We start from the raw sequence: 70833 nt of genomic DNA, 5'->3' as shown, positions 1-70833 counted from the left end.
AATTTTATCTCCTAGTTACTTGACCTGTAAGTAGGATTTGCTTCTGTCTTTGAGACTTGATTTTCCTTGACCCCAAAACTCCTCTGGTTTTCTTCTCATCTCTGCGGCAGTTCATTCTCTATCTTCTTTGCAGGTACGTATCCTTCTCCTCAGACATTAAATGTTGAAATTCTTCAAAATTCAGTTTTAGGCCATTATGTCCTCTCACTCTGGAACTCATAATATGATTTCACAGAAACACACAGCTTCAGTTACCAACTCCATCAAGTTTGGACATTTGTGTACCTGAGACCTCTAATCTGAATTCTGTAAATCCAGTTGCCTAATTAACATCTAAATCTGTTCATTTAAAATATACATAAAGCTAAATACTCATGGTCTCCCTAAACTGCCGAATGAATCTCTCCTCCTTCATTTTCATTTGTCTTAGTGTGTAGTGACACCATTCACCCAGTTGTATAAACCAGGCACCTAACAATAATCCTTGAGTTCAACCTCTCGCATCAGCCACTATATCCTATCCATTATCAATCTTATCCATTTTACCTCCTAGATACTTCCTTAATCTATCTAATGTCCTCTATCTACTCATCGTTGTAAGTGGTAAATTAATGCATGAATATATATTTCCCTGATTGCTTTGCTTGGTACCTATAGTTTTTATGGCAGAAAAATTTATATTAAAAAAAATCCGTTCATCTTCCGTATATCTTCCCTTCTGTTCCTCCATCCTCCTGTCCCCATTTCAAGCAAGTATACAGGACTCCCTAGAAACCTCTTCCTCAGGAAATATGCCATTTCTAAGCCTCAAGGTGTGAAGGAGGAGATTACAAGGCAGTTGGAGGATTAAAAGCCAGTGAGTACAACAAGCACTGCCTGACACTACCTTGTTACTGGATAGAGCCTTGGAGCTGCACCAACTCATTAGAGGGATGTAGTTGAGAGAGATATAGGGAAGGCATGTAATAGGCATGAGGTATCTATCTCATCAAATATTTCAGCATCCCAAACATTATAGAGGAGCATTTATAAATGGGACATAAAGGTACAGGTGTCCCGGTCTCAGAAGACCAGAAGGACCTCCACAACACTTTCATGTTACAGGGTTTTTATACCACTTTGGTTGTATAAGGTACCTCTAATAATGGCTGAGTCTAAATTCTCTACTTGCTCAGTTATTTAAAGAATTAAATTCATTTAAATCAAGTAAAGAAACAGTAGGTTTATAGCAGCTCATAACTGCTTACTTTCTTTAAAAAATTTATTTATTTATTATTTTTGGCTCTGTGTTGGGTCTTCGTTGCTGCACGCGAGCTTTCTCTAGTTGCGGAGAGTGGGGGCTACTCTTTGTTGCAGTGTGCGGGCTTCTCATCACGGTGGCTTCTCGTTGCGGAGCATGGGCTCTAGATGTGCGGGCTTCAGTAGTGGTGGCGCATGGGCTCTAGAGCGCAGGCTCAATAGTTGTGGCACACGGACTCTAGAGCGCAGGCTCAGTAGTTGCAGCACATGGGCTTAGTTGCTCCGCGGCATGTGGGATCTTCGGGAACCAGGGCTGGAACCCGTGTCCCCTGCATTGGCAGGTGGATTCTTAACCACTGCGCCACCAGGGAAGCCCCTTAACTGCTTACTTTATGTAGAAAAGCTGTCACCAATATATGGCAAGAACTTTGCTTGTATAATTTACACTAACTGGTATAATACACCTTCTACAAGAAAACTGAACAAGAATGAACTAGGGAGCAAAACATTTTTATCCTTTGAGCCATTCTGTTTTTAAGGGTTCTTGTAAGCTCTGATGTTTTGTCTCTGAGAGAAAGAAAAAAAATTTTTTTAATTGGAAATTTAGAGTTTTTTTTAAAACTTAAAATGGAAGATCTTGGTAGTAATTGAGTGTATAGTATTGTGTCATATGTTTTATTATTCATTTTATAGAACTAATTGCCCATGTGTTCCTATAATAGGGGAGGAAAAAATAATGGTTTTAGTCCCAGTATAGATATTGCATGATAAAAGGAGAATGATGACCATCTCCATTTCCAAAGGGAGAACAGGAATTCAAAACATGCTATGCCACAAATCGTTTAATTCAGCATTTTAAAATATTTTGAGCATTTTGAACTCAATGTTTTGTAACTTCTAAAAAAGTATAATGTATATACATAATTTCCACACATTTAAAATGACTTGTTAAATTGTTAAGACCTGACTTCTTTCTCAAAATTAAGGTATGCTAGTCGGACCTGAGAATAGCCTCCAGAGGGCAACCGCAAGTTTCATCCCTGCAAACAACTGCATCAAAATGTAACATTGCTTCCAACAAAAGCAAGGACTTTCTAAAGTTAAAATTTGAAAAGCCAGTGATAATAGTTAATCCTTGAAAAAATACCATGACCCAAAGTCTGAATAGCTCTGCAAATATTGGTTGTTTCAGAAGGAGACCACCTCTAATTTGATGGTTTAGTAGAGCAAGGGCCTTTGAATCTAGACAAATCTCACAAAGCTGCTAGATCAGCAAAACTTGTCATCAGTTCACGCATGCTCTGATTTTCCTGCTCACTGAAGTCTACCTCTTCTAAGCACCTTGTATTAGCAGGGTTTGGCTCTTGCATTTCCACAGACGTAAGGCCTTAAATTCAAGGGTCAGCTCTACAAATGGTTGATATATTACTTTGTAAATAGAGTTTCATCTATGGAATGGGATAAATATCTTCCTTATGTCTCATTGTTTTGTGAGTATTAAATTAGATAAATATATGAAAATACTTGACACAATGACTGGTTGGTAAACTTACTTTCTGCCCATTTCTTTTGCCCTCCCTTTTTTTCTCCTTAAATTGAGAAAGATAGGATCTTATTATGTCATTCACTTCAATGTTTTAGTGCTATATCACTCTTCCATTACTTTTCCCCAAAGTATATTTTTAAAAATCTCACAGAAATAAAGTAGTGATTAAGTTTAAATAATTGATATTTCTCAATCCCTAGACAGAAGTATATCTAATAAAAGTAGGTTTGTTAATCCTTGACTGATAATGACTAGAAAATAAAGAAGTATTTCTAATTGGGCAGTCCATCCAATTGGCTCTCACCGTGTACCAATGGATTATTTTTTTTCTACTTATTTCATCTTTATTAAAGCTACAACACAGAGAACATTAGTTGAGTTTACTTTGTAACTGCCCTTTCTCATTATTCCTGACCTGTATCTAACTAGCAGACAGTTACTTTTGATTCTTCTGAGAAAGTTCCTAAAGCATTGCTTTTCTTTATAAAATAACCTTCCTGAAGGTAATGCTAATTTTAACTACTGGTCAAGATGGCCTTAATGTGTCCCTCAGTTTGGCTAAACTTCAGACAGGATTTTTCTTTACCATAGGCCCCTAACCTCCCTTTTCTGAAAACATTTACTTTAAGAAGCTTGAAATTATAAATTCTTTCCCTGCCCCCTTTGAGATGTAAATTTTCTCCTAGTCACTTGATAATTTTCCAACCCAGAAATGTCTTTCTCAAGGACCTGGGAGTCAGCTCTTTGAAATATAACCTTCAAGAAAGGTATTGCCCCTAGTTCCCAGTCTCTGTGGGGAGTATAGGAGCCTAACTTTGATAAGAGCCAAAGCAAACAGAGATGGTCTAATTATATTGACCAACCTCTTCCCCAGCATCCTCTACTATTTTTCCTACAGCTCATCCTGGCATCTAAAAACTTCCATGCCTTTTGTTTCAGCAGAACGGAGTTCAGTCTCTCTCCCCTATTACAGAATCATCTTGAGTAAAGTACTCCTTGCCTGTTTAACCATCTGGTGCAATTTTTCTTTGACATCACTCCATCACATACTCCAAACTGCCTACCACTTTCAGATTAATCTTATAAAACTTTGTATATGTGCTGCTGAAGTGAGCACAATCTTTATAGAACTTTGAATCACTCCCTATTTCCTGTGGCATGAAGCCCACCATTCAAACTTCTCCACAGTCTTATACCTTCCAAACTCATTAGTGTTATCTTCCAATTCCTGAATTCTCTCCTCCAATAATATTAGTACATTTTCTTCCTAAACGTGGCTAACATTTCCCCATTTTGAGATTTCATGTGTCTTCTAATTTTTTTAATATTTGGAAATTTTATTAGACTGTATTTGCCCATAACAAATAAAATAGAAATTGTTTCAAGTCTTTGCAAATAAATTTAATACAGGGTATTAAGAACACCAGTGATGAAACTTCTGAGAAGTAAAGAAGGGCCACCTAGATAATGGAGTGATTAGTAGGAATAGGAATTTACTTGTACCCCTATGCTGGAAAGGCAAAGTTAAGGAGAGGGTTGTAAAGGCGTCCAGGGCCAGGTTAAATGATCATCAATGTCAGACCATACCAGTTCTGTCTCATTGGAGTTGGAGCCGTGGAAGTTACACAGTTGCTGCTGGAGAATCTTCACAAAGTAGAAGAAGAAAGGGAGAAATCTCATAGCTTATCCCTAAACTTCCATCTACCATCAGTTGCTTCTTTTTGGCTGCGCCTGATCAGAAGTAAGCTGCCTGTATGAGTCTGCTATCATGTGATACAAAACAGATTCAGGAAGGAACAATGACTAAATTCAAGAAAAAGCAGTCCCAAACTAGTATTTTTGCTTGAATGTTATGCAACAGTCTGTTTTCTGTATTTTTTCTAACTTTATTGAGATGTAATTGACATATAGCATTGTGTAAGTTTAAGGTGTACAACCTGTTGGTATGTTACATGTTGTGAAATGATTACCACAGTGGAGCTAGTTAACACACCTCCGTTACCTCGCATAAATACCATTTTTTTTGGTGAGAACATTTAAGATCTCTCTTAGCAACTTTCAAGTATATAATACAGTTCTGTTAACTGCAATCACCATGCTGTAGATTAGATTCCCAGAAATTCATGTGCTAACTGGATATTTTACCCTTTGGTCAACACCTCCCCATTTCCCCCAACCCCAACCCCTAGCAACAACCATTCTATTGTCTGTTTCTCTGGGTTTGGCTGTTTTAGAGTCTACAATTTAGTTACATCATACAGTATTTATTTTTCTCTCTCTGACTTATTTCACTCATCATAATGCCCCAAGGATCCATAAATGTTGTTGCAAGTGGCAGGATTTTCTTCTTTTTCATGGCTGAATAATATTCCATCTATGTACATACCACATCTTCTATATCCATTTATCCATGTATGGACACTTTGGTTGTTTCCATCTCTCGGCAATTGTGAATAATGCTGCAATGAACGTGCGAGTGCAGATATCTCTTTGAAATAGTGATTTCATTTTCTTTGGATATATATATACCCAAAGCAGGATTGCTAATGTATGGTAGTTTTCTTTTTAATTTTTTGAGGAGACTCCATATTGTTTACCATAGCGGCTGTACCAATTTACATTCCCACCAACAGTGCACAAGGGTTTCCTTTTCTGCATCCTTGTCAACATTTGTTACCTCTTAGTCTCTTTGAGGTGATATCTCGTTGAGTTTTGATTTGCATTTCCCTGGTGATTAGTGATGTAGAGCATCTTTTCATGAACCTGTTGGTGATCTGGATGTCTTCATTGGAAAATTTTTTATTCAGTTCTTCTGCCCAAGTTTTAATTGAATTGTTTGAAAATCTATATCTATCTATATCTATATATCTATATATAGATATATAGATATAGCCATTGTATGAGTTCCTTATATATTTTGGATATTAACACCTTATCACGTACATGATTTGCAAATATTTTCTCCCATTCTGTAGCTTGCCCTTTCATTTTGTTGATTGTTTATTTTCCTGTGTAGAAGCTTTTTAGGTTGATGTTATATAACAAGTTGTATATAACCAGTTATATAACAAGTTGTATTTCTCTTGGTGATTTTAAGATTCCCTTGTTATCTTTAACGTTGACATTTTAATTTTAATATTTCTTGGTATGGATCTCTTTAGGTTGATCTGCTTTGGAGCTCTCTGGGCTTCCTGTATCTGGATGTCTGTTTCTTTCCCCAGGTTAGGAAAAGTTTTCAGATATTATTTCTACAAATGTTTTCTGCCCCCTTTTCTCTTCTCCTTCTGGAGTTCCTATAAGGTGAATTTTATTCCATTTGATGTGCCATAAATCCCTTAAGCTATATTCATTATTTTCATTCTTTTTTCTTCCTTATTCTCTGATTGGATGAGTTCCTCTGACCTGTCTTTGAGTTCACCTATTCTTTCTTGTGCTTCATCTACTGTATTTCTAAGTTCAGTTATTGCATTCTCCAGTTCCGTGACTTCTATTTGGAACTTTCTTATATCTTCTATTTCTTCGTTGAAGTTCTCACTATTTTCATCCATTTTCCTTCTGAGTTCAGTGAGCATTTTTATGACCATAACTTTGAACTCTTTATCAAGTAAATTACTTATGTTCATTTCATTAAGATTTTTTTCCTGAGGTTTTATTTTGTTCTTTTTTTGGAGTATAGTCCTCCCTTTCTTCATTTTGCTTGACTCTCTGTGTTGGTTTCTATGCATTAAGTGAAATAGCCACATCTCCCAGTCTTGAAGAGCTGTGTGACAGATGAACCTTGTCATTTAACCGCGTCTACTCTTGGTTGCCTCTCAAACCTTTGTGATTGTCTAAGCAGTTTATTTTTAATAGACCTGGCACACCATCCCAGCAGTTGAGGGTGTGCCAAGACAAATGAGCAACCCAAAGTGGAGGATCTCAGGCAGCACCTAGATTCAGGTTGATAGGAAGCCAGAAAACTTGGTAACAGCTTTTAAAGAATGCAAATGTATTTAGTCTTGTGAGATTGCAAGTGGAAGCCCTGCTGCGCCCCAGAAGCAAGCAATCTGAAGGTGTTCCCTGGGGAGCAGTCACAAGAAAACAGTGCTTCAGATAAGTGTACAAGCTCCATTCTGGGAGATACCAGTGAACTGTAGTAAGGCAGAGTGAGGGTGGAGAGATGGCACCCCCAGCCTACCTTCCCCGAGAGCACATCCGTAGCCTCTAGATGTGTGCTGAACCTGAAGCCTGCTCTTAAGTCTTGTCCCTACTAGCAAATAGGCCTTTTTCATGTAAAGGCTGGGGCTGTGTCTCAGTCTGATGTGTAGTGGTACATCCTGGGGGTGGTATCCTGCCAAGAACTGTCTCTCCAATTGTTACAGTCCCATGGGACCCAGAAAAGAAATCCCTCCTGGCCTCCAGAGCCAGGTGATCAAGGAGCATCCCCTGAGTGGAGGCCACAAAAATGGGATCTCCTGTCTTGGAGATTCTGGCTCTCTGGAGCACATCAGAAGGAAAGTGTGAAGATGATGCTTACTGGCTGAGTGAGGCGGTGGGAAGAGTGCAAAGATGACACCATTTGAATAAAGGGAAAGAGGGAAAAGAAAAAAAAGAAAAGAAGAAAAAAAATATATATATATAGCAAGACAGAGGAAGAGCAGGGAAGAAGGAGCCAGCTGGCTGGAGCACAAAGCTGTCACCTGCAGGAAAGGAAAAAGGGGAAAAAAGATGGCACCTTTCAGTTTTATCAAGGCAAAGAGAGAGCAGGAAGATGGCACCCGCCAGCCTCTGTCCCTGGGGAGTATTCCAGCAGGCCCCTGTTCCTCAGATTAATGCTTTAAAATTGGGAAGTGAGTCTCTTTCACCAAAAGTCAGAGTGCTTTTCAAAGGGCTGCTTCTACACTTGGCCCTGGGACAGGTGAGTCTGTGCACAGGCCCTTTAAGAGCTGTTCCTGAGTTCACCACAGCCCTGTGGGTCTCATGGGATGTGGCTTGTTGGTCTTCAAAGTCAGATGTTTTGAGGGTCTATCTCTCAGGTGCCAGCCTTAAAATTTGGAGTGCCCAATGTGGGGTCCATACCCTTCACCTCTCAGGAAGAAGCTCCAGGTTTTGAGTTCCTTCCTAATTGTGTGTCTCCACACCAAGGATGGGGTTTATGGCAAAATTGTGTCTCAGCCTTTCCTACCTGTTTTGATGTGGTTTCCCTCTGGTTTTCCTGATGTGAAGGGGTTGCTCCACCATCTTTTAGTTTTCTTCAGAGGAAATTTTTCCATATGTAGCTGTAGCTTTGGTGTGTTTGTGGGAGGAGGTGGGTTCGGGATCTTCCTATGTTGCCATCTTGAACTGGAACCTATTTAATATGTTTTAAATTTTGGTTTTCAGTCGTTCAGTTTGTTACTAGTATATGGAAATATGATCAATGTTGTGTATTAATGTTTATGTATTGATTTTATATTCTGAGATCCTGCTAAAGCAAGCTATTATAATTTATTATGAGTCTACTTATACCTTCCTTGGAATTTTCTATGTAGACAGTTATGTCATCTGTAAAGAATGACAGTTATATTTCTTCTTTTCTAATATGTATGCCTCTTTTTTCCTTTTCTTGCTGTACTACACTAACTAGAATCTAAAGTACTAAGTTGAAAACTAAGATAAGAGTGGACCTTCTAACCTTGTTTTTGAACTCAGGGAAAAGCATTCATTCTTTCACCATTTCATGTGATGTTAGAAGTAGGTTTTTTGTAGAGGCTCTTTATTAGGTTGAGGTAGTGCCCTTCTATTCCTCGTTTCCTGAGCACTTTTAATATGAAGGGGCGTTGAATCTCGTTCAGTGCCTGTTCTGTGTTAATTGGTGTAACAGCACGTGTTTCCTCTTTAGACTCAATCGGGTAGATTACACTGGTGAGTGGTCACCATTGAACAAGGCTTGCATCCCTGGAATAAACGCCACTTGGTCATAGTCTGTTATTCATGTGGATGCTGATGGTAGGTATTCTTGTGGATTCCTTCTAGGAGGGTAAATTCTGGTTCCCCCAAAACGTCCGTGTTTAACCCCTCCTATGACAATATGTGCACGTTACCTTGTATGGAAAAATGGACTTTGCAGCTGTGACTAAGTAAAAAATCTTGAGATGAAGAGATTATCCTAAATTTTCTGGGTGGGCTATATATAAACACAAAGAGCTGTGTAGGAGGGACACAGGAAGAGTCAGAGTTGGAGAGACCATGTGATGAGGGAAGCAGAGATTAAAGTGATGCACTTTGAAGATGGAAGAAGGGACTAATTCCAAGGAATGCAGGCAGCCTCTAGAAGACAGAAAGGGAGAGGAAACAGATTCTCCTGTAGGGCTTCAAAAGGAACAAGCCCTGAGACACCTTGCCTAATATCAGACTACTAAGCTGCAAAAACTTTCTTTCACAAAGGGTCAAGGAGGGCTGGGAGCACACATGTGCTGCCCACCTGGACAGAGGGGGACCTGTGAGGCTGACCTACAGATTCTGTGGAGGTGGAGAGACATGAGCCCCTTTCTTCTCCAAGCTCTTTGCAGGGTCCAGCAGAGAGTCATGCCACCTGTGGAAGCCTGCGGCCCCAGTTTTGCATGCTGGTGGTGTAGGGGTCATGTTCAGGGAATCTCTGTTGTCCTAACACCTGCCTGGGTCCTGGGGAAGGAATCAGAAGTCAGAAGCAGGAGAAGAGCCTTTGGCCAGCAGGGAAGGGGGGGTGAGGCCCAGGGCAGGTCCATAAAAGATCAGAGCATCTCAGTGCTTTAGGAGGAAGGGGCTTCAGAGGTGGGCCAGCACAGGCTGTGACAGAGGCTAAGCGGACTGGGAGGGGAGGCACTTCTGGGAGACAGCGGGGGTCTACTCCCTGCCCCTCATTGTTTGCTCATCTCACTCTAATGAGGGGGTCATTTCCCCTGCTCTGATGATTCGAAGCCTCTGCCGACACCCACAGGACGGTGACCGAGGCCTCCACACTCCTCGGATCCCAGCTCCCACTCAGATCTGGGGCCACAGACACCTCTCCCACCCCCTGCCGCCCCTGTGAGCAAGCTGTTCTTGTGAAACGTGGTCATAGTTTGTTAGGAGGACCTGTTTCCTATGGGGATACAAACCAGTGTTGATACCAGTACACACACACGTCCAGCCATGGGTGCAAAGGGAAGGGACAGTAGCTCTGGGGTGTCTCTGCAGACCCGGAGGCCCCGGACGCCAGTCCCCACGGCCACAGCCACCTGGGTCCTCCTCCCTCAGTTGAACGAGATGCTGCTGCACAGAGATCCCACAAGTTCCACAAAGGGGCCCGACTGTCCTTTCCCTTATACACACCTTTAACGGGGGCCCCATGAATCTCCCCACACCCATTCCCCTTGTTGCATCCTCATTGGGATGAAGAGGTAGCTGCCTCCACCACTCTCCACATTGCAGTAATCCCAGTGGAACTAGAGGATGCTCCCGCTACGATGAGGCAGACAGTCCCGTCCCCATGGCCAAGACTTTTCGTCTCTGGTCAGGCCACCCACACAGGAAACCCTGGATGAGCGGAGGGTCATCCCAGCGCCGTCGTCTGGCCACTTCAGGAAAGCAGAGAGAAGCTCCATAATGACAAGGGCCGTCTCCAGGCTCCATCCTAGAAACTGGTGAGTGTCCAGAGGGCTGAAAGGCACAAGAGCAGCTCTGCCTCCCCAGAAGGTTCAGGGATGCAGAAGACGGTACAGATGCCCCAGAAGGGCCCTAGCCAAGCAGGCGTTAGAGAAGGGGCTGATGAGGGGGTCCCTGGGGAAAGTGAGAGCTGTGCGTTCCCAGGGGCAGCCTGAGGAGTCCTTGTCTATGTGGAGGAAAGGTGTGGCCACCTGTAGACCCAGAGCTCCTGTGACCTCCCTCATCCCTCCTTCCTCTCAGGATCGCTCTCTGTGGAGCAGCTCAACACCAACAAGATGACAGTGGCCTGAGAGCATTTCCCACGAAAACGATCTTGGTTCACAATTTACATACATCACTCCAAAGGTCCTCCTCCCACACCCACTTCCCCCACCTCCCTACCCCCCCCACAATCCCGCTCCCCCTCCCCACCCTGGTGGTCCTGCCCCCCTCCCTTCCCCCCACATCATCCAGGATCAGCACTGGGAGGAGGAGGAGCCCCTAGGCTCCCCAGGGGGCTGCCCTGGGGCCTCGCCCTGGAGGGCTGGCCCAGCTGTTCCCTACTGGCTGCAGTGCTTCTTCCTCCTCTTCCCACGCTTCTTTGTGTCAAACGGGTCACGCTTTCTCTTTCTCAGCTGTGAGGGGCGAGCCAGCCCCAGAGCCAAGGCTGGCCTCCCAGAGACGCCGAGGCCGGCCTCCCAGAGACGCCGAGGCCAGCCCCGGGGATGGGCAGCTTCTCAGCAGCGGCTGGGCGTCCACACAGAGCCCGCTTCCTCGACTTGGGAGCGGCTGGTGGAGCTGGGCTGAGGCCTCTTCTCTGAGAGGAGGGGGACTGGGGAGCACTCTGGGCCCCCCAACCTCCAGAGGAAGCCAGGGCTGAGACATGTGCAGGACTGAGGGACATCCCGAAAGGCACCAGTATATGCTGAGAGTCTACGATGAAGACGCTTTGGAGCACCTCCTCGTTCTCACTGGACCCGTCCCTGGGCACTCGGGCCTCCCGAAGAGGAGAGGCCTTTCTGAGAACAGACGCATCCCTGGATCTCAGTAGAGGGCCAGTGCGCCTTTGACCCTGGGGAGGGGAGAGCCGTACGGGCCGGAATATAGAGAACTCCTGACGTCCTCCAGAGGGAACAAAGACTTTGGGCCTGCACAGGGCAGTGTCTGTTTGGATGAGCCTATGAAGAGCCTGAGAATCAATCTCTGGTGGGCAGGCTTCATCACTGACCCCTAGATGGGGGTCTTGGTCGTGCCTCTGGGCACCTTGGCCGGCGTCGGACTCAGAAGGACTTGAGGCCATTCCGGGTGCACTGTGACTCGGGGCTGCCCGCACACTGTCGTCCTCTTTCAAGGCCAGGAGTCGTTTCTGCACCAGCTGGTAGGAGGGAGGAGGACAGTGACGGCTCCACACACACGTGTGAGAGGAGGAGCACTGGGCAGTGGGACAATGGCCCTGGGGGGGAGGAGGGGACGGGCGACCCCAGGACTCGAATCCAAATACAGACACTGTGGCAGTCCTGCCATCCTCCTGCAACTGATTCCGAGCTTTGTGACCTTCCCTCCCCTCCCGGCTCCCCATCCTCTCCTTCCTTTCACCCTGCACTGCACCCACCCCAGAACGGGCCCTTCCCCATGCCAGGTGTCCCAGGCAGGGGAGGGATGGACAGTGCTATGTGGCCCTCCTGTTCTGGGGCCCTACCTCTCCCCTGTTCACTGGGGTCCCTCTGTGCCCTGGTCTTCCTGAGTGTCCCTTGTGTCCCCTGTTCTACCGGGGATCCCTCCCTCCTCTGGCTCCCCTGGGTCATCTGGGTTCCCCTGTCCCCTGGATCACCTGGGGTCCCCCTCCCGTGGGGTCCCCTGGCTCCCTGAGTGTCCCTCTCCCTCCCCTGTCTCACTTCTTCGGGGGTGAGCCCTTCCTCCTGCTCCAGCTCCTTCTCTAGGGCCAAGAGATCCAGCTGTGGGTCTGGGGAAAGCAAATCTGCCAGGAATCCAGGGTGAATGACTGCCTCCACCTAGAACAGAAAGAAGAGGCTGTGAGCATCCTCGGCCAGGAGTGGCCTGTGAGACAAGAAGGCCAGGAGGGAAAGTGAAAAGCAGAGACCCACCCCACTGTCCTCCACAAGGCGGGGATGGTCAGCGCGCACACACACACACACGCAAACATGCACACATACACAGTCACACACAAAAGAGCACATATACAGAGGCACAAACACAGACACAAAGGCATACACACAGATAGACACAAACATGTACACACAAACATCTGCGTAAACCTCCCCTAACACCAGGCTCAGGAACAAGGAGCTGAGCTTAAGTCCCAACGGCCTGAGCAGAACCCAGATCTTGGGTGCTGAGAGTTCCATGCCCTGGCATCTTGCAGACCCCAGTCTCCAGGCCTAGCCTACTTTGGTGACAAAGTCCTCCTGGGAACACAGCTTGTCGATATAGCTTAAGAGATCCGGGTCCGAGTAGGTGCCGTCCTCTTCCTGCTGCAGCTCATTTCCGTCCTCTCCCCATTCTGCATCTGAGTCGCCTGTGGCTGAGTGGACGGGCCCCACCAGCGCCTCCATGATGTCCATATACTCCCTCACAGCCTCAGGTGGAATGTCCTCGGGTGCCTTGGGCTCCGGGGGTCGCTGGGACCCGTGTGGCTTCGGGCGGGAGGGCTGGGCCCTGGGGCCGGACATCCTGGGAGCACAGGCTGCGGCAGAGCAGGAGGAAGGGAAGGAAGGTGAGGGGCTCCCGGTCCACCTCCTGACCACCGAGCGCACGCTGGTGAGGGCACTGTTGGGGGACATTGATGTGGGTGTGGGGGGGTCAGGACCACCTGGAGCTTCATGCACAGTTGGAGGGGGGAGGTAAGGGGGCATCTAAGAGAGTCACATATAAGGAAGTGGGGAACCTCCAATTTTCCAGGGGTGTCCCCATCAAGCCCACTTCTTAGGCAGACTTTGTGTGCAGTCCTTTGACAGGGAGGCGTGAGAGAAGTTACAAGATTGACCAAGTCAATACCCCGTAGTAACAAAGGGCATCTGAGACCCCACCCCCCACCCCCCGCCTCGGTGGCTGTTTTGCTTGAAAGACCAATGCCCCTGTCTTGAAGGAAAATGATCCACATGGGAAGAGTGGCCAACCCTGGGCCCCTGTTACCTGTGCGTTCAACTCCAGTGGGAACCTGGGTGGCTGGCTGAAGGCCCACTTTCGGGGCTGGGGGCCCCCGAGGATCCAGCTTCGGTGGGGCTGGAGGAGGCAGGCCCTGCGCGCACTGCATCCACCGCAACTGCTGGATCTGCATCTCCTCCTCTGCCTCAAATTGCATGAACCTGGGGTGTGACGGAGGCACAGGCCATCCTGAGAAAATGGCCTGGGTTCTGGAGCCCAACAAAGGCAGCCAAGAATGAGGGATTGGGAGAGGATGTGCCTTGGGGCTGTCAAGGCCCTGTGAGGTGCTGTCCACAGCAGAGAGCTGCTCCTGGAACTGATACAAGATCTGGGACCCTTCCTGCCTCACCAGCACTGGAGAGCATTCAACAGCATAGAGCCAGGTCGCTGCATTGAACCAGGTCAACGGGACACGTGGCTGACCCAGGGGGCACCCTCCCCATGCCCCCCATCCAGAGCCACATGAAGGGCTGACAGCCAGAGGCTGGAACAGGCATGTGTTCCCCACAGGGGTCCTTGCCCAAATCCAGGACCCTGGGTTGGGACTGAGAGTTCTGGAACGTAGACCTGGAGACAGGGCTCAGGAGAGGCTGGACGATGTGGATGCTGAGCTTAGAGGACAGGCCTTCCTTTCCTCTGAGAGGTGCTTGTTTGTTTGGTTTTGTTTCTTAAACCGAGGGGATTACCGTGGAGCAAACACTGGAAGGGCCAGAGACCCTTGGGCTGATGACAGCTGGCTTCCCCAGCCTCTTGAGGGATGCCAGGGTACCCACTCAGGCCACTTTTCGTGAGGAGAGGGGGTCCCAAATCTATGTCAGTGGCCGCCAGCCAGCCACCACTAAGGAAGCAGCAGGCTGGCGGGTGGAGCTCTTTCCCCAGCCCAGCCCATATGGCCGGAGTTGGACCCCTACTGGACTCACAGCTTCACCCTGCCCCGTCCTGAGACCTTCATGTGAGGGCAAGGGTAGGTCAAACTCAGGGGAGGGCAGAGCTCGTGGTGGAGGAAGGACAGAAGACCCAAACTGTCAAGGTGAGGGAGGGGTTTCTGGAGGACTGTAGGGCCTCTGGGCTGCGGGCCCCCCGTTCCGAGCGACAGCCCTTCTCCTTTGTCCTCTCTGATGAGCACCCCCACGGCCAGACCCTGCCCTCACCCACTCGCCTCACCCTCCACGCAGCCCCTGGGCCCAGGACGCTGACTCCCTTTTGCGCCATCTCGTAGTAGATCATCCGGTCAGAGTTGCTAATGTGCTGCCATTCCTGCACGGCCCTGCACAGTCCCTCCTCCAGTGTCATGGTGGGCTTCAGGCGGGCCAGGGATCGAAGCGCTGGGCTGTAAGCACTCGGGGTCAGTCTCTGTGCCCAGCCCAGCCCCCACCTGCCTGACCCCACCCACCAATGTGGACCACACATCACTCAACACAGCATGACTGAGCAACAGGAGGGTGAGAGGCAGGTGTCTGGGAGAGCAGAGACAAGCCTTCCCGGCTACGGCTGTCACCGCCTCACACTCACTCGAGGATGACCATCCACTCCCAGGCTAGAGCTGGGACACTGTGCCTTGGGGAGCTCTTTTCCTCTTCAAGGCTGCCTTTTCATAATAAAAATCACCATCATCAGTGAGGCGTGGCATGTGCCAGGCAATCTGCTCACACTTCATAGATTAGCCCAAGGAGTCTTCTGCACGGTCCTCTGAAGGTGAAGTGTGATTGTCCCCTTTTTACGAGGGACCGCAGGTTTAGGATGGAAATGCCTGCCAGGCTCACAACTCTAGTGGGAGAGAGCCCATGCCCTTAGGAGAGCTCTACCATCACCCTGTTCCTAGTGGAATTCTCCACATCAACAAAGTCGAGGCGTGCATGAAGCGCTCTCCTGGGCCCCGCGCTCCTCCCCCTTCTCCGAAGTGACCTCCCCCGGCCACGTACACTCAAGTGCTGTATGAAAGGAGACGTCAGCACAGGAGAGTGTGGCATCCACTCCTTGGCTCCTCAACTTACACCACGACCCTCTCTGACTGCAAGTCTTCAGGCCGTATTACCAGGAGAATCATGGAAGAGCAAGCTGGCTAGACTCACAGGGGGGTGGGGTCAGTTGAGATAAGGCACATTTCAGTCATGATGTCATGGACTAGCAGGCTCGCCCGTATGACTGACAGTGTGCCTTTTCGTGGCGTGGACATCACCTTCACACCTTGCTTCCAGTATCCCTAGAAACCTAACCTGCGAGTCCATCCCCAGTTCCTCTTTATCTAAGAGCTCCGATAAGCTCATGACCCCCTGAGCGTTCATGACCCCCTGAGCGTTCACTCACATGAGAAAGCAGGAAAGAGCTTCTGCATCAGGACTCTGGGGAAGGTGTCTCCGGGCCAGTGGCTTGAGGCGCTGCCACCGTCGGAAGTTACTGTACACGCTCTGGTGGTTAGAGCAGTCCTCCTGCGAGGCATAGGGCTGGTTGGTGTCCAGGCTGCCCTCCCTGGAAGTGCCATGTGGCCATGGCCCAGAGTTCACTGGGCGAATGTTAGGGGCCATCTGGGCAGCTGGTGGTGGAGCTTGAGGAGGAAAGCCTGGGGTCCAGCCTCCCTTGCCAGCCTGAGTAACTCCAACAGCTGGAGCAGTCACAATGGTCTCCATCGCAGGGGTTGCTAAGAATATGGGTGCAGGACATGCAGCACTCCCGCTGAGGGCCCCTGGAGCGCTCCAGTTGAGGGGGCCCTGAGGAACGATAAAGGTCTGAGTCTGGGGGGCCTGCACTGGCCTCCCTTGTGACCTGACTTGGACAGTGAAGTTGCAAGCCCCAGGGGCACTGGGGCCACAGCCACCATTAGCCACCAAAGGCATCCTGGGGAAAGCTGGCAGCCGCAGGCTGCTGCCGGGAGGGAATGCGGGGGTGATGAGAGGTGGCAGGTGCTGCTCCCAGGGTGGCCAGTGCTGGGCGCCAGGAATGGGTGGAGGAAAGGACACTGCCATGAAAGTAGACAAGGAGGCACCGGGGTTCATGGTGACATCCGTTCCCAGCACTGCAGATGCTGTTGAGGCAAAGGAAAGGAGTGAATGGAGGAGGAGAATGGGCAAGTGGGACTGAGGCTTTCTGCGGCATCAGAGTGTAAATCTCCACAGATGAGAGACTCTTGGACAAGGGAAACTGCAGCGTGCAAATGTCTTCAAGTGATTTTCATGCCCTGACCTCCAGTTGAGAATTATTCCACTGGTGACCCCACGCCCATCCACCAAGCTCCCTGACCCCTGCCTGCCGAGAAGAAATTGCCTCAGCAAGCACTCACTTGGAGAGCCTCCCTAAGGCACACCCTGGCACCTAAGCCTCACAGGCTGTCTCCCAAGACCTGGAGCTGTGTGGACATCTGCTCTGTGAGAAATGCCCCTCAGCCGGCGTACTAGCAGGTGGGGCCTTCTGCAAGGTAAGTTCTAGGCCCCCAAAGGCCCTTTGTGGACAGGCACTGTGTAAAATATTAGGGCCCCACCTCCTCCTCAGTCCTCCTTTTCCTGATGCTCAGTATAAATCCCCTCTTTCTTTCCTAGCCTCACAAAACAAAACAAAATGCTGGAAAATATCTCTAATGGAATCCTGATACAAACCCATGACACTGGCCCAGAAAGCACCTGCATCTCCGAACAACCCACAGCAGATACGTAACATGGGCCAGGTCCTGCCACCCCTTCCCCAGTGCCCAGAGTCACTGTCATCAGTCAGGAGTTCTGTTCCTAGGGGCTTGGGGTGGTCTTAGAAGTAGGCGCGTGTCCCTTAGATTCGGTCATTTCACAGCCAGTGATGGCTGCAGAGGATTAAACAAGGGCCAGGGAATTGTCATGTTACATTGGTCGTGGGAGTATAGACTGCCTGTGGTCCTTCCCCTTCCAGCTCCCAATAACGGAGAGACAATCTGAGATGCAGGCATAAGCCAGATGCCATGGCGATCAAGTTGTCTGAAACACATCCCTGTTCAGGAGAACAAGGTACACACCACGGTGCACCTAACTCACCAGAACAGATGTCATAGGACGTTTAATAGTAACACAGAAGATCATCTTCCTGATCCTGGGCTACACTCCTTCCCCCTTTAAAAGAGGAAGCAGGCTTCATAGACATTCCACCCGAAACAACCCCACTCCACATCTGTTCCCTGTCCATGAAGGAGTGACCTGAAATAGGAACAAACTCTTCCTCTCAAGGCAGCCTGAGGGTCCACCATGAGATACTGGACAAGATGAAGTAGGTCTGAAGTACTGCCATTCCACAAAAGGAAGAACAATTAAGAGCAACTCAGGAACCTGAGCCCTCTCTTGGCTGAAGTTACTCGTAATGGTTGCCCATCCCCTGTTGAATCCAAGGCAACAGTTACCTGAACTGACAAGTGAGCTCTGGGCTGGGAGGAGTGGATGAGGTGTGGGCTGCGGCAGTTAGAGTAACCCCCTGCCTAGCTCTCGGAGAGGACACTTCACTGCAGGTGTGGCCACACACAGCCCCATTGAATAGTTTTCTCACCAAGACCATCTCTCCCCACGGCCCCCTGAGATACAGTATGCTCCTGTTCAAACCCCTTTGCAAGATGTGGTGAGGCAAGCTTCAGGTGCCTGAGGAACACAATACAGCTCTAGGCTTTCCTCATGACCCTCCCTGTGTCACCACCAGGACATCACACACATCCTTACACACACGTTTCAAAGTGGCTTGTCTCCCTTCTAGAAAGAATCAGACTGTCTGCTGCCATCCTTTCTCCATAGCCAGGGCAATTCCTCTGGATCCACCTCCAACGACCCCTCCTCCCCAGGGCAGTCTCAGGTTTCTTCAGGCTCCCCAGTCTCCCCAGGTGAAATGTCCTTGTGCGTCCAGTGCTCTCTTCTCCCTCTACTTCAGTCCAACTAGGTGCCCACAGTTAAGTGTAACATGTGAACCTGAAGGATGTGAGGATGGCAGGGTCTCTGAGAACACACCCCCAGCCTATAGGCTTACCTCCTATTGAAGCCATCCTGCAGGCTTGGGCACGGACTACTGCTGCCTGGTAGCCTCAATGAGAAAAGTCAAGACCAGGAGCCAGAGAGCGACCTGCTTCAGCAAACGCTCGGGATCCAAGTCAACGAGGGACACGTTTGAAAGTAAACCGGAAAATGCGGGCTGAACCGTTCTGCGGTGGGGGAGGGGCAGAGGGCACGTGGGTGGGGTGGCGTGCGCTGGGGGGACATTCCACGAGGGCTCTGGCAGGTAGGCAAGAACCGGAAGTTCCTTCCACCTCCCACAGTGGCAACGCAATTGGCGTGTGCCTCTTTAGGCAGTTTATAAACTGTTGTTTTGATTCACGGCACCGAGGTTGAGCATGACAGTCCCTTCCTTTCACGTCTTTATCCATCAACCTAGGTTGTTTTTTTTTTTTTTTGCGGTACGCGGGCCTCTCACTGTTGTGGCCTCTCCCGTTGCGGAGCACAGGCTCCGGGCGCGCAGGCTCAGCGGCCATGGCTCACGGTCCCAGCTGCTCCGCGGCATGGGGGATCTTCCCAGACCGGGGCACGAACCCGTGTCCCCTGCATCGGCAGGCGGACTCTCAACCACTGCGCCACCAGGGAAGCCCTGGAGCTTTTATAATGAAGGAAAACTTGTATGATTTGCAACCAATAACTTCATACTAGAGGAATGGTGAGGCAAAATATTGTACCCAGGCACTCGAGAAAGGCAGGCTTCCTTGTTGCTTCCTCCCTTTGTTCAGTCATTCAACCAATTATTTACAAGATTCTCACTCATAATTCTGATACAGTATTTGAAGGACTCTTCTCAAGGCCACTGATACAAAAATTGCACTGTGCAAAAATTAGCCAGTCCCAATACTGCAATCACTTTTGTAATACTTCAAAATCCTACACCCCACAGACAGAGATAATCAAATTAGCCCAAATGTAACTTGGGAAGACCAGTCACAGAAGGGAGTATCTAAAAGTCCTTTGGATCATGATCTCTGACTATTCCTGCACAGAAGGTGGGGGCGGGCATTGACTACTGAGAAAAAACATCTCTGGACATGCATCACAAGCCTCAGAAGACAGTTCATCTTCCACTCAATCACGAAACATTAAAGAAACGAAGAGATACCATGTTTGTGTCTTGTGGAGTTTTCAAGTCTGCACTTGGAGGCGCTTAGTGCTGTTACATGTGAGGGGTCTTCAGAGGCATCCTGTTGAGTGAGAAATGCTCTAATCTTGCATTTGACCAGAAAGCGGATCTGATGATTGAAGTTTCTTTGGGAAGTATTACAAAGTCAGGTCAGTAAGTTGATCCCGCTACTATTTTTGTTGTTGTTGTTTTATTGTCAACTGAAATTCTGCAAGATATTATAAAAAAGGAGGGAGGGAAAATAAAATTGTTCCCATACTACCTGTTGAAATTGGCCCAGATTGTCAACTCTTTCTCAAAATTATTTTTAAAAAAACCCCAAAACCGTACAAAGGAAACACCTGTGAACACGGAGAAAAAATATTCTAGTAGAGTAAATGCGTTGGAAAAACTCTAGGAACGGAGTCAGGAGACAGTATCTTAAGAGTGTTTCCCAGGTCTGAAATTCTTTGCTAGCATTGTTCTTTAACGGAAACTTCAGGTGTGCTAGGAAAAAGGACCTACTGTTTTTTGAAAGGCATTAACAAGAACCAAGGAACGGCAGTCCAAAGGGCATGAAAGTACTTGCCCCAATTTGAGGCTACTGTGCTTACAGCGGAGCTCTCCAGAACTCTTTGTAGCTAAGTGCATGGGTTTCACGAGTGCAATATAAAACTCACGAGTGCACATTTCCCAAGAGCTGGTTTTAAGAAGAGACCGTCACGAAGGTTCCCAGCGAGGAGCGTCGCCAGAGAAGTTCCGCAGCTTGCCCGACCCTCCATTTCTGTCCTCTCCTGCAGAGACCTCCTAGGCCCGCGCACCCCGCGCCTGCACGCCCGCGCACGCCTGTGCACGCCCACTGGGGCGGGGCTCTCGGGCACGGCGGACCGCCGTCCTCCAACAGCTCCCGGCGTCTGCTGGGGCAGTTTGCTCCGGAAGACAGGAGCGCATGCGGGAGCGCGGAGGGTGGGGCCCCAATGGCTGTCCGGCGGGGGAGGGGCCTGTCATGGCGGCCTGTAGAGTCAATTCTAGGAATCCTGAGGTAAGGGGTACGGGGACTTTTCACCCCTCAGGTGTCACCGCTCTGCACTGTTGTTCACCCTGTGGGTTATTTGTGCCCTTGTCCATGTAAGGAGACTCCCCACAATGTGGATTCACGCCCCCATAGAGCTCGATTCCCTTGAGATGTTTACCCCAGGATTATCGGCACCACTGGGGAGCCGGCTGCATGAAGGGTTCAGTGATTGCGGGGCCTACAGTGGGGGCTAAATAGTGTGTGCGAGCTATTAAACAGGTGCCGTTCTAGTCTGCGCGTTGTGAAGAGTACAAAAGCTAGAAGGAAGTTCTTGCGAGTTGAAAACCCTCATCTGGTTCCGAAGGTGTAGCTCAGGTGATTGGAAAATGAGTGAAGATGGAAGGAACACACTCATCGTTTCACTAGTGTCTTCCTTCTTATCATAAAAACATCAGTCAACACTTATGTTCAAACTGCATTCTTTTGTCGGTGATGCGAGCAACTTTGCTGAATGTGGTAATAAACATGTATTTGTAGTCTGGTGTCAAATCATGATTGATTTGCAAGCATAGATGGGGTCTGTACATACTTAATTGGTTGGTGGGAATCTGATAGGTAGTCAAATGTGTGGGTTGGTTTTGTCCGTGGATATTTGTGTTTGAAGGGAGGTCATGCCGGTGTTTTTGTGAGAGTGTGTAAGAGTGAGCGTTGTATTTGGAGGGTGTTGAGATGTGACGCAGGCATACTCAAGGAGTTGGTGGTTAGGTGTTTGTAATTTGGTGTTTGGGGAAAATGTTTACATGTGTTTTTTTCACCCATGAATTTGGGGATTTGTGTGTGTGTAATGGTGGATTTGGAAGGATTATCTGCATATGCGTAAGGGCCATGTCAGGAAAAGTAGTGGTGTATATTACTTTGGGTGTCCAGTCTGTTAATTTTGTATATTTGGGGAATGTAGGCTGATCATTTGTGTATTCAGGGCATGTTGTATGGTTATGGGGTGTTTGTGGGTGTGCATTTTCAGGAGCTGTGTAGGTATATTTGGATGTGTAGAGGGCAAGTCTGTGACTATTTTATGGGGCTGGTGGATGTTGAATGTGTAGGTATGTTGTGTTTGTATGATCCTGTATTCTGCAAGATGGCAGAGTTCATTCTGTGTGAGAGGTTGGGAATATGGGGTTATGTATACGCCAGTAGTGTGGTACTGTATGTGTATTTGGAACAAAGGGCGTATAGGGTGACATTATTGTCTATTTGTAGTGTACTGGGTAATCGTGGTTCTATTTGGGACTTGTGGAGAGTTGTGTGTTAAATGAGTTTGTGTGTGTATTCAAGGGGCATGGCCACTTGGAGGAATATTTGCTGAGGCTGTGCATTTGTAATTTTCAGTAGGAGCCTCTTAGGCTTATGTATTTTGGGAAGTGAGTATATGTGTATGTGATAGAGAGGTGGGGTTCTATGTTTCTACAGGGAAGATGGACAATTGCATTTGTATGTATTAGAAATATGTGATACGGGTATTTGTTAGTACTTGCATATGTGTGAGCTGGCTCCTGATAGCTAGGGATAATTTGATATATGGAAGTTGTTTCATAAATGGTTTGCTGGAGATATTTCCATGTATCTTACTTGTGTATTCTAGTCCGTGTGCGTGTCCATCATCAGGTGCATGCATTATCAGAGTTTGTTCATAAGGTATGGAGTTGTTAGGAGTATTCAAAGTGTATTTCTTTGGAGAACGCTAGGGTGTCTATACATGTGTTTGGTAGGAGTAAGAGGTGGTCTGTCTATATATTCAGGGTGAGGGTAGAAACATATATATATACACACACACACATATACAGTTTGTATGTTGGAGTAGTGGTGGGGAGCTTGTATTCTGGAGAGGTAGCATAATGTATAGTGTTTGGGAGGGGATCCATATGTTCAGGGGTTAGGAATATTTGCATGTGTGTGTCCATAGGTGTGTGAGAATTGTGTATGTATATTAGTAAGACTGCAGAGGTTGTCGGTGTTTTTCTGTTTTGAGTGTGTCTGAGCATTTGGGGTGTATACTCATGAGTAGTTTGTGGATGTGTGTATTTGTGATTTGTGAGTGTAGCAGGAGGCTTCGAGTCCTCTGTGTGTCTATTTCAAAATGTAATGCCTGAAGAATTTAGTGGTGTTGCTTGTATGTGTGTTCTCAGTATTAGTGAGGTGGACTTATATGGACAGTTGACCCTTGAACAACATGGGTTTGAGCCACACGGGTCCACTTATAGTGGATTTCTTTTTCAGTAACTACTACAGGACTACTACAGGATCCATGGATGCAGAGCCACTGCATGGAGGGTTGGCGCCCTAACCCCCAAGCTGTTCAAGGGTCAGCTGTATTTGATAAGTATAGATTATTTGTGTCTGTGTGTGTTTTTGAGTTCCTGGGGCTTCTGGGGTATGTATTCTGTGGGACGTGAGAGTTTAGTTTGTGTGTTTGGAAACCAGTAGGCTGTGTAGGTTCTGTGTGTGTGCAGGAGTCCTGCAGTCTATGTATTTTAGGGCTGTGGGATTGCATATGGGTCTTTTTTTGGGTTGCACATGAGACAGTTGTGTACTTGGTGACCCTGTGTGCTTAGGTACTCAGTGTGTACATCTGGATGGCATATTGGTTGCACATGTTTGTTTTCAGGCCCATGTTGTGTGTGTATATATAGTTGTGAGAGTGGAATGTGAATATTCAGGGTGAGTAAGGTTTCATCTGTAAAAACTTAGGTAGTAAGAGGTGGTCTGTTTGTGTATTTATTCAGGGTGAGGGTGTGTGTTCAGGAGATATATATATATATATCTATGTACAAACACAAATGTATATGTGGTGTCCTTTTGGTTATATATCTGTGGTGGGAGTTGAGAGTTCTCCTTGGGGTGTAAGTGGATTCTGTGCACATATTCACAGGAAAAGTTATGGGATGTGCTGGAACTGGTTCATACTGTCTTGGGAGAGTCAATGGTGCATATCTCTTCCCAGCTGTGTGTTTAGTGATGTCAGGTGGGTAGCTTGAAATTGGTCCTGCTGGGAATATTTATACCATGTAGATACCATAAGTGAAGTCTTTCCCGCCTTTCTCGGAGAGCTTTTTATCAAGCACTTAGCAGCGTACCACTGATGTGCGTGTTTGGATTGTGTATGTATGAAGCAAGAATATTTGGGCATCGGTGGGTACGTATGGGACCCTCATGTGAATTGTGAGTGGGGCATCTGGGGCTATGGGCCCTTGTATATGTGCATTGACCCTGGTAATTGTGAATCATTGCATTGCTCCTATCAGGTTGGTCTGTTCTTTAGGGCCAGAGAATCCCCACAAATGTTGTTGATTCCCAGTAGAAATCATGCAGATGGATACAGGGGTGTCTGTACCTTAGGCAGGTGGACACTCCTTCAGCATTTGTGTGGTCCTAGCATCTGGGTCCCTAGAAGGGGGCGCCTGGCGGACAGATGGTCATGCAGAGCAGAACCTTCACAGGTGTGTTGTTGGCATGACAGGCAGCAATCAGAAAGTCATGGGGCTTCCTGGATAGGAGGTCAGATGACCAAGGGCTCTCCCAGGAAAACCCCCTGAGAATCAGTTGGACAGCTACAGGCATTACTGGCTCTTCTGTGGCACAGCGGACGTGCAAGGACACCCTCCACATGGGGTCCAGAGCCATGTGTCCCTGAGCCCAACTGCCCCAGGGTGGTGGGAACTGTTGCATATCAGGCTGGTCAACTGTATCACTAGGTCTCAACCAACCTGTCTCATGGAAACCTAAGTCCTCACGGATAGGCAGGACCTCTAGGGATCACTGAGCTGACAAGGACAGAGGTAGGGAGGCTTTGTCACTGAGGGAGAGTTGGGGACTGAGACCTGGAGAGCCTGGGGAGTCCCACTCTGAGGAGATGTGGCTCTGATGTTCCCAAACCCTTTAGACATGTTCTCTGTTCTTTTCTGAAGGCTCAAGATGCTTCTAGCAGTGGGAAGCTTATCTCAGTTTCATGTTTCTCTGATAGCATGAACTGACCGTTTTATTCACTCTTCCACATCGAGCTGCAAACCCATCAGAGGGAACCATGTGATCGTTGTAGCCACCAGCTGACCCCACAGCCACCTTGTGCCTGCCTTGGACCCACCCAAGCATTTCTGAGCCTTCTTTATGGTGAGTCTTGTGACCTTTTCTCCCTCATTGTGACTCCTCCTGCCAATAAAACATGCTGTGAATGTTAACAAAAGGAAAGCTGCACTAGAATTGGAGTCTGGAAGGCCCGTAGAGGGAGCTCTCATGCCGTGCCACTCATCATCAATTACCCCAACAGGAAGAGGTCATTTACTGACCCCAAAGAGGAAGTGCAACCACTTTACTACCCCAGCTGGAGGAGGGAAGACTTCCTTCCTGGCCAGCAACAAGAAATAGAAAATAGAAATAGCTAATAGAAAATTCCGCAGTTTAGCCAATGAGACGCCGTTGTCACCTGAAGTTTTACTTTCCTCCAGTGAACTTCCATTTTTTCCCTTGATGATGACTTTCTTTCCTTGTCCCACCCTCCTTACTATACAAGTCTTCTGGGACTTCCCTGGTGGTCCAGCAGCCAAGACTCCACGCTTCCAATGCACGGGGCATGGGTTCGATCCCTGGTCGGGGAACTAAGATTTCCACATGCCATGTGGCATGGCCAAAAAAAAAGAAAGCCTTCCATGTTGTGTAACCCGTTGGAGTATCTCCCTTTCTATCAGATGAGATGCTGCCTGATTCATGAATCGTTTAATAAGGCCAATTTATTCAAAATTCAAAGTAAATCTTCCAATTTACTCCGTTAAATTTTGTTTTTTAATACATTGGGGGCATGCAGAGGTGGCCACTAACAGTTTAATATGTATCCCTCCAGAAATGTTCTGTATAAAAATATGTATGTGCACTTTTCTAAAATCCACTCTTATGATTGCTACTGCTAACAAGATGATTTTATGATTAAATGCTTATCTTTTTAAAAAGAAAAAGGTAAATATATTGGTGGCAGTGGTGGGATCTGAAGCAAATTTCTGATAACATTTGGGACAAGGAGGAACAGGTGTGGTGCCCACAACTCCTTTGAGTTCACTGTCTTTCTTGCCATTCCTGAAGGTTGTTGGTAAGCTCCTCTTGGTTTGAGCTCCATTCTCTTTGCGTTTGTGCTCCCAATCTAACTGGCTTTCCTTTACAGGGCAGGTCAGTTTGGCTGGTAGAGGATTCTCCTTGAGGCCAAACCCCTAGCCTTTCAGATGGAAATTCCCAGGACACAGTAACATCTCTTGGTTATTGCCAGTATATTTTTTGAGTGGTAAACCATAGCCCCTAATTTTGTTCCCTGGATTCCACACTGGGCACTGCTGACACTGTAGTCTGCACTTGCGCATCTGTTTGGAATCAGCCCCCAGTTTCCATGCTTGGAGCTGTTGGTGGTGGCTATAGTTCTCCATTTTGTTTGGAATCAGTTTGCAGTCCCCCTTCCTTGGGATTTGCTGTTTGGATCTTTTTCCTCAGTCCAAGGATCCCTGGGAATCGGTGGTGGTGCATACCAGGCCTTCTTTTGTCCAGGACATAGTAACATCTCTTTGTTACTGCTGATATATTAAGGCGCAGGTTTTTTGTGTGTTCTTTTGGGTTGACAAAGGCTAGCTAAGGAAATGAGATCCTTTATCGCCCAAGAGTTGAGAATGCCAGCTTCTGGCACACCTGCTTATTTTATATTTAAGAACTATGGTCCTGGAGGTTGTAGATATTTAGAAAGATGGAAAAATATACTAATATTGATCTAGAATTACAGTGGTCATTGTGGGGCATGTTCCAGTTAGACAAGATTGTACATTTAAGGAAAACACTAGAGAGCACGGGTTCACAGATTGCACAGGGAGAATGAGATGCCTGCTTTACTTGGTATGTAAAAGTTTACAGACGGTTTCAAGATTCCAAAATAGCTTCGTTTAGAGACTTAGAACAAAAAGCTAATGAAACATTAAAGAGACAAAAGGTACCTGAGACAAAAGACCGTAGGACGGATGTGACTGCAGACGCACCTCCTACTGTCCCCCCCTTTCCGTTGTCACCCGAGGACTCTTGTGTTACTCATTTCCTGTCTGAAATACTTCTCTATTCCAAAAAGAATATTTAACAATTGCCATTTAAAGTGAAACTACCTGAGGTTGCAGGTGAGCCCCCTCAGGTGTCCTTTACCCCTTGGTCAAAGACTGAACTGAGAGCTGTAGTCAAAGAATTCTCTACACCTTGGAGGAACCCCCAACATTTTTTAAAGAACTTAGAGTCACTGTCAGGGCGTATGTCCCCAAACTGCTAGATCTTTATCCACTTGTACACATGTTGGTAGGACTGGGGGAAGCCCCAGAATGGATGTGGGAAGCAAAATGACATAATCCCTAGGATGGTATTCAAGATCCTCAACCTAAAAAGGCTTGCAGAATAACAACTAACCTTTTATAAGCTATTCCTAAAATCTTCCCTGCTCACACTTGGTCTATTATTAATTGGCCTAATGATTGCTCTATTATTCACTCATACAAACAAAAGAGGGGTGAATCTGTGGAAGACTTTAGAGCCAGTTTGGAAGCTCTCTTTTTACAGCAGTTGGTGTTCCAAGGAATAAAAAGGCCACTCAGCCTGCTTTAACTGTCCTCTTTGTAAGTGGATTATCTTCTGAGATGAGTGGATTGATAAAAGGGCAGAAAAGAGGGTGGGAGGCTATAGGCCTGACTGAACTCGTGACTATAGCTGAGCATTTTGAAAGGACCTTGGAGCAAGATCACAAACAGAAATCCACCAAGCTCATAGCCTTACAGTTACAACAGCTCTAAGGCAAGGAACACAAAATGACACCTGGGCCTCCCCCATTACAACCTCCTAGGGGTCCATGATCAATTTGATGACCCAAAGTTGATGTTTCATTTGTAATCAGTGAGGACACTGGAAAAAGAGGTGTCCTCAAAAGTCCTATGCAAACTCTTCACAAATGCTCTCGTATCTGTCTCAAAGGGATGGCCCCCCGTGACCCTCTCCCCTAGTTGGCAGAACTCCAGAGGTTCTCTGGTAAACTATTAGCAGCAATGACCTTAAACAGCCCAGAGGAAAATATAATGATAAACGGCCAAATTTTAGTTGATACTGGAGCTATGCTTTCTACTTGAAACCCCACTCTCATATTTTACTTTGAAATCTACATTAAACTCTAACCCTAACTGTAAACATAATTACCTAACCCTTTAACACCCTACCCCTAGCCCTAACCAGAGCTGTGCTTTCTACTCTAAATCCCACCCTCAAAGAACAGCAGGTGCCTCTGAGTAAAGAGGATGTTTCCATAGTGGGAGTACCTAATACAGTTCAGAGAGAATTTTTATCTCATCCAAGATTCCTTTCTGCTATGCAGTATAGCCCCAGTTAATCTATTCAGTAGAGATCTCTTTTCTAACTTCAAAGGGCCAGTACATTTTGCCTCCAGTGGAGATCTCACCTTAAAATTTCCTGATCAACGTGAACCTGATCAGTTATGTTCCTTACAATCTGTCCTGGACCTAAAAGCGGAAGTTCAACAAAAGTTCCCTAATTGCATGGAGATGCCTGCAAATTTGGGGGCTACTTCTGACAGTGTTAACATGAGAAGAATAAAAAAATGCAAACCTATAAAGATTCAGATAGATGTAGCTAAACCTCTCCCTAGGTTTCCTCAACAGGTATTAAAGCCTGCGGTCATACAAGGTCCCATAGCTATTGTAGAAGACCTAATTGCCCAGGAGGTAATCATTCGTGTACTCGTCCCTGCAGCATGCCAATCTTGCCTGGTTGGAAACCTGGCAGGATGGCGATTTGTCCAGGACTTGGGAGCTGTTAATAAAAATAGTTTTTCCCTGTTTTCCTGTTGTTCCAAACCTAGCCACCCTTGTGTCACAAGCTTGAACTGACTTGAAATGGTTTACAGTTGGAGACCTTTGTTCACCTTTCTTCAGCATCCCGGAGACCCAACAGCCAATATCTACATGGCTTTACTTGGAACAATCAACAATATACCTGCACTTTTATGCCTCAAGGGTTCACTGGGACTCCTTCTTTTTTCCTCCCAAGTACTTCACCAAGATTTAAGTACCCTCTAGTTCCCTGAGAAATCAGCCTTTTTACCATATGGAGATAACCTCCTGCTGTACTCAGCTACTGTAAAGGTTCCATAAGGCATTCATAAAAGATTCCATTTATTTGCTGCAACAGTTAGCTGAGAAAGAACAAAGGAAAAATTACAATTATCCGTAGACGCTGTTCATTACCTAGGATGTAATCTAAGCACTGAAGGAATTCAGCTATCTCCAGAGAGAATTAGGCTGATACAGGAACTTCCTAGACTCACAACTAAGTGCTAGCATTGTGGATTTCTAGGTTTAGCTGGTTATTGCAAGCTCTAGGTTCCAAATTTTTCTGTTACCTCTTCCACTCTGTGAACTTACTAAAGATTTAGTTCCTGAATCCTTTGCTTGGGAAGGTAAACACAAGCAGGTTTTTATAAGGCTAAAACAAGCACTGCAAGAGCTGCCTGCCTTAGGGTTACCCAAATGATCAGGTTCAGGTTGATCCGTAAACTTTTTTTTTTTTTTTTTTTTTTTGCGGTACGCGGGCCTCTCACTGTTGTGGCCTCTCCCGTTGCGGAGCACAGGCTCCGGACACGCAGGCTCAGCGGCCATGGCTCACGGGCCCAGCCGCTCTGCGGCATGTGGGATCTTCCCGGATCGGGGCACGAACCCGTGTCCCCTGCATCGGCAGGTGAACTGTCAACCACTGCGCCACCAGGGAAGCCCGATCCGGATACTTTAAGGTGAGATCTCCACTAGAGGCAAAGTATATTAGCCCTTTTAAGTTCGAAAAGAGATCTCTACTTAATAGATTAACTTTAGGTTATTCAAAACCTTTTCCTTTATTTGTGCATGAAAGGCATAATCAGGCCGCGCAGAACTGTGTGAGCATGGTAGTAAACACAGGCCTATTGCCTGTTATAGCATACAACTTGATTCAGTTGCTTTTGCCTGTGTCAGGTGTCTTAAGGTTATAGCCACAACTGCAAATTTAGTGGAAGCCTTGGCAGATTTGACTCTAGGAAATGAAGTTTATTTGCAAACTCCACACCTTGTCCACAGTCTTCTTAACGCTGAATTGACAACATTTCTCCGCAAGTATCACTGGATTAACGTCCTGTGAAATCCTGCTTTCACCACCTAATCTTTAAACGTCACACCGTTCTCAGTCCTGCTACACTACTACCTCTGCCTCACAAACGTGAGGGCCGTGACTGCCAGGTAACAGTGTCCCATGGGAATTCCCTGGGAGTCCATTGGTTAGGACTCCGAGCTTCCACTGCAGGGAGTGCGGGTTGGATCTCTGGTCGAGGAACTAAGATCCCACGAGCCACATGGCACGGCCCAAAACAAAAACAAAACAAACAGAAAACAGTGTCCCGTTTTGTGACACCGTGTCCTGAGTAAAGATGTTACCAAGTCCAAGCTTGCTCTGCTTGCCGCACGACAGGCCATAAATCGGAGATGAGGTGTTGAGGCAAGGAATATGACTTTATTCAGAAAGCCAGCAGACCGAGAAGATGGCAGAGTAAAGTCTCAAAATAACCATCTTATCGGGGTTTGGGTGCCAGTTTCTTTTATAATACAGAGATGGGGAGGAAATGAGGAGGTAAAGTAAGAAGGCCATAAGTTTTGCGAATAGCCCCTGGAATGGCCAGCCTCGGGGAGGAGATGTGTTAATTTCTTCTTAATTGTAGCCATCCACAGGTGGAAGGAGTCCATATGTTTCCCTGAACAAAGGCACTTTGGTTTAACATTCAGACAGAGGGACAGGGTTCCCCGAGGCAGGCCATTATGTACAGGTACAGACAGTATCCTTTTAGTGAACAAAAGCAGCAGAAGGCAACGGTTAAAGTAAAAGGAACAGATCCCATGTGTAGTCTGATTTGGCTCTTCCCTGTTACAATTCCCTACTGTCAATGTCCATTCCACAGTCTTGTGGATAAAAGGGGGTGACGGCCCTTCCAATTGCTTCATCAGATGGATCTTTCCGGGAGTGTCCACCATTGGTGCCGGTGTTCCAAACGTTGGGTTTTTGGTTTTTTTGTTCCTCTCTGGAAAGTGTGTTCTTTACACCTGTAGCCTTAAAAAAATATTCTCAGCCTAAAAGTTGAGAGTTACGACCTCTTTGATGGGAATTTTGAGGGCTTCAAGCCTGGGAGGCAGCATCTCAAGTTAAGGAATTCAGCACTTTTCTATGGACGGGAAGATGCAAGAGTCTGGGCTCACTGAAATCAGTCATTTGATATGTGCCTCAGCTCTCCGGGGCCTGTATCCTATATTCTCATATCCTGAATTTCGTCAGGGCTCACCGGCTCACGTTGGGGGGCTGCAGTCGCTAATGACTGATGTGTCAGGAAATATTCCATTTCTCAGATCCTCTCCTCTTGGTCAGGATTTTGACCAATATTTGGGAGACATTTCAGGATCAAATTTTGTCCCATGGCGCTGGGAGGCTCATCCCAGGCCAGGGGAGAATTCTTGATATGCCACTCCAGGTGCTAGTTTTTGGATTAGGCCCTATTGATAATTAAAGATCTTCTGGATCCTCTATCTAATTATGATCCAGGAGACATTTTCCCTTGTTGCTTCCTCCTGTACCTAGAATCACACTATTACAATTATTTCATGTTATAAATGTGGTCTATTTCCTCAAGATGTTTAGCCATTGAAGTATTGTTGGAGGCCTGGTTCCATACTGGGTACTGTAAGAGACACCAATCTTATAAAGTAGACAGGATATAAGTAATGCAGCTAGTAACATTAACAAAGACACAGTACAGCAGGGAGACACAAAGAGCAAACAATCTGGAAACAAAGAACAATGATCAGTATAACTACTTGTAATCCAATTGCAATAGCGAGCGACCAGAGGTACCATAACTGATTTAGTGAGCCATCCGCTGTTTCAGTGTACCAGCAGTGCGTACTTAGACGTGCATGGCTTAATCTTTGAGACAAGCATATGCTACTGGCAGGATCACCCAGGTAGAGAGAAAAAGATAAATGTTTCAATTCTGCTTACAAGGGTATAATTTAACAAATGACTGTAAATCATAATGAGTTTAAGGGGAGCGTTTTGCTTACACCTGGAAAACACAGATTGAAAACAGTCATTTTTCAGATAGAAACCATAAAAATTATAACCATAATTATAACCAAAATTATAACCAAAATTATAACCCTTTTACCCAGGCATGTGCAACTAATCGTTTTTGTTAACAGCTTTATGAAGCCATCAGGTTTCCCATTAGAATTCTTCAAGTTCTTACCCAGTTCACCTTTATGGTTTGAAAATCAGAAACTTGTATTTATCCAAAGGTCGTTTCTATAAATCTTCTTGAAGAGGAAGCATTTTTGCAAAGGCATCAGAGTGAAACCATGACTGTGTACAATGGTGAAAGACTTAAGAAGGCACGTTTCAATCTGATTACAGTGCAATTGAGAAAGTAACGTGGTTACTGCGGTGACATGCAACACTTTCAGATAATAAAGAGAATTCTGACTGGTAACATTTTACCAGGACATACCAAATTTTAGGAACTCCATATAATCTGTAGAATACCTGTGTCATTTGGCATACAATAGAACCTAAGAAGATTTATTGCTTATTTGACAACACTTCCCATGTCATTCAACCTAATTAGTTAATATCTCACTTGGGGTGTTTCAGGGGCCCTTTGAAGCACCCCAAAGTTAGCTAGAGGTCAAAGGAACTTCATTATAATTTGATTTGGGAAGTTTTGTCAAAAAAATAAGAAAAGGGTTTAAAACAGATAGGATGCCATGTCACTGTGAAACAATAGTTATTCACTTAGCCAAAGTAACAATAAAAGATTTCAAAGGCAAGTACAGAACAGATCTCTTAAAAGGTAGAAAAACTTAAAATCTGGTATCAAAGGCAGTCCGAAATCTTAAGAAACCTTGTCTTCTTTTTTTTTTTTTTTTTTTTTTTTTTTGCGGTATGCGGGCCTCTCACTGCTGTGGCCTCTCCCGCTGTGGAGCGCAGGCTCCAGACGCGTAGGCTCAGCCGCCAAGGCTCACGGGCCCAGCCGCTCCGCGGCATGTGGGATCCTTCCGGACAGGGATACGAACCTGTGTCCCCTGCATCGGCAGGCGGACTCTCAACCCCTGCGCCACCAGGGAAGCCCAAAAACCTTGTCTTCTTAACAGAGAGAAAAGCGAAATTCAAGTTGTGCACCAGCTTACTTTTAAAATGTATTTACCCAATTAAACTTATTTTAAACTTAGTCCTGACCACGTACAGAACTCTTTTTTTCAGGGTCCACTTTCCATAAACCTTCTGTCACTTACTTTAGCACAATTCTGACTTTCAAGTGGTCAAATATCTGGAGAGATTAATTTTAGATAGACCTTCCTAAAAGATAAGTATTTTAAAAAGTTCACCTAAAGCTCTTACCTCATTTGCCTTTTCTTTCCTTAAAAGTTTCTTCACATCAAGTTATTTCCTTGCTGACAAATTTGCAACAGATATAACAAGATTTTATTTAGCTTATATTAAACGTAGGCACAATAAAAGTATTATACTTAATGTTGATGACTCTAACAGCATGTCTATATTAATTAGATCAACAAACGAACGTTAATAGCAGGTCTTAATTAATACTGAATATTTCCCAGTTCACATGAACCTGAAGCTCATTTAGCTCAGTTTCTCTTGTATTTAGAATAGTTTGGTGTGTAAGTGCTTACTTTTCTTTAAGCCAATTAAATAGAGCTCATCCACAAATCAACCTCAGCAATGTTATCCAAAGACAAAGACACATACAAGGACACAAACATACAGAGACGTCATGGTTGTCATTTCAGAATTTCAGCACTGAGTCAGGTACAGCCATGTGAAGCCCATCAGTTTAGAAAAAGAGGTTGGATTCAAATTAGGTTTCTGGCAGATGGAACAAATCCAACTCACTTGTCTAGATGGCTGAATTTTTACAGAAAAGACACTTAGGTTTTTTATTTATCCTTGATAAGTCAGTTTCTAAATTACTTTACCCTCTTTCAAAAAGGTGCATTTTAGAAAGATGGCAGAGATGAGAGTTCCTGAGAAGACCAGAAAGGACATTTGCATCTCAAAGATACAGGCAAGTTTTTCCTAGGATGACTTTGTTTCCCCTTTGTTTACTATTTACAAGCCTCTTAAGATAAACAGGGAGGGTTTGGGGAGTGGTATCTATTGGAGAGTCAATCAACTCGTTCCCCACTGTCAAAGTTCCCCGGGGCTCCTGTGGGGAAATTAGAATCGGACGCCTCAAGTCCAAGGGAGTCCCCCTGGCCTCTTATAGGATGTCCGCACAAGGGAACTTGCCCTGCTGTGGATGTGGCTCCCAGTCCAAATTGGGTGGCTTGTGGAGTCTTAGATGGTGATACTAAATCAGGCTCCTGTCCTCTGGGGGTTAACACAGAAACTTCTATTTGATCCCCGTGGGTAGGGGAAACAGGAGGTGGTGAATATGATGGCGGCATGGGGGGAGGGTGGGCAGGTGGAACAACTGCCGGTGCAGCTTGCTGTTTTGCAAAACACTTCTAACTGCGAGATCCTATAAAAATTGAGTGAGCCATTTAGGGGCTACCGCCCTTGTGATCCTATATTTTGGGTCCACACCCTATTACAATAGTATACATGTCTTTCTTAGTCATAGGCTCAGGGCTATGTTACACCCATTTATCTACTATAGGCCCCAAAGGGCTCTCCTTCAGGGTTGATGGAGTATTTCCCATTTTGTACACCCAAACGCAAAAGACGCAAACAAATTCTGGCATCAGTGCACACAAAACCAAGACCAAAACCAAGGAACCAGTTCCCAAATCGGTTCTGAGGGGGTGTAGTGGTGTAGAGAGCAGCCGTCTGGTGCAGAAGCCCACAGGCAGCTAGGAGGAGCTGTGTTAGTCCAAAGGGTCCGGGACACATAGTCCATTCTCAGCCCAGAAGGAGCAGCCAGGGGGAACCAGTGGGAGGGCTTGACTAATTGAGCTTTGTGCCTGCTATAAAGCTTATTGTTTAGCTCTTGGCCAGTAAACTATGGAGGGTTTGTACGTGGCTGCATAAATGGGTCTAAGAATGATGGACAAGTGTGGTATTCGTTGCCTCCAAAGTGTGGAGAGACCTAAGTAAGATGTGTTGGGCTTGCTATAGTGTGTTTGGGGGCTGAATAGTTAACAGCTGAGGTTTAGCTGCAAAAGGAATTTCCTGGCTTTTAGAGGATCAGTTAATGCCCAGAAATTTAATAGTTGTGGACAGCCCTTGAATTTTATGTGGGGCAATAAATAGCCCACCTGTATGTTATAGATGGGTCACCAACCATGTTAGGGCCTTGTGCACCAGTCTCCTGAGGGGCTGTGGATTAGAACATCCGTATAGTGCCAGACGGTGCAAGGGGACCCCAGGTCTTGCCAGCAAAGACTGTGGGCAATAGCTGGGCTGTTAAGATAGCCAGTAGGCAGACAGGTTAAAACATACTGGGTGCTTTCTGAAGTAAAAGTAGACTGCAGCTGGGACTCCTTAATAACTGGTACTGAATAGAACATAATAGCTAGATTGTCACAGCAAAGTAATTCCCTGGAGCCCTTTGGATATCCTTAATGAACTGGACAGTGTTGGAAATGGGAGCCTTAATAGTGGGGATCAGCATTTGTATTTCAATAGTTGATTATAAGTCACCACTCATTAATAGCAGGCTTTAATAGCAGCCAAATGGGGAAATTGAAAAGGAGAAATGGTGTGTTTAATGACTTCTTCTTTTCATAAAATCTGAATTATGGGCTGCAATCCCACAGCCCCCTGTCATACATGTTATTGGGGGATATTTACTGTCTTAGGTGGCAGTCTTATGGGCTCCCAGTTTCAGCTTCCACCAGGAAGGCCAGGAATTTGGGTTTGTTCCAAATGGCGTTGCAGTACATCAAGGCATCCATAGCTGTAACGGGAAAGGGTAGGGCCAAAGGGCTACCACCCCTAAAAGATTTTTAATAAAGATTGTTTCAATAGTGACATTCAATGGAAGTTGAATGCTTTCTACTCCCCTGACTACTATGCCTTGTAATCTAAAGTGTGGCCCTTGCTTATAATTGGAGGGGTTCCCAGGAGGCACTGTAATTTGAGCTCCCGTGGTCAATGAGAGCCATAAGAAGATTTGTTTATGTGTGTCCCAAGGAAAATTAGAGAAGTATATGGGCAAATGTCCCAGAGGAGGGCCACGCTCCAGGGATCTGCCAGGTCCCTAAGGCAGAGGCGTTGGCAGAGGTCAGGGTAGAGGATTCGGAGAGGTGACGGCTACCCATCACTCCAGTCTCCGGAAGAGTCTGCAGCGCCTGAGCAAAAATTTCTAACTTGTGCTTGGGCGGTCTCAAGTTGACATCATTAGGGACCCCCGATCTCCAGAGCTGCCAATACAGGGAGGTCTGTTAGTCATCTCATGAAGGATGGAGCTGTGTGATGGCACCACCCCTTGGTGGAGCTCAGTAAGGGTCCCAGAAGTCCCTATATCCCTTAAGGGTCCTCTGCTGGGTTCCTGGCCAGTGGGGCAGCGGGGCCCATGTGCCTTTACTGGCAAGCGAGATTTGGGGCTTCCGAAAACTTATCTTTTTCGTATCCAGCTACAACATGGATGCAGTCCCACGCCTGTTGGACTGTATCTGACGTTTCTTTGAATCGTAACAGCGTGGCTCTACAATTAGGGGGAGCACCCTTCTCCCCCTTCCCTTGGACAAATGTTTTCTAGAAAAATTTGCCTTTCAACCATGGTATAGTTACATGTCTCTGTTTCTTGTTCATGCTGGTCATCTGATGTTTTGGTGCAATGGATGGTGACAGGGAACACCTGGAATGGAGTTTCCTCTTCCTGACTCATACGCTGCCACTTCCTGTTTAGGGTGTCCCAGTCAGCCTGGGTGGGGTCAAGGGATGACTTGCAACAGCAGCAAGAAATGCAGCAACATAGGAGGCACTTACCTCAGCGGCATTTGCCCGTTCAGGGTACCGTGATGCCCCTGGTACAGCTGCCTCTATCATCGGTTAGGGCTGTGTGGGGAACTCTTGGATGTATGTTTCGGGCATAGGATGGTTTGGGGTAATAGTAAAGCTGTGTAGAGACTGTGTATGTGTGATCTGGGGAGAGATGAGGGGCACGAGTGCCTTTGTGAGTGTACGGTTGGTGTAGCATGGTGTGGCTGGGTGGTGGGCTGTTTCTGGGTGTTTTGAGGCTATGTGTGCAGGCATTTGAGAAGAGGTAGGGGTGTGCATTTTAATGCTCTGTGTGTTGGATCCGTGTGTATTCAGAGTGCAGGGGTTATACACATGCTCATCCTGTAGGGTAAGAGTCCAGGGAGTGTATTTTTGATGTGGAGGAATTTGCAGAGATTGGGGTTGTCAGTGTAAACTGGGGCCGCCAGCTGTGTGTGTATCATCAGGGGGTGTGACAGGCGGTTTATAGTGTCTCAAGAGGGAGATGGGTGTGTGTTTGTATCGGGGGTGTGAGGTCATGATGTGTTCCGGGGGGAGTATTTAGGAGAAGGTTGGAAACATTGTGTCTCTCTGATGGTATTTTGTGTTTGTCTCAGCTTCTGAGGCATTGTACATACGTGGATGTTGACAGCTGTGTGCGGACTGTATGTGTTCTACTTGGATTTGGGGGGTTGTGTCTTCTATTAAGAAGTCTGTGAGTTTGGTTTGAATATATTTGGCTATTGTTGAAGGGTTTGTGTGTTTGCATTGAGGGGTTATATGGGGTTGGGTGGATTTTTGTGGGGTATGAGGATTTAGGTGTTTGATTATCAGGGGCTGTTGCGGGTGTGATTTTGTATTCAAGACTGTGGCTGTGGTTTTATTGGGGTTTGTAGTGCATGTATATTGGAGCAGGAGGGTTCTGGGCACACAGTCAGGCATTTGCTCATAAGTAGGGAGTTTGTGTGTTTGAGGATGTTTGGAGCTCTGTGGGGCTCTGTGATGGTGGCACAGGTGACTGTGGGCAGGTGGAGTGTGTGTTGGGCTGGAAGGGAAACTCGAGGGCCTGTTGGGGACTGTGAGGCACCCATGTGAACTCCCACGTGGACTGACCTTTGTTCCTTCTGATCTTCTGTGGCTTGTCCGCATCCTGATCTTCTGTGACATCTACTCCCCTGGAGTGGTCAGCGATACTCTGCTCATTCTTAGCCAGATGAGTCAGGAAATGTCACTTCCTCTGGCAGCTGGATGTGCCTCTTGCAAGTGAGTGGTCCTGGAGTCCAGGGTGCAGGACTGGTGGACAGATGCAGAGTGAAGCTGATTCCCCCATGAGCCCTCTCCTCAGTGAGGTGGCCAGGAGGTCAGGGCTGTATCTCCAGAAGGTCAGACCTGGCCAGTCCTCTCTAGAATGTGCTGGAGCGGCCAACTCGTTGAACGCACCCTGCCAGGAGATAAACAGACCCTGAGGACAATTCCTAAGGGAGAAGTCTATACCTACCCATCTTCCACTTTCTCCTTTGGATGGCCTCTACCACAAGGTAAAAGCTAAGCCCCCTCACATGGCCTTTCTTGGCCTGGTCTTACTGAGCGGCCAGTCTCTCCCCACATCCTGGCTCACTATGGGCCCTCTGGTGATACCAGCAAGAGGGCTCCCTGCATGTCAGTTCTCACCTCCTTCCCTTGGCCCATGCTGCCCTTGCTGTTTGTCCTGCTCTTACTCTCCCAAGGCTGTTAAGTCACCCTGTCCAGGTGGGAAGGATCCACTGAAAATGCACATTTGAATAATTACTGCATCACCTGAGTCTCTAGCATGTACCAGGCACTATGACGCTTGCCAAATCCCTAAAAACCCCACAAAGCGGATATGCTATTAGTTGAACTTTGCAGGTGATGAAGCTGAGGTTCAGAGGTGAGCAACCATGACCAAGTACCCTGTATGTACCAGAATATCAATCAGACTGGTCAACGTATCCAATAAAGCCAAACATTAGTCTGATCAGTACGCCTAGATGCAAGGCTGTAAAGGCGCAAAATATGTCCCAGCACGAGAAAGAGCAGTGCCAAGTACCCCAGCAAAGAAGCAGTGTTCATATCTTGCTTTCTTAATCAAAATAACTGCACATCAACCCACAATTTCCTACTCTGTTAATAGGAGAAAAATACCAATGTGCGTTGTCCTGTAAAACTACCTTAAAAGAATATGTATGATCCTGAGTGCTTTAGTAATGACCCCAAATCACCATCATGAAGTTGGGATACTTCTTAAAACACTGCAAGTCTTACACACTGGCATATAGAATCTGTAAAGTCAGTTCTTTGGGTAATGATGGTAGATAGAAGTGGCCCAGAAGGACAGAAGACAGAAAATAGAGCAGAAACGATTTGTCCAGAGGTGACAATGGGTCATAGCCAAGGTTCAAGCATTACGAGGGAGGTGGTGAAAATAGTAATGGGCATAGAGTGTAATAAGTCAAGGATATCTAATGTAGTTTCTAATGAATGTTTGTGAAAGACATATAACTAAAAAGATAATAGGCTGGGAGGTGAAATAATACAAAACATTTGATATATTTTTTACAAGGATAAAAGAAGATAGAAATGAACATTAAAGAAGTAGGTCTTTAGAAATAGAAATAGAATATAGAAAAACTATAAGATGGTTAATAACCTCACAATATGATGAGGCAACTTAGATTTATTTTGTTTAAATAAATTGGTAGACTATATTTACAGTAGTTTTAAGTTTAAAGAGAATTTTTGAGCAGAGTATTGAGTTCCCATACACCCCCTCACATCTATTCCCCAAACCACACTTTCCCCTATTATTAACGTCTTGCATTAGTGTGGGGCATTTTTTTACAATTGATGAGCCAATGTTCATACATTATTATTAACTAATATCCATAGTTTACATTACAGTTTACTCTGTTGTATATCCTATGGGTTTTGACGAATGTATGACAAGCATTGACCATTACAGTGTCATACAGAATAGCTTAAGTGCCCTCCGTTTTCCAGGATGTCCTATAGCTGAAATCATACAGCATGTATCCATTTCAGTTTGGCATCTTTCATTTAGCAATATGCGTTTAGGGTTCCTCCATGTCTCTTCCATTTAGTACTGTTATAGCTCAAGCTGCCATAACATAATACTATAGGCTTAGTGACTTTAACAACTCACAGTTCTAGAGGCTTGGAAGTCTAAGATCACGGTGCTGGCCAATTCAGTGCCTGGTGAGGGCTCTCTTGCTGGCTTGCAGACAACTGTCTTTTCACTGTGTCCTCACATGTTGGAGAGAGACAGAAAAAATTCTCTGGTTTCTTCTTATAGGGGCACTAATAGAGCCTAATCCTCATGACATCATTTAATCTAATTACCTGCCAAAGGCCCCATCTCCAAATACCATCACTTTCTTAGAGCTTGAATATATGAATTTTGGGGGAACAGAATTCAGTTGACAGTCTCATTCTTCTAACAGTATAAAATATGACTAATAAAGAAAGCTCATCATTAAATTATCTCTTTCCTAGCAATACATAGATATTTACGTGCTGTTTTAAACCATTTATATTTTTTTTACATCTTTATTGGAATATAATTGCTTTACAATGGTGTGTTAGTTTCTGATTTATAACAAAGCGAATCAGTCATACATACACACATGTTCCCATATCTCTTCCCTCTTGCATCTCCCTCCCTCCCCCCCTCCCTATCCCACCCCTCTAGGTGGTCACAGAGCACCGAGCTGATGTCTCTGTGCCACGTGGCTGCTTCCCACTAGCTATCTATTTTACGTTTGGTAGTGTATATATGTCCATGGCACTTTCTCGCTTTGTCACAGCTTCCCCTTCCCCTTCCCCATATCCTCAAGTCCATTCTCGAGTAGGTCTGTGTCTTTATTCCTGTCTTACCCCTAGGTTCTTCATGACATTTTTTTTTACATATTAATTGAAGTATAATTGCTTTACAATGGTGTGTTAGTTTCTGTTTTATAACAAAGTGAATCAGTTATACATAAACATATGTTCCCATATCTCTTCCCTCTTGCGTCTCCCTCCCTCCCACCCTCCCTATCCCACCCCTCCAGGTGGTCACAAAGCCCCGAGCTGATCTCGCTGTGCTATGCGGCTGCTTCCCACTAGCTAGCGACCTTATATTTGGTAGTGTATCACAGCTTACCCTTCCCCCTCCCCATATCCTCAAGTCCATTCTCTAGAAGGTCTGTGTCTTTTTTTTTTTTTTTTTTTGCGGTACGCGGGACTCTCACTGTTGTGGCCTCTCGTGTTGCGGAGCACAGGCTCCGGACGCGCCGGCTCAGCCGCCATGGCTCACGGTCCCAGCCGCTCCGCGGCATGTGGGATCTTCCTAGACCTGGGCACGAACCCGTGTCCCCTGCATCGGCAGGCAGACTCTCAACCACTGCGCCACCAGGGAAGCCCCAGGTCTGTGTCTTTATTCCTGTCTTACCTCTAGGTTCTTCATCACATTTTTTTTCTTAAATTCTCTATATATGTGTTAGCATACGGTATTTGTCTTTCTCTTTCTGACTTACTTCACTCTGTATGACAGACTCTAGGTCCATCCACCTCACTACAAATAACTCAATTTCATTTCTTTTTATGGCTGAGTAATATTCCATTGTATATATGTGCCACATCTTCTTTTTCCATTCACCTGATGATAGACACTTAGCTTGTTTCCATCTCCGGGCTATTGTAAATAGAGCTGCAATGAACATTTTGGTACATCACTCTTTTTGAATTATGGTTTTCTCAGGGTATATACCCAGTAATGGGATTGCTGGGTCATATGGTAGTTCTATTTGTAGTTTTTTAAGGAACCTCCATATTGTTCTCCATAGTGGCTGTACCAATTCACATTCCCACCAGCAGTGCAAGAGTGTTCTCTTTTCTCCACACCCTCTCCAGCATTTATTGTTTCTAGATTTCTTAATGATGGCCATTCTGACTGGTGTGAGATGATATCTCATTGTAGTTTTGAGTTGCATTTCTCTAATGATTAATAATGTTGAGCATTCTTTCATGTGTTTGTTGGCAGTCTGTATATCTTCTGTGGAGAAATGTCTATTTAGGTCTTGTGCCCATTTTTGGATTGGGTTGTTTGTTTTTTTGTTATTGAGCTGCATGAGCTGCTTATAAATTTTGGAGATTAATCCTTTGTCCGTTGCTTCATTTGCAAATATTTTCTCCCATTCTGTGGGTTGTCTTTTGGTCTTGTTTATGGTTTCCTTTGCTGTGCAAAAGCTTTGAAGTTTCATTAGGTCCCATTTGTTTATTTTTGTTTTGATTTCCATTTCTCTAGGAGGTGGGTCAAAAAGGATCTTGCTGTGATTTATGTCATGGAGTGTTCTGCCTATGTTTTCCTCTAAGAGTTTGATAGTTTCTGGCCTTACATTTAGATCTTTAATCCATTTTGAGCTTACTATTATGTATGGTGTTAGGGAGGGATCGAATCTCATACTTTTACATGTCCCTGTCCAGTTTTCCCAGCACCACTTATTGAAGAGGCTGTCCTTTCTCCACTGTACATTCCTGCCTCCTTTATCAAAGATAAGGTGACCATATGTGTGTGGGTTTATCTCTGGGCTTTCTATCCTGTTCCATTGATCTATCTTTCTGTTTTTCTGCCAGTACCATACTGTCTTGATTACTGTAGCTTTGTAGTATAGTCTGAAGTCAGGGAGCCTGATTCCTCCAGCTCCGTTTTACGTTCTCAAGATTGCCTTGGCTATTCGGGGTCTTTTGTGTTTCCATACAAATTGTGATATTTGTTGCTCGAGTTCTGTGAAAAATGCCAGTGGTAGTTTGATAGGGATTGCATTGAATCTGTAGATTGCTTTGGGTAGTAGAGTCATTTTCACAATGTTGATTCTTGCCATCCAAGAACATGGTATATCTCTCCATCTATTTGTATCATCTTTAATATCTTTCATCAGTGTCTTATAATTTTCTGCATACAGGTCTTTTGTCTCCTTAGGTAGGTTTATTCCTAGAAATTTTATTCTTTTTGTTGCAGTGGTAAATGGGAGTGTTTTCTTGATTTCACTTTCAGATTTTTCATCATTAGTGTATAGGAATGCCAGAGATTTCTGTGCATTAATTTTGTATCCTGCTACTTTACCAAATTCATTGATTAGCTCTAGTAGTTTTCTGGTAGCATCTTTAGGATTCTCTATGTATAGTATCATGTCATCTGCAAACAGTAACAGCTTTACTTCTTCTTTTCCGATTTGGATTCCTTTTATTTCCTTTTCTTCGCTTATTACTGTGGCTAAAACTTTCAAAACTATGTTGAATTAGATTGGTGAGAGTGGGCAACCTTGTTTTGTTCCTGATCTTATTGGAAATGCTTTCAGTTTTTCACCATTGAGGACAATGTTGGCTGTGGGTTTGTCATATATGGCCTTTATTATGTTAAGGAAAGTTCCCTCTATGCCTACTTTCTGCAGGGTTTTTATCATAAATGGTTGTTGAATTTTGTCAAAAGCTTTCTCTGCATCTATTGAGATGATCATATGGTTTTTCTCCTTCCATTTGTTAATATGGTATATCACGTTGATTGATTTGCGTATATTGAAGAATGCTTGCATTCCTGGAATAAACCCCACTTGATCATGGTGTATGATCCTTTTAATGTGCTGTTGGATTCTGTTTGCTAGTATTTTGTTGAGGATTTTTGCATCTATGTTCATCAGTGTTATTGGCCTGTAGTTTTCTTTCTTTGTGACATCCTTGTCTGGTTTTGGTATCAGGGTGATGGTGGCCTTGTAGAATGAGTTTGGGAGTGTTCCTCCTTCTGCTATATTTTGGAAGAGTTTGAGAAGGATAGGTGTTAGCTCTTCTCTAAATGTTTGATAGAATTCACCTGTGAAGCCATCTGGTCCTGGGTTTTTGTTTGTTGGAAGATTTTTAATCACAGTTTCAATTTCAGTGCTTGTGATTGGTCTGTTCATATTTTCTATTTCTTCCTGATTCAGTCTTGGCAGGTTGTGCATTTCTAAGAATTTGTCCATTTCTTCCAGTTGTCCATTTTATTGGCATAGAGTTGCTTGTAGTAATCTCTCCTGATCTTTTGTATTTCTGCAGTGTCAGTGGTTACTTTTCCTTTTTCATTTCTAATTCTATTGATTTGAGTCTTCTCCCTTTTTTTCTTGATGAGTCTGGCTAATGGTTTATCAATTTTGTTTATCTTCTCAAAGAACCAGCTTTTAGTTTTATTGATCTTTGCTATCGTTTCCTTCATTTCTTTTTCATTTATTTCTGATCTGATTTTTATGATTTCTTTCCTTCTGCTAACTTTGGGTTTTTTTGGTTGTTGTTCTTCTTCTTTCTCTAATTGCTTTAGGTGCAAGTTTAGGTTGTTTATTCGACATGTTTCCTGTTTCTTAAGGTAGGATTGTATTGCTATAAACTTCCCTCTTAGAACTGCTTTTGCTGCCTCTCCTAGGTTTTGGGTTGTGGTGTCTCCATTGTCATTTGTTTCTAGGTATTTTTTGATTTCCTCTTTGATTTCTTCAATGATCACTTCATTATTAAGTAGTGTATTGTTTAGCCTCCATGTGTTTGTATTTTTTACAGATCTTTTCCTGTAATTGATATCTAGTCTCATAGCGTTGTGGTCAGAAAAGATACTTGATACAATTTCAATTTTCTTAAATTTACCAAGGCTTGATTTGTGACCCAAGATATGATCTATCCTGCAGAATGTTCCATGAGCACTTGAGAAAAATGTGTCTTCTGTTGTTTTTGGATGGAATGTCCTATAAATATCAATTAAGTCCATCTTGTTTAATGTATCATTTAAAGCTTGTGTTTCCTTATTTATTTTCATTTTGGATGATCTGTCCATTGGTGAAAGTGGGGTGTTAAAGTCCCCTACTATGAATGTGCTACTGTCAATTTCCCCTTTTATGGCTGTTAGTGTTTGCCTTATGTATTGAGGTGCTCCTATGTTGGGTGCATAAATATTTACAATTGTTATATCTCCTTCTTGGATCGATCCCTTGATCATTAGGTTGTGTCCTTCTTTGTGTCTTCTAATAGTCTTTATTTTAAAGTCTATTTTGTCTGATATGAGAACTGCTACTCCAGCTTTCTTTTGATTTCGATTTGCATGGAATATCTTTTTCCATCCCCTTACTTTCAGTCTGTATGTGTCTCTAGGTCTGAAGTGGGTCTCTTGTAGACATCATATATATGGGTCTTGTTTTTGTATCCTTTCAGCCAATCTGTGTCTTTTGGTGGGAGCATTTAGTCCATTTACATTTAAGGTAATTATCGATATGTGTGTTCCTATTCCCATTTTCTTAATTGTTTTGGGTTCGTTATTGTAGTTCTTTTCCTTCTCTTGTGTTTCTTGCCTAGAGAAATTCCTTTAGCATTTGTTGTAAAGCTGGTTTGGTGGTGCTGAACCCTCTCAGCTTTTGCTTGTCTGTAAAGGTTTTAATTTCTCCATCAAATCTGAATGAGCTCCTTGCTGGGTAGAGTAATCTTGGTTGTAGGTTTTTCTCCTTCATCATTTTAAATATGTCCTGCCAGTCCCCTCTTGCTTGCAGAGTTTCTGCTGAAAGATCAGCTGTTAACGTTATGGGGATTCCCTTGTGTGTTATTTGTTGTTTTTCCCTTGCTGCTTTTAATAGGTTTTCTTTGTATTTAATTTTTGACAGTTTGATTAATATGTGTCTTGACGTGTTTCTCCTTGGATTTTTCCTGTATGGGACGCTCTGTGCGTCCTGGACTTGATTAACTATTTCCTTTCCCATATTAGGGAAGTTTTCAACTATAATCTCTTCAAATATTTTCTCAGTCCCTTTCTTTTTCTCTTCTTCTTCTGGAACCCCTATAATTTGAATGTTGGTGCGTTTAGTGTTGTCCCAGGGGTCTCTGAGACTGTCCTCAGTTCTTTTCATTCTTTTTTCTTTCTTCTGCTCTGCAGTAGTTATTTCCACTATTTTATCTTCCAGGTCACTTATCCGTTCTTCTGCCTCAGTTATTCTGCTATTGATCCAATCTAGAGTATTTTTCATTTCACTTATTGTGTTGTTCAAAAAGAGGAAAAGAGGAGAAAATCATAAATCTTGCTCTCAAAGTCCACCTCCTCAAGTTGGGATGATTCCTTGTCTATTCATGTATTCCACAGATGCAGGATACAAGTTGATTGTGGAGCTTTAACCCGCTGCTTCTGAGGCTGCTGGGAGGGATTTTCCTTTCTCTTCTTTCTTCGCACAGCTCCCGGGGCTCAGCTTTGGATTTGGCCCCGCCTCTACATGTAGGTCGCCGGAGGGCATCTGTTCTTCGCTCAGACAGGATGGGGTTAAAGGAACAGCTGCTTCGGGGACTCTGACTCACTCAGGCCTGGGGGAGGGAGGGGTACGGAGTGCGGGGCGAGCCTGCGGCGGCAGAGGCCGGCGTGATGTTGCACCAGCCCGAGGTGTCCCGTGCACTCTCCCGGGGAAGCTGTCCCTGGATCCCGGGACCCCGGCAGTGGCGGGCTGCACAGCCTCCCCGGAAAGGGAGTGTGGACAGTGACCTGCGCTCACACACAGGCCTCTTGGCGGTGGCAGCAGCAGCCCCAGCATCCCACGCCCGCCTCTGGGGTCCGCGCTTTTAGCCGCGGCTCACGCCCGTCTCTGGAGCTCCTTTAAGCAGCGCTCTTAATCCCCTCTCCTCGCGCACCAGGAAACAAAGAGGGAAGAAAAAGTCTCTTGCCTCTTCGGCAGGTCCAGACTTTTTCCCGGACTCCCTCCCGGCCAGCCGTGGTGCACTTACCCCTTCAGGCTGTGTTCAGGCTGCCAACCCCAGTCCTCTCCCTGTGCTCCCGACAGAAACCTGAAACCCGAGCCTCAGCTCACAGCCCCGCCCGCGCCGGTGGCCGAGCAGACAAGCCTCCGGCTGGTGAGTGCCGGTCGGCCCCCATCCTCTGTGCGGGAATCTCTCCGCTTTGCCCTCCGCACCCCTGTTGCTGTGCTCTCCTCCGCTACTCCCAAGCTTTCCCCCTCTGCCACCTGCAGTCTCTGCCCTTGAAGGGGCTTCCTAGTGTGTGGAAACCTTTCCTGCCTCACAGCTCCCTCCCACTGGTGCAGGTCCCGTCCCTATCCTTTTGTCTCTGTTTATTCTTTTTTCTTTTGCCCTACCCAGAGTGCATGGGGAGTTTCTTGCCTTTTGGGGGGTCTGAGGTCTTCTGCCAGCGTTCAGAATGTGGTCTGTAGGAGCTGTTCCACGTGTAGATGTATTTCTGGTGTATCTGTGGGGAGGAAGGTGATCTCCGTGTCTTACTCTTCCGCCATCTTCCCCCAGGCCCCTAAGGAGTTTTATTAGCAACTAATCAAGATGTTTTTTCACAAGGCTCCCGATTAGCTGTTGGTATACTAAGAGTGAATCAGAGTTAGCATAGTTTCTGATTTCTTTACATTGTCTATGTGGATGATCATATTTTTAACTGCTGGGGGTGGCGGTGGTGGGGAGTGAGGGAATGTTGCTTTCCTGCTCCTGATGTTTCAGTCCTGTCAAGAGAGCTCGTAGGGTCCTATCAGCGCTGCTTCTTTACTGACTCTGCCCCAGGGTGATCAAGTGACTTATATAGAAAGCTTGAAAAGAATTAAGTGAGCATGCTTGCCTTGACTAATTCTGTTCTCTCCCTTGAGAGTGTGAGTGTCTTCTGTTTCTCTCATTCTGTGTATTACTAGTTAGTAAATCTGCCCAATTCTGCGGTTCAGTTATGTGATCATTTCATTCAAACTGGATTCTCAAGCCAGGGTTATCAAGAGTAACAGGAATATTCGGCCCTCCATCTTTTCTCTTTTATCTTATTTCGTAATTTATTCCAAACCAAATGGAATTAAGGCATTGTACTTGCTGAAAGGTAATTAGAAGTTCCTGACACTTGGTGCATTACCTGGGAACACTGAGAAATAAAAAGAAAGGAGCAGACATTTTGGAGAGGAAAATGTCCATGTGGAAAATCTTTTGTTACTGCCAAGGAAGGTAGTCTACTGCCTTGGTCTTTAATGTATGGTGGGATGTTGAAACCTTTGACTGTTTGAAAATATTTAGGTTTGTGCAGTAAACTGCTGAAGCTTAGAAAACGTTTAATGCATGCTGTATAAATGTGCCGTGCTTGCTGGGAGACTAATAAACTTGGAGGCTGAACACAATAGAAATTTACGATCTCACAGTTGTAGAGGCCAGAAGTGTGCTGTCAAGGTGTCAGCAAGGCTGCTCTCCCTACTGATGCTCTAGGGGAGATTCTATCCCTTGCCTCTTTCAGCTTCTGGTGGTTGCCAGCTTCCTTGGCTTGAGGCCACGTCACTCAGTTTTGGTCTGTGTCTTCACATCACCCCCTTTCTGTGTCTGTATCTTCTCTTTTGTGTGTCTCAAATATCCCTCTGCCCTTCTTGTATATTAAGGACAATTGTCATTCTATTTAGGACCCATCCAGCTAATATAGGATGGAAATCCCATCTCAAGATCCTTAATGACGTTTGCAAAACCCTTTTTTTTTTCAAATGAGGTAACAGTCAAGGCTTAGGACATGGATATATCCTTTTGGGGGCCACCATCCAACCCACTACACCAGCCATAAGATACTTTGATTTTGGCTGATGGCTGCAGCTTATGGTGTGGGAGAGTGGCTGTTTCTTTCGAGCCACTTAAGTAAAGGTCTGATATAAAGAAAAGGGGCATTAGGGAGTTGCAGGTGACTGAGCAATACCTGGAGCGGAATGAATAAGGCACCTGGAGGGTCTTTAGTATACAGAGACCTTTACCTGGCACTTGACTTGAGAGTGTGCAGGAGTTTACAGGGCAGGAAAGTCTCAGGCAGCCGTCCACCTTGCCTTACTCTTCAGGTACAGTTTTTCCCAAGCAGGCTTGACTGAGACAAAGACTCAATTATAAGGAAAACATGTTTTATAGAACTTGTCGGCACTGACACATATGGTCTACCGTAGGCTCAAGTGACGCCCTTCACATGTGGACCCAAGCTGACACTGGATTTGTCAATTATATTGGAGAAAGAAATGTTGTCCTAAAGGCAGCCGCCTTTGGTCTATGTAGTTCCATAGCAGGAGGCAGTGAAAATGGCCATGGCGGCATAGGACTGTCAAATCTACGCCTCAGACCTGGAGGTGTAATGTCACTCGACAGAACCCATAAACAGTTCAGTACTGCAGTGTAAACAACAAGGTCATCAAAGAGGAAGGATAACGCAAGAGTCCATGTGTGACAGATGCTCAGGGCTGTGCACTGCACATGGCAAATTCATAGTGACAAATCAATGTCAAGCTAAAAGTTTCCTCCTGGTTCGAAGTTCGCAGGTCAGAAATTTCAGTTAAATGGCATAGACTAATGGACATTCTAGTGAGGCTAAAACCAAAGAGACTTTCTCTTTCTCTCAAATGCCATTGAGTTTCCGCTATGTTCTTTGACCAAAGTCTTTACTGGATTCCGGGAACAAAAATGTGCCTAGTTTCACTCTTCTAAGAGTGGGGGATTGGCTTGCTTTTGAGATTGTTTTTAAATGTTGGGGATAGTGCTGTAAAATCAAATTGTATCTTAGTAACTCTTTAGACTCTTTAAAAGCATGGTTCATGAGAGGGTTGATAAACTGATAAAACAGCCAAGGCCCTGAGAGACCCACACCCGTGTCAGTGACAGAAGTCCAAGCTACAGATACTGAAGGAGCCCTCAGTCCCATTCAGGCAATGAAAGCCCTGTCACTGAGAATGAACCAAATGTACATTTGGGAGGATTGTTTATGGACATTTAGGACTTTGGATTTTTAACCCACAGTAACAAGGAAACTTGATTTCAAAATTGGGATTTAATACTTTGGAACCTTAATTCATAAGAGCGTGTCATGTGTGCCCTTTTAATTTGTCTGTGAAGAATTTGATACTGGCAAAGGTGTACTTACAAATTTGCAACATTTCTATGATTTCTGAATTGTATTACTGGATGCTTTTATGTATTTAATCTTAGTTTGTCATTTGACCTCATCAAATGTCTATGGTTAGCTATGTTGTGGATGGCTGGTAGAACAAAAAGTTGTTTCTGATCATTGTATATGAGTAGCCTTGGAGTTCATTTGAATTAATGCAATTTCTCACCCATATCAGAGACTTCTGGGATGAAACTCTAAGGCATCCACCAGCAGTTCCTGGAGGCCACTCAAACGAGTAGCCCCATAAAAGTGTGAGCAGGGCTGTCCTGATAAAGGTCTATTCTTTCCTGAAGGGAGAGCCATATTCCATTAATTATAGGCTTAAAAGCATCGTTGAGTGGGTTAAGAGATTGAAAACACCAGGGGAGCATTAGTGACAGTTTCCCTTCTCATTCTTACGGGTACCAGCATGTGAAGGGAATTTGATTAGTGTAACTTTTAACCTCCCTGCTCTTATGTTCACTGACACTGGCTAGGTGAGGTGACCTACCTGACGGGCAAAGTTGGGAAGAATAACTGGCCATGCTTTGCTAAGCTCTTCTTTCCTTCCTCTTGGGAGTGAGTCTGGTGATAGAGAGACAGAAGTTCTCTGCTCCACTGTGGACATGCCCCTCTCACCTGGGTTTGCCTGGAACCAACTTGCTGCAACAAAGTGGGTAAGTCTGGATAACTCTAGAATTCAGTTGACAGACTCACTTGGCTATGTCATGAAGCCCCATTTTCCAACATGGGCTCTAACGGTAACAAGTGACATAATGTGTGGGCTCCAGTGCAAAATGAAAATATAGTGCCTCTTGTTCAAACTGCAAAGAAAAAGTCTTGTTGAAAGTATTTGCACTGGGGTGCATAGTGTCCTCCCCAAATTCATGTTCACCTGGAACCTGTGAATGTGCCCAAGTAAATTCTTCTTTCAGATAGAATCGAGATAAGATGACATCATACTAGATTAGGATGAGTTCTAAATGGGTTCTGTGGGTTGTTCTCTCTTCTCTTTTTCATACATGTCATCTTTTTCAGCAGACTGTTTGGCTAATATTGGGAAGTAACACGAGTAAGAAAGGATATGATAAGATTCCTTGGACATTCTTGTTTCTTAAAAAACAACACTTTCTTTCTGTGTCAGAAGTAAGTTCAGATTCAAATGGAAAGCATGGCCTCCACATCTGTTAACACCTTCACTTAGTCTTGGATGTGACCAGTAGCACAGAATTCTGGTGGAACACAGCAAGACTCCAAATGGGTACCAAATAAGCATGTCATGGAAAGCACACCATAAGCAGGGTGAAAACTAGATGTGAATGGGGCAGCAGGAATGGTGGCAGACACACATATTGCACACGTCTCCTCTGCTCATGCGTATATTTTATTGTCCCATAAACTTTACTTACAGAACATAAGTTCAAAGATAAAATCATTAAGAATATTAAGACAGCAATATCAGAGCATGAAACCAAGCAAGTGTGGGGCCCTTCTGAGCATGGTTCATCTGGGACTTGATAAACTGGTAAAAACAGCCAAGGCTGTGAGATACCCACACCATGTCAGTGACAGGAGCCCAAGCTACAGATATTGAAGGGGCCCTCAATACCACTCAGGCACTGAAAGCCCTGTCACTGAGAATGAACCAAAATATAAATTTAGGAGGATAATTTATGGAGACTTAGGACTGGATTTTTAACCCACAATAACAAGAAAACTTCATTTCAAAAGAAAGTGTGAGGTCTTCAAGTTTGCTTTCGTTATTGAGGGTCCTTTGTGGTTACATATCAATTTTGGAGTGGTTTCTTCTATTTCTGCAAAAACGGGATTTTGATAGGCATTGCATTAAATCTGTAGATAGCTTTGTGTAACATGGACATTTTAACAATAGTTGATGAACATGGGATGTCTTTCCATTTATTTATGTCTTCCTTAATTTCTCTCAATACTGCTGTAGTTTTCAGTGTACAAGTGTTTCATGTCTTTGGTTAAGCTTATTGCTAAGTATTTTATCCTTTTAGATGGTATTGTAAATGGAATTGTTCTCCTAATTTCTTTTTCAGATTGTTCATTGTTAATGTACAGAAATGCAAGTGATGTGTGTATGTTGATTTCATATTCTGCAAACAAACTTTGCTAAGTTTATTCTAATACATTTTTTGTTCTAATAATTTTTTGTGAAATATTTAGCACTTTCTACATCTTTTTCAATAGTTTCCCTTTCAGCCTAAATGTATCCTTAAATCTAGGGGACATTTTGACCTCCATCTTAGGCTTTCATCTTATTTCTCAACTTATTCAGTCTTAGTTATTGAGTGTTCTCCTTATTGTTTGCCACTTTGGAGAATCCAACAAAATGTTCTACTCAAGGTGAGACGTCTTTTCTCTTCCGCCTCTGAACCTGAATATCACTTATTACTTACTTCATTCTCATTCCCACCAGGGAAGCCCGGAAGATCTACTTCTAGCGGGGGAACTCTGGACTCATGTGCATGTGTTAAGAGACCACCTAGGGCAGATCAGCCAACTTAGACAAAAGCAGGAGCAGCGCCCCTGAACCAGCCTCGTTGCAGGCCACCCCAGTGCTGCCTTGGCTCTGGCCACAACTCAGGTCACCCCTCTCCAAGTAAGTGCACCCCGTTCTAGTCACTGGGGAAAACCAGTCTGTATGCCAACCCAAGGGAGATGGCAAACACCTCTTTGACCTCTCCTCTCCTCCGGCCCTCACGGAGAGAGCATGAGAAACACTCGAGGTCACCTGGCTTTCCTTGCCTTTCCCACACCTCCAACCCGCCCCTCAATGCTGCCGGGAGTGAGGCTTTTTCGAGAAGGGAGGTGGTACAATCCTTCCTGATACCCTGCCACGCTTTATGATCTCTATCCCGAATACAATGTCACCACAAAGGCAGACACGGTCCCAGCCTCAGAGTCCAAGGAGGATGCTACTCCTTAAGCACCGGGGTCAACACACAGCAGAGCAAGGTTTCCTGATGTGTTCACTCCGAAGGGTTGGTCATGGGGCACAGTGGCCCGACTGTGGGGACAAGACTCGATCTAAGCAAATCTGAAGACACATAAGATCCCAGGTGCCACATACGGCTTTCTCTAATCTTATACGAGAAGAGGGTACACATCAGTATTGTCCCGTGGACCTCACGCGCCTTGGAAGGCCCCTATGGTAGCCGTTTGGGGAGGATCCCTTCCCCAAGAGTTTAGTGACTGAAACTGTGCAATTGCAGTCGCTGACTCCCGTGTCCTTTGGGCTCTAGGGCTGTGTTCCAATGAGGGCAGTTGGCTGGGGAGCCCTCCCATCCCCCAAACTTTTCTGGAAAAGTTCCACTGCATTATGTGAGGTCGGTGGACACTTGGTGAGGAATTCACTCACCCCCCAACCCATCCACCCTCATCTGCTGAAGGGGATTTCTAACTCCTGCCACACCACAGAGCAGCTGGGCTGGCTCTCGACCACACGCTGGCCACGCTCACCCCTGAGCGACGGACACCTGGACGTTATAACACGGCAAAACGGGGTCTTCGGAAAATTCAGATTCCAATAGGTCACCATAGGCCTCGTTGCTGTCATCCTGGTCCTCCGGTCCTGGGGGATTTGCTAAAACATCGTAACCACTTTCATCATCTGGTTCTAACCGGGGGGGCAAACAAGAGAGAGGTCAGTAAGCTGGAGCAAGATTCCAGCTGTTCTCCAAAAAGGACCCTGGAAAAATTCTTTCCCAAGCAAGCCCTGCTCACAGCACCACCCCCACCCCTACCCCCACCCCCACAAGCCCAACTGAAACGAACAAGGCTGCTCACCACACACAGAGCTGCCAGAGAACTCCGAAGAGCAACCGGGGTTACCGTCGTCAGGAGCCTGCAGGTTATTTCAACAGTGTGGAGAGAGAGGGGGAGAGAGAGAGAGAGAGAGAAACAAGATAACGCCTGCTGGTAAGAGGCAAATGCTGCTGGAGTTCGGGAACATCTCACGCTGGGGCTGGTGTCACCTCCTGACAAGTCCCACTGCACACGCCTCCAGGTATCTGACTGAAACCTCCCCACGCGTCCACCCGCCTTCCTGAGGGACTGCCCGCCTCACCGCCCCAGCCTGCCAAACAAAAGCTAGCCTGGCTAGCTAAGAGTTTTCCAGCCCCCCACCTCGCAAAACTAAAAGTACGTATCTCTTCTTTGACAGACTAACGTTGGGCCGCTTTTCCCAGTAAAGGGTCACTTAGAGTAAACGGGGGGGTGGGGGTAGGGGGAACCCAGGTGAAAGGCTGTGAAGTCACCGTCTAGATGCTTGAACAAGACCGTGTCTTGACCTCTGCCGTACCTGTTAAGAACTTCTCCAGAAGTTCGCTGTGGTTCACTTTCTTGATGGTTCTACCTGAGTACGTAGCCAGGGTAGGAACAGCACCGTAGGAGAGGAGCAAGTGGACAATTTCGAGATGATCATTCTTGACAGCATCGTGGAGAGGCCTAGGAGAGGTGGGGGGGATTACACCCGTGCACGTGACGCTTGCTTCTAAGGACACGGGGCAAAATCGAGCGTGTGCGGCCAAGCCTCGTAGGCGCGCTATTTCACCGAGGAGGTGAGTGTACGGTCGCTGCGACAAATTACTCTGTTATTTCAACACATAACCCTTTACGGGACAGGTGAAGGGACCATCTCAGGCCTAATTCTTCAATGCAAATCTCTCTTAATGCATGGCCCAAGGAGGAACTCAGGCCACGATGAAAACGTTTCCAATGAACTTAAATAGTGACAGACTGTAAGAAGGTAATGTACGGAGGGGTGGGGGGAAGAATCCCAGCATCACGGAAGCAGATACGACAAGCCATTGTTATACCATTACAAACAAAACCCAAAAAGTGCAGTTTGTCAAAGAAACTGGGGGCAAAGTGGAACCTCTCCTGAAACCAACTTGGAGATGAGTGATCAACCCTCTCGCCCAGAAGCAGTCGACAGGCAGGGCGAGTTCTCAGGAGGATACAGAGTCCTCCTGCCCGTGTCCGCTGGGGTCAGGAACACTGTCCGCAGTCCCATCCAGAAAGGATGCGATTTGGAAACCACGAACCACCAAATACCTTACGGTTTTGCTAATGTTATGACCGTCAGGAAAGCCCCAGTGCCCTGCCTCGTGGTGGCATCCCAGGTACAACCAGGAAGATGCTTGGGCTGACTCAGACCTGGGCCTCTGGCCAATAAACCGAGGTCAAGGACAGAGTGGGGGCCAGGCCCGGGGATGTGGGTGGACACGGCAGGTCCTATCAAGCCAGTTGCCACTGGACCTGTCTGTACTCCTGCAACTTTCAACTCACATATATGTTCAAGAGTGAGATTCAACAGATGCTGGTGAAGAGTCCAGGGTCTTAAAAGAGAACACCCCTGATTATTCATGCAGGCTCAACATTTTCAGGGACCTCTGTCCATAAGAGTGTCACAGAGTTTTAAAGTTCTATGTAAATTTGCCAGAAAGATCTGTCCGATTCCATTCTAGAGGACTCCACCATCAGTGTGCTTACATGGCACTCACTCTCCATCTTTCCTTCTGGGGTTCCCCGCACACCCTGAGAACCACTGCCTATGCCCCAGCCAGGCCAAGAGCAAGACCGCCACTGACCCGGTTCCATCCTGGGCACTGCAGTTGACATCGGCGCCATATTCAAGGAGGTGTCGTACGATGTTGAGCCAACCTCTTGCACAAGCCTCGTGCAGGGCACAGTAACCCGCGTTGTCGCGGTGGTTCACATCACAAATCTTGTTCTCCAGGCAGTACAAGACCACTTCCTACGGGGAGAGGAGAGGAGAGGAGAGGAGAGGAGAGGAGATACCATCAGACAACCATACAGTGAACCTTGTAAGGGTGACCTCCCCATAGCTTGGCGGTGCCCACTTTCAAAGGCATACATCCTTGGGGCCAAAAGCCCACCATAGCGCGGGCAGGCGGCAGGCACCCTGGTGGGGGGTGAGAGTGCGTGAGAAGGGCTTAGAGATGCAGACAGTGTTGTCTAAGGCTCTGCTGCACCAGTGGCCTGGCCATGGGCAAGTTACCCTTGAACTTCTCCAAGCTTCCACAGGGCTGCTGAGAGGACGCATTCGGATAGCGATGAAAGCCCTCAGCCCAGGGGCCGACGTGACCAGTACAGAAGTGTCACAGCTGCTAACATCTTAGATGACACATTGCCAAGCACAGACCATTCTCACTTGATGGGTCTGTTCAGTCAGTGGCAGTGGACGATAACACAAGTTTAGATAAAAGTATGGATGACCAACACTTAAAGAGAGCTTAAATCAGCCAGAGAACATTCCCCAGCTTAGAGAAGCAGGGACACACAGGTCAGCTACATCCTCGCGCCCCCTGTTAAGACCCCAAATCAGAACCTGGGCCTCAGATGCTCTTGTCTGTACGTTAAGTAGAGTTAAAGAGAAGCTCTCTCCCTCCATCCTCGAGGAATGACACAAAATGCCTCCAATTACCCCACCCTCTATTTTGCCTCACTCCACCCTCTCGGGGCAGAATCAGTCTAATATTCTCATATTTACTCAAGTTAATGACAGGAACCTGATACACCACAGGCTGTAACCTCCACATTTCAAGAATCAAATAAAACATTCACCCCCGCCCCCGGAGATGTTCTGTGTCAACACTGTGCATTAGGATCACTGTTATTAACCTTATTTCTTTGGCTTGTTAAAATATTAATATGAACCACTCCCAGTAAGCAGAGCAGGAACTTATTCAATGTTTTATTACCTTAAGAAAGTTTTCAGACACATCGAAAGCATTTGCCACCAGAAAACACATTATACTGTTTATACTGGGTAAGTCGTGCCCAGCAGAGAGCCGTCAGGTTCTGAGAGCTGGGAGTAGGCAGAACGTGCATGTGGCCCAACACATGGTCTGCTGGGTAAGGGGGGATGGGATGGGGTCAGAACAGGCCTCCTTGTGACATCTCTCAGGTAACTCATCTGTTAAACCTAAAACGGGGGTCATTCTAGCCGCCCATAAGTGCGAGATGGGTTCTGTAAAACCTTTTATGCCCCTTGGAGGACACGCCAATCAAAGGTGACCACTCACTTGGGAGCGAACTAGAATGTTCCATTTGCTTACCACGTGAACCTAATGGGGCATGCTGGTAAACCTGGCCATTGGTGCCCTGTTACTTCAGGTCACTGCAGCAGCTCCCTTCCAAAACAAGAGGAGGAAGAGAAAAGGCACGCCCACGAATGCGTTTCTCCGTTTACATCCCAACCTGCCAGAAAGCCCACAATCCTCTGGGCTCCCAGGCCACCTGCCCCGAGCCCTGGTATCCAGGATACCGCATGAAGCTGCTGCTCTTTTAGCAGGCCCTCACTAGCCAGACTTGAGTGGACGGCTGCAAGCTAATGAGTTGTGTGCCCCAGCCACGGAGAGGCCCTGTCACGTGGCTCTGGGATCAGGTCTGAATGCCACCAACTGCTGTGCACACATCAATTTACTCAACCCAGGGTTTATTTACTGTGACAATCATGGCCTTCACCTGGAAACCTTCATCACTACTAGGGCAGATTCAAGGGTACCTAGAAATGAAAGGCCGTCCAAGCTGGTGGGTAAGTCAACTCTCTTCTCCTGGAAGATGGCAGCAAAGGCAGCAGTAGCCCCACGGCCAGGTCAGACTTTTTGCCACGGGCTGTCCTAACTCAACCACGTTGATACCACTATTTACACAGTGCTTCTCATTTCCCCAGATGAGGACATCTTCTGTCACCCACAGGAACCCAGGAGATAGCAGGAAAGGAAGGTAGTACTATCCTCATTCAACACTTGGAAACTGAGGCCCAGAGATATTAAACCCCAAGTTCAATTAACATGAAGTACTAGACCTATAACTCAGGTCTTTGGTACCTGGTCAGCTGGGAAGATTCAAAAGGCCCAAGAGGGCCCCAGTTAGAGGGATGCAATCCAGCTGTGACGAGCACCCCACAGGCCTTCTCTGTTGGGGGTCAAGTGGGCTAACTACACTCTCCTAGCTAAGAGGGTGATGGCCTCTAAATGGATGGCAACCGTCGCCACCAACACTTTCTCTAACTGAAAGGTGTAGAGGCGGGGCGAGTCTGTCGATGCAACACATTCCTTGGTTTATTTTCTCCGCTAGAAATAAACGGGAGTGTCTGAAGGGCAGCCCAGCCATTCCAGAGCAAAGTCAAACTGCTTTTGTCGGACAGCTCTCTGTTCAGCGGCTATAAGCCGAATGCCATTACCTGCAAAATGTAACCATAAAGGCCATAAGCCCGACGTTGTGAGTTAATTAAATGCCTCATTAACTTTTTAAGAAACATGACTTATTCAGTTCATAGAAAATTTAACCATCACCGCTAAAGGCACAAGCATGTGGTTGCACACTAGCGTTTTAGCCTAAGAAATAGAAGCCTTTTTCCCAGGAGGGAAAGGTTTGAGGTCTTTGGCCACACAAGTGATCTATTTAACGCGGATCTGAAGCCAGAGTGTGTTTCTAAACTTCCAGAACCAGATTATCATGACATAAAGCTCAGACAGCCTTTATACTGCACATGGTATCTTTGGCTAAGCAGAAGAAAATAACCAAGAATGCTGAAGACAAAACTTCAGGAAAACCCTCCCAAACCACACCCTTATCTGCTTAAGCAAACTGTCCTTCAATTTGAAAAGGTTGAAGCTGCCACATCTCCCAACTGGGCCTTCATCCCAACATTTAAAATTCTGCCCAGAGAAATCCCAGAAAGTTGGATTCAAAGTTGAAAGCGTTCATCTACTTGTCACAATGTTCAGCATCAACACTGGTGATCTGTGGCATCTACATATTGAAATTTACATTTGAAGAAAAAAACAAATCCGACCTTAAACATTCCCAAGGCTTCCTGTGCAATCAAAGGCCAGGTAGCCTAAAAAAGGATGGATCAAGTGCCCCTTGGTCCAGGCCTCAGAGCCACCAAACCAAAATGGAAACTGTCTTAGAGGACCAACGAGGGTCTTTTGACGTCTCTGGTCCCAAAGGGAGGCTGCTGGAAATGATGCCAAGTTCACAGGTGGGGCTTAGAGCCCCGCCCTCCACGGCGGGTGCAGCAGCACCCCGCCCCCCCATCTCCAGCATTTGCTGGAAGCGGGAGTCTACTTTCTCAACCCTAACCCAAAAGTTGGGGTTAGGGGCCTCCCCCCCACCTCCAGCGTTTGCTGGAAGGAAGGAGACTATCTTCTCAACCACGGGGGGTCTAGCTCCACACTATGTGCAACATCTGCTCTGTCCTCCTAGGCGCCCGCTCTCAGCTCTTGGGAAACCAACTGGGTGCTCCTTGGACTTCACCTGCAAGTAACTGCGCTAACTACCACAAAGTGCTCTCTAGCTAATGGACAGGTCTCCAAGAGACGTGTAGATATAAACAACAGCACATTCAACCCCCAACAACAACAACAAAACACCCCAAACTAAGCATAGCCCTAGTGCTTCCAACTTCCCACCCACAGGCATGCCTTAGGGCCAAGGCAGGCACACTTCCAAGGGCTCACGGCACTATGGACCGGGGTGGGGGGACACGACGGGAGACGGGGGACAGGGGCACAGAGCTGGCTGAGGGTGTGGGCGCCAGGGCTCCGGGCCAGCCTGGGTCCTGCCACCCCAGTGCTCATCCACACCTCCACGCTCAGCCTGCTGAACCACGTTTTACTGTCAGCATTCAACTCCCAGAGGGCTGATGCCAGCACAGAAAAATGCCTTTGCCCTGTGGGCTATTACATCACAATTGCTACTGACAAGTATGGTGGGGGAACTGCACAGGGCATGGAGAGTCATCTGTCTCACAGAGGTTTTGAACTGTAAAAAGGGCAATTCCAGTGTGAGCCAGTCTTGCTGAGGAGCGTGGTGGGCTGTGGAGCACGGCTGGATTGCTACCTGTACGGGTATCAGCTAACCCCTCTGAGGCTCAGTTGCCTCATCCGAGAGTGGGCTAGTACTCGTTACTCCCAAGTGAAGATGTTAACAGGGTGAAAGGAGTTACTACAGATCACACGGGCTTAGGCAGATATCAGCTATCTTTCTATGTTGCTCTAGCAATAGAGGCCATCACTGTCATCAGCCGTGCTGGGTTGGGATACAGCAGTGTGGACAGGGAGTTTTGTGCAAGGCTCAAGCCCTGCTCCCCGCCCATCAGCCCTCGGCTCCCGTGCCCTCTCAGAAAGAGACTGCTCAGGTCTGCCCCACTCCCACCCCTACTCTGCACAGACACTTCCCACCTGCTACCCCACAGGGGCATCACTCTGCCCCAAACAGCACAAGTTAGTAGAGCTAATAACTACTCTCCTACTCTCCTTCTTGCTATTCAGAATCCAAAAGGGCTCATTAAAATTCCCCTGGTCGCCACGCCCTGGGTTAGGTCAGATTTTATATCAGAGATAAGTGAGCCAGACTGGCCGAAGCAGCCTGCCTGCCTGAACGGGAACGGAACATCAGAGAGGCCTGCCTTTCTTTTCACACCACGACTGAACAAGCCACCAAAGAGCCCGCAGTGTGAGCGGGAGCCAACGCAAACACCCTGCTGGAACACCCAGCCCAGCCCGGCACGTGGAGGGGGCTGGGCTCTGAGACCCGCCCCCCATCCCCAGCCAGTGTGTCCCCCACCCAAGGAGCAGCAGCCGGTGGATACTGATCCGGGGCACCCACAAGGATGCTCACCTCTTAGCCAAGCCGGGAGGCCTGCTGTAGGAGGGTCTCGCCCGCGTTCTTATTGACAATAAGTCTCCGCGCTTCCGGTGGCATCGGGCGGGACTGGGTGGTCTCTGGAGGGGAGCTTGAGCATGTCAGCTGCGAGGCCTGGGAAGCAGGTAACAATTGCTGCAAACAGTCCAAGGGCTTCTGGTCCTGTTTGGCCGGCGAAAGATCATAGTCGGAACTGGGCTCAGGCCGCTTTCAAAATCTCCGGACGGTCACCTATCACGAAACCAGGCAGCGCACACATTTCAGGCTGTCCTTCCACCACCCGCCTGGTTCGCCTCCTCCCTGAGTTACAAAGCTGAGTGGAGGAAAGCACTTTTCCTCCTCTCTGTCTGCGGGAGGCGGGGCGCGAGGAAGGGGTTGCATTTTTACTAGCTGGAAACTTCACCACCACCCAGGAGACAGGTCCCCTAGGAAGGGGCAGGGACGTTTTGGGGGGAGGGGTTCAGGAAAAGGAAAGCTTTGTCCCCAGAAGCAGAGAAGCAGGCAGGCGGGATGTGCCTGCACGGGCCCGGGGGGCGGGGGAGAGCCAGGGGCAAGAGGTACCTTGCCATCCGCATTGTCCACCTAGGAGTCCCCTGGCAGCGGCAAGCCCCGCCTGGGCTCCTGAGGGATCAAATGCTTGGTTTTGCACGGTCGCTTTCCGGATGCTTTCTCGCTGTTGTCGGTGTATTTCTGCGGCAGGGGCGAAGGCTGCCGATCCATTTCTTCGTCCATGCACAGCACATCTGTCAGGGGGAGAAGCAGCGGGCGTTACACAGTTGTAGCCGGTGAGGAGAGAAAAGCCCATTGTTAGCACTGATCGTTGGAGCAGCTTCAGTTTTTAAAGATATACCAATTATGTTTTCAAAGCACTAGTATTTTAATCATCCCACATTCAACCGGCAAATAGGCTAACCCACGAAACGCCAAATGGCAAGTCGCTTCAAAGGGCCGCAAGAGAGGGCAGAAGCCAGCCCTTCGTGCGCTCCCGTCCCCACCTGTGGGGGGTCTGGGTGCTCGGGACAGGGCGACTGGGGACAGCCTGAGGCTGGAATGAGGGCACTGACAAGCGCCCGGGGTCACCCAAGACTTCCCTTCCTGCCCAGCCGCGGGCTGGGTGATGAGGAGCAGCCCAGGAAGTCGAGCTCCCGCCTCACTGTCCATTCCATAAGGAAGTGTGCAGGTTGAAAGGACCTCATGAAGAAAACTCCCCGCTTGCCACACGCTACTCTTGTCAACTTGGATGGCCCTCAGGTCCCCTCCAGGGCCGTTTCCCACAGAGGGCGGGTGATCCACCCTCCAGGAGCACCCCCCGCCCCGTGCGTACCTTGTTCATTGTCAGTGCATTTAAGGGACTCCTCCAACCAGCTGCTGTTGCTTTTGGCCTCTGCCCTTTTCCTGCCAGGTTTCTCTTCGGAGATGCTATTGCCCTGGGGGGTGACCGCAGGCTGAACCGCCTGGGTCACTTCCTTCCTGCCCTGCCGGCCAGGTTTGCTCTCTGCTCCCGCCGTCCTCTAAGGTGCAGCAAGCGGCGCTGCTTTCTGGGATGGAGCCCTGTTAATTCAATGCACACCTCAGGTTGGTCAGCTCACTATAATGTGGCTCTTCTAAGTGGTTAGAGGAACTGTTTGTCATTTCCCTCTCAGGCCAGTCAGCTAATGGAGAAATAACTACAAATTAAAGAAGAAGCCCCCCAGTGCGAGGCGGGGGGGCGAACAAACTGTCTTACACATCACTAACAGGGGTGGGGGAGGGGAGGGGTGTGGTCACTGTGTTGGCTGGAACTTGTCACCAAGTCTCGGGAGGGGGCCTATTTGCCTTTGGCCACCTTTGGGCTCCAGCCCCGGCAACTGGCTTTGGGGGGGTGGGGGGTGGGATGGGGGTGGGGGGTGGGGAGGTGTGAGTGGCTCCCCCCAGGGATCCAGGGTGGGACTGGAACTTTCCACTGCTCCGCTCCAGGACTTCCGTAGGGTGCCCTGCGGGCCCGAAGCCAAACCGAGCTCACCTTTGGAGACCCGTCTCCGCTTGGCTTTCAGCAGAGAGTCCTCCGGGAGCACAGTGGTCTCAGTGTGGTTCCTATCGCCAGAGACCTTGCGCTTTCTGTTCAGCCGGAGGGTGGGGCTGCGTGACGCGTCCGGGGCCGCCTGGTTGGCGGGGGACTCTCTGGGGGGCTCCGTGTCCATGTCCTCAGGAAGATCACTGTCTTCTGGGGCTTCAAAGCGGTCAGGTTTGCTTCCATCAAAACACTCCCCTAGGGGAGGGGAGACAACCCGGAAAGGAGGGAACAAAGGTCACCAGGAGCAGGCAGGACCCCCATGCCCAAGGCAATCTGCTACCAACAGACCACCCCCCTTTGGAGACCAGGGGCCTCACACGCCGCAAGCACAAAACCCTCAGAAAGACGTCCCAAAGGAAGGACAGCTGAACACAACCAGCAAAGAAAGCAGAAAATGAGGTGCGTAGCCCACTCACAATCCATCCTTCAAGGGTCAAGGTGAGGCATCTACACCATTCCTCTATAGGCATGTGAGATCACTCCCTAACTGCTTAACTCTCCAAGGTGGCTTACTTTTAAAGGGGGGGGTGAGTGACCTCACAGTAAGATCCAACCAATCAGGGCAGAGCTACAAATGACTATGGAAACAGCTGCTAGTAAACAAAAAAGGCTGATGTCATCAAGAGACCAAATAGCCCCCAACTGCCATCTACACAGACATAGCACCAATGTTCACTTGGGTCAGCAGGGGCGAGGGTGAAGAAAAAGGGTAGGGAAAGAATGGTGGGAGGCTGGGAAGCTGGGGAGACCAAGGCAAGAGGAGCCTGGCAAAGGGAAAGGAAAGGCTTCCTGGTGCACACACAAGGGTCAAGGGCAATTTCAAAGAACTCAACCAGATTGCTACAAGTCCGTCTGTCCTCTTTCCACACCCGTGGGGGGAAAAGCATTTCACTGCCATCGAGGGGCTGCTCCTAGTTCCTGTCTAGGAAGAAGGCCCTCAGTGACACCAGTCACCCACCTGGCACGTCTCCACGCCTTCCTTCCCAGGCAACAAGCATCTAAGGACATTTCAAAGACAAGACTCCAACCCCCTTCATGGGGGGTGGGGGGTGGGGGGGTGGCGGGCAGGGCTGAACTGCTCACACCCCAGCTCTGCCTGTGTAGCTCCTGCCCCCCTGCTCAATCTAGCATCCACTTGGGGCTTTTCCTCCAATCACCCCAGCCTAACATCACTCCTCACTTTTGCTCCAGCCAAAGAAACAGTTCAACTGCTTTGCTAGTCACATTGTTTCTAACACACAAATAATTCCATAATGATCACTGTGCTGTTAAAGAGTTCCCCGAAGATGACCCTGTGTCCATCACCGGCCGGGGGTGGGGGTGGGTGTATGAGTTTGGTATTTCGTTAACACCTGAGCTAAGCTCCCACAGCCCGTTTTTCTAGATGAAATCATGGACACACCCCTCACATGCTGCTCGCATTCCTCCTCCTCTCCCTAGACCACTTCAAGTATCACTCCCACTTCTGCCCAGCCGGCTGGTCCCCTGATCAGCCTGTCTTGGGGGGCATTCCCAGCATTTAATGGCAGCCAGTTGTGGGGATGAACCTCACCCTGGCCTGGGCTAGCCTGACCTGTGTTCTCAATGGTGGAACACACTTAGCTTTTCTCCAAGGGTATCCCAAGGTGGGAGAGATCCCCATCTACTCTTGCCGGAATGGTGGAATCACCCCAACCGCGAGGGTCTCCTGTCATGGCAGCAGGAGAAACCCCAAACTCCTGGCCTGTGCTTACAGGTGATGCAGCCCAGGCTACCGCAGGCCCGGTGAAGACGGCGTGCTGCAACTCTCACTCGGGCTGCTCTGTGACCCTCTTAAACACTCGGGCAGGAATGGCGCCGCTTTACAACTCGGCCCCCTTCACTTGTAAAGTGGGAATGTTATTGCTAGCCTCCCTCCAGGGTGGGCTTCATAATCACGGGCCGGGCTCAGCACAGAGAAAGGCTGGAAAAATCCCTTTAACCAAAAGATGCCAAGACTTTCAGACCAGCCTGAATCTCAGGCCTGAAATGTAGGAAATTTTAAGAGGTGAGCCCTGCTGGTTACACCATTGGACTTCTCTGGTCCAATCAGCCTTCCCTAAAAGCTCCGTGGGAGGGGATGCATGGAGGAATGGAAGGGTTACCTTAAGAACCCCCATGTCCAATTTGAAAGTTTCTTTTTCCAAACTAGGTCCATCCACCCATCCCCCAACCCCGGAGCCTTTTAGGGCAAAGACCTCAATTCCCCTCAGCTAAGGCCCCCCAAGACCTTACGCTAGTGTGACCTTACCCAGGCCAGTAATAACCCTGAAGGACACCCACCCCGACTGCCCAAGATGCCCATGGCCACCAGCTATGGGGTAGAGGCTCCGTGTCACTTGGAGCTTCTCAAAGACTGTTCTAACCACGACCCACAGGAGGATGACCCTTGAGGGCAAAGGAGACGAGGAGATAAATAGATACACGGGGATCCTAACCATCAGGCTTTGCCATCATTGCTACTTTTGGCCCTTCTAAAAGTGGGAAGCCATGTGCCCTTGGTCACCCAGTCTAAGCAAGATGTGAACGTGGTCCCTGCAGCATGGTCCTATGACTCACAGCACATATATCCCAAATTCATTATGATTGTACCACAGCATCACCTCACAGAAGCATCACCACAGCAACATTTACAAGTCACTGTGGCAGCAAAGCACCCTCCCCACTGTTGAGCCATGCCCAGTGAGGCCTAAACAAGGTGAAAGGGTTCTGAGTCGCTGCAAGGCTCCCCAGGATTAAAATCCCCTTCTCCGTAGCTTAACTATAATAGCACCTCCAGTGAGGGCTAACCTTGTTCAAAGTTACACCCGCTACACAAGGAGTGCAGGGGATCTCTGTTCCAAAGTAGTTTACAAACGTGCAGGTGCTCAGCTGGAAGAGAAGTTTCCTGAGCAAAGAAGTTTCATGAAGCCCCTCGACTGAGGCTTCCTCCAGCTCCTGGCCAGGCACTGCCACTGAGCAGGTCCTAGGCCTGTCCTAGCCAAGTGGCTGGCAAGGGAGATGGTTACTCCAAGTTTGAGAAGGAAGGGACCAATGCCTCCTTGCCCCGCCCCATCTTCAAATGCCACTGAGGGTTCCTAGTGATGAACTTCCAAGTCTGAGGAACCTCCAAACTCATTTGGTGAACTTCCAAAATAAAAATTTCACTCAGCCACCCATGTGATCATAAAGAATAAATGAGTATCTCGGCCACTGTGTTTTCAAGTTAATTTCTTTTTTAAACAAGCCCCTAGCAACAAGATGCACCCGCACCAGGACAACCAGGGCCGCGCAAACAGCACCCACCACCTTAGAAGCTCCTGGGCCCTCCATGGGTAGGGGCTGCCTTAGAAGGGGGAAGGCATCTTGAAGGCATCCTGGACCCTCTCTGGGACCCCTGCCCGCCCCAAATCCCCGCCCCAGCTCCCAGGTGCTCACAGCTCGGCTCTCGGCCACACCGACACCCATGAGAAGGACCTGAGCCCATATCAGCTCAAGACATGATGGCCCAAGAACAAGAAGGCCCATTCATATCCAGCTGAATGGAATGAACACCTGCTGGGCCTTGGACGTGGAGGCCGCAGTAAGAACAGTGGCCCCTTCAGGTGACCTTTCCTGACCAGCTATTTACAAACCCCACGTCTCTACAAGACAGAGGGTGGGTGGGGAGCCCACCTCCATTGCCCCAACCTTTCAAACGGAGCCCCTCACCTTCCCCAACCCTTCTCCTGCCCTCCCATGGTGGTGATTCATGGCTCACTGGGCCACGTCCCGGGTGCTCCAGGAAGAGACCTGTCGGTCGGTCTGAGATTGGAGGCAGGCGGTGGGGGGAGGGGGCTTTCGGAATCATCTGGGGCTCAGGCCCTGCTCCCCATCAGCCACACCGAGTTCTCGTCTCCACGCTCAGCAGGAAAGACTGGGAAGGACGCACACTAACGTCTCTGGGAAGAAGGGCGGGTGAGGCCACTGAGACATGAAGGGCAGCGGCCACCCTGGGTTTGGCCACGTTGCTGGAGAAAAGGGCGAGAAGACTCGAGGCCGGTTAACTGCCCGCTCCCTTCCTCCAGCCTCCCTCACCATCCACCCCCAACAGGCAGATCCCCTCCTCAGAAAAGTGCAGCCCCGTGAACTTGGCCTTGCCCACTTTTACCACATCTCTCTGAGAAACTTCCCTAGGAGCTGAGTTATGAGGCCACTCAGGAGGGTAAGGGCTGCGTGTCAGCTGTGAGCACAGGCAAGGAGGGAGGCCTTCTTGCTGCTTCACTCCAGGGTGGCCTGGACCCTCCGTTTTTCATTCCAATCCCGAGGGGGAGGAGCTCGGAATTGTCTACTCCAGGCACATCAAGAGCCCCATCCCTCGGGTAAGGCCACCACTGACTAGCCCCAGAAATCCCCTTCTACGGGAGCCACGTGGGACAGACCAGTCCCAGTGTGGCTTACCCAGAACCGTGGCCACAGGCCTTTGTCTGACCCCAAAGATGAGCTGGGGGAGGGCAGTGCTCCAAGCAGCAGAGAGAAGCACACGCTGTGGCTGACCACAATTTTCCCGAACTGCATCAGGCACCCACGACCTAAGCGTGCGGGCGAACGCCGACCCTACGACTGGGTCCAAGGGCCTGGGCCTCCCAAACGTGCCCACCACCCCCGACTGTCCCGTCTCAGGAGGATTGCACGCCCACCCTGTCCTCGACGTTCACCGAGGTGCCCTCACTCACCATCACCGGTGAGGTTTCTGGGGTCCAGAGCAGGCTGCAGGCCACAGGCCACCAGCACGCACACTGAAGAAAGCGGGAGAAAGACCTCCACTTGCTGCCAACGCATCTCATTCGCCCAGGAAGTCTCGAGGGCCAAGCCCGAAGTCAACCCCAGTGGGGGAGCAGCCGATGGGACCGCAGAGTGTGACTCGAGGCAACACGAGCTTTCTCTCCAGTTCGGCCTCCAGAACAGAACACAGCCGTCTGGTGGGAAGAACGGCCTCGCTGATCCCACGGCCTCGGAGCGTGGTGTCAGCTCCTCATGACTGCAAACGAGCCTCCACAGAACACAATGATGCTCATCTCTCTGGGGCCTTCATCAGCCCTCATCGCACTTGAACGAAACCTCTGCCTCTGGAGGGAGAGTCCGAGTACTCTCCACCCCCTCCCACAGGAGATTGTCACTCTGGAGGGTCTGGCTCTGGCTGCAAGTGTCATTCCACTGCTACCAAAAACCCGTGTCCGTACCTGCTACACAACAGAACACATACCTGCTACGCCGGAGGTCCTGCACTGCCATTCCTCTGCTCTACTGTATCAGACTATTACTAACTACAGGACTAGCATTGCTCCGGAAAAAGGAGACGCGTGCCAGGGAACAGCATTTCATAGGTGCTTCACTCCTGGATGACGCAACGCTCCAAAGGACAACCAGCCTTGCAATCCACAGCTGGGAAGGGTGGCCAGAGCAGCCCGTTCTCCGAACAGCCAGCACCCAGACGCTGGGCCGTCGGAAGCGTATTGTTTCCTCTCACCTCCCTCGGCACTGGGAGCGGAAGCGCCCCGTTCCCACCGACGTGGTACCACACGCGAGCCGCCTGGGTTCACTTACATCTCTCACTGTCGTTCTGGTCGGCAATGGCCTCCTCCGGGGCGACCGACTTTGGCTTTTTGTGCTGACTTCCTTTCAGCCTTTCCCAGTCAGCGGGGCTGAATTTGCGCACCTCGGAGTCTTTGGTCGTGGGGTGGCCACCTTCTCGCTCTTTCATCTCCAACTCTGAGAAGCGCATCACTGCACGCTACAAAGAGAACGGAGATGGAAAAAAGACACACCTTACCACCAAAGCTATTTCACTGCCCTTACCTTAAAGGAAGGTATCTTCAAAGAAAAGTTTGCCCAAAACCAACCACAATTTATGATACAACTGAGATATTTTAAAATTGAACGATAAAAACGTAAGAGTGTCTATGTGTAACTAGTCACACACTCTTTATTCGTAAAGCCATACGTATGTAGAGATATATGTGGTGTGTATATATAGCCATACATACACTGTGGCATACAGACAGACATTCTCTTTCGAAGGTAAATAAAACAAAACAAAAACACAACACAAAGAAAGCGAAACAAAAACACAACAGAAAAGAAAACAAATGCACAGTGAATAAAGACGACCATGGCCCACAAACTTCCCTTTGTATATTTGGAAATGAAATTTAACTCAAAAGGTTTATGGAAGATTCCAGTAATAAAAATTTGAAGAACTGACCTCACAGTAAGCAGCGGGTAGACATAAAATACTGTCCTCTTGTAATCCTTCCATCTATGTAATTAAAATGGGCACTCAATGGATCATTTAGATAACTTCATCCATTTTTATAAGCATAAACCAATTTTTTTCTTAACATTGCAAAACAATTTGGCTTTATTTGTCTTTTAATTAAAAGTAAAATATCTTAAGGAAATTCCTATACAACATCTATCATTCACTAGCAAGTTAAATACATACTCTATCCCTTTAAGCAAGGTTTGTGTTTTTGTTTTGTTTGTTTTTTGGGTGGAAAAAAAAATTGCACGAATCTCACAGACATGCGGCCGCTACACACCTCCACCAAGTATCACGTAAGGCATTCTAAGCAGCGCTTTTAGGTATATTTGTTAACGTACAGTAACGGCAGAGAAATCAAAGCGATTGATAGGTAAATGTCATGCAGTCTTCTAGACATCCTTCGCAATAATTAAAACTTCCGTTATCAGCATTCGAGTGGAGTTCGCTTAAAATCTACAGAATAACTTCAAGTATCCACTTACGTCCCCTTACTGGACACATTTCAAACATTTAAATTATCCTAAGCTTCATTAACCAAATCAGCCCAGTGTCCTGCCCTATCATACCCCCAGCCCCCTCCTCTTCACACATTAAAAAAACCTGACAACTGGTCAGGCTCCTGAAATTCGGGTGGGGGGGGCTCACCTGCAATGCCCGCTCCTCCCGGCTGAGCTGACGGGAGTCTGCGTACAGTCCGGTAGCGACACACTTGAACCGGTCACCCACGTAACCAGCGGAGTTTGCGATTCTCTTTGCCAGCTTAGATGGCTTCGGTTTCAGAACTTTGCCATCGGTTGATCCTGCCTCGTCAGCTCCGTCTTTGGTGTCGGTGGGGGTGACGTCCACACTCGGTGGGGCACTGCCCACGCAAAATGGTTTGGGATCCTCTTGGGTTTTCCCGAACGTGACCACAGAGCCGTCGCTCCCCAGGGTCGGCTCCAGGAATGCAGTCGAGACCGGCGTCGCCAGGTTCTCCTTGTTGGTTACCGCTGGAACATTCTCCTTGCTGAAGCCGGAAACTGGCTGGCCCGGAGCCTGTTTGAAAGTATAGGCTTCGTGGAAGTCACTGATGCACCCCAACTCCTCTCTCAGGGCAATGAAATCCCGGTGTGGCTGTAGGGCCATATTTTACTTTTTTATTTTTTAATATATGTTCACATGTTTCCATAAAGGATCCAAGGTGGCCCATAACGTAAGGACACACAATATTAGCTTTAAAAAAACATGAAAAAAAAAAAAAAAAGGGAAATCATGATCCTGGAAATGGGTTGCATCCTTTTAAGGGGTGAGAATAACAGAATGAGTGAGCCAAAGATTTGGGAAAGGATCTCACATTTCCAAACGTCCAAATCTTAAAATTGCACCAAGTGGGAATGTAGCTGTGGCAGTATTAACCTGAGAGAGCTCTATGATCGTTGTCTTTACTCATCACTTGGTTGCAAGGTTATAAATGACAGGGTAAGTGAAGGAGGGCAAGTAGACAGATAAGAGTCATTTCCTGATTCTCAAAAGAAGGGGCATCACCTAGGGAAGGGGACTGCAAAATCCTACAGGAATCCTCTTCATATACTAAATTTTCTAGGTGGCAAAAGTATCTCCTTTGACCCTAGCAGCCAGATGGAACTTAGAAAAGTAGTGAAAAGCTACTCAACTGAATGCAAGTCATATGACTAGGAGCATGTCAGTGAAAAGTTCAAGGGAAGATGCTGTGGAAGAGCAGTTCACCTTGTGGTTGAGCGTCCTCAGAACGTGCAATGGGAGGTGCAGTACCTGCTCTGTCTCACAGGGACCCTCCAACCTCTAAACGCATCTTTCCTGGGAAGCTGAATTCAAAGAGTCAATTTAAAAAAAAGATAGGGCTTCCCTGGTGGCGCAGTGGTTGAGAGTCCGCCTGCCGATGCAGGTTTGTGCCCCGGTCCGGGAAGATCCCACATGCCGCGGAGCGGCTGGGCCCGTGAGCCACGGCCGCCGAGCCTGCGCGTGCGGAGCCTGTGCTCCGCAATGGGAGAGGCCACAACAGTGAGAGGCCCGCGTACCACAAAAAATAAATTAATTCATTCATTAATTTAAAAAA

The 70833-nt window shown here is 47.3% G+C and overlaps 3 protein-coding genes and 1 long non-coding RNA gene across 4 annotated transcripts in view; 1 reads left to right on the top strand and 3 right to left on the bottom strand.

Annotated features, from left to right (window-relative positions):
* Positions 1 to 10708, top strand: part of LOC308620761 (uncharacterized protein) — a gene marked incomplete at its 3' end in the record, with an annotated part of 448069 nt that extends 437361 nt beyond the window's left edge. Inside the window, exon 4 of the mRNA XM_081240673.1 lies at positions 10670 to 10708. Within this exon, the coding sequence (XP_081096799.1) occupies positions 10670 to 10708 (39 nt within the window). The remainder of the gene's footprint in view (positions 1 to 10669) is intronic.
* Positions 10709 to 11039: 331 nt separating this feature from the next.
* LOC308620760 (NUT family member 2G-like) lies at positions 11040 to 16794 on the bottom strand (the record flags this gene model as incomplete). The annotated part of the gene is made up of 3 exons (XM_081240672.1): positions 15881 to 16794; positions 14555 to 14903; positions 11040 to 12056 (listed from the first exon to the last, which is right to left on the bottom strand). Exons 1-3 carry the CDS (start codon positions 16564 to 16566, stop codon positions 11040 to 11042), a joined length of 2052 nt encoding a protein of 683 aa, XP_081096798.1. The 5' UTR covers positions 16567 to 16794.
* Positions 16795 to 52597: 35803 nt separating this feature from the next.
* On the bottom strand, positions 52598 to 53843 carry LOC308619865. Its single transcript, XR_014016265.1, has 3 exons — positions 53512 to 53843; positions 53185 to 53341; positions 52598 to 52732 (listed from the first exon to the last, which is right to left on the bottom strand). It is a non-coding gene; the product is annotated as an uncharacterized lncRNA (long non-coding RNA).
* Positions 53844 to 61802: 7959 nt separating this feature from the next.
* On the bottom strand, positions 61803 to 69719 carry LOC308619851 (BCL-6 corepressor-like). Its single transcript, XM_081239074.1, has 4 exons — positions 69405 to 69719; positions 68042 to 68228; positions 62408 to 62653; positions 61803 to 61956 (listed from the first exon to the last, which is right to left on the bottom strand). The coding sequence occupies exons 2-4, from the start codon at positions 68217 to 68219 to the stop codon at positions 61865 to 61867; spliced, it is 516 nt and encodes a 171-aa protein (XP_081095200.1). The 5' UTR covers positions 68220 to 68228; positions 69405 to 69719; the 3' UTR covers positions 61803 to 61864.
* Positions 69720 to 70833: the final 1114 nt, after the last annotated feature.

The sequence above is a fragment of the Mesoplodon bidens genome (assembly GCF_964165515.1).
Source record: "Mesoplodon bidens genome assembly, chromosome: 7".
Classification (NCBI taxonomy): Eukaryota; Metazoa; Chordata; class Mammalia; order Artiodactyla; family Ziphiidae; genus Mesoplodon; species Mesoplodon bidens.
The sequence above is the reverse complement of the archived record's forward strand: the minus strand, read 5'-3'. Positions and strand labels throughout refer to the sequence as shown.

Bases quoted from the DNA above. Each gene is read 5' to 3' on its own strand.
- LOC308619851 (XM_081239074.1), bottom strand. From the start codon at position 68,219: ATGCGCTTCTCAGAGTTGGAGATGAAAGAGCGAGAAGGTGGCCACCCC. The intron at 62,654-68,041 runs GTAAGTGAACCC...CCCCTCCCCTAG, and splicing joins CCAGAACGACAGTGAGAGAT to GGGAGTGTTTTGATGGAAGC. The intron at 61,957-62,407 runs GTGAGCTCGGTT...TTGAATTAACAG, and splicing joins GCGGAGACGGGTCTCCAAAG to GGCTCCATCCCAGAAAGCAG.